The following is a 72,089-nucleotide window of genomic DNA, read 5'->3' as shown; positions in this document are numbered from 1 at the left end:
AGGTAAGAGCACACTGAATGACACAGTGCAGACAATTCCAAAAATAAAATAAAAATATTAAAAAATCAGGGGGAAAAAAATGTATAAAACCTGTGGAAAGAAAGAAAGATAAAAACAATGTGTAGAATAATCACAGGCCCAGAGAAGGCCGAAACGCGTAGACAACACTGGTAAGCCTTATTTCATTTGAGGAATATATTGTGATTATTCTACACATTGTTTTTATCTTTCTTTCCACAGGTTTTATACATTTTTTTCCCCCTGATTTTTTAATATTTTTATTTTATTTTTGGAATTGTCTGCACTGTGTCATTCAGTGTGCTCTTACCTTCACCACCCCAGCCACTCCAGGCTGGCCACATCTACACTAACATTCTACATTTTTTCTATCCCTTTCTTTTGGAAGCACACCAAAGAGGAGTATCACATTGGATTTATTTTGGATCAAGGTAAAAAATTTTTGAAAGAATTTTTTGAAAATTTTTTGAAAATTTTGGAAATTTTCTCACATACTGACTACCTCTTGCACTGACTTTTTAAGGACACATTTTTTCACTTTGGACATTTTGATATTTGATTTTTTGAATTTTTTTATCTTTTGAAAGATTTTTTCACTGTTTATATTGCAACCTTTGATGTAATCACCCCAGTTTTAGCTCACTTGGAGTATTACCCCAAGTCACTGTGTAGCACTACTGTTTATATTTTATTGTATACTGTTATTTTCGACTATTAATATCTTTTATTGTATAGCGTGGATCCATGCTTTTTAGCCTTGTATTTCAACTACATTTTTAACATTACATGATGAGCTGTATTAAACATTTTTAACACTTTAAACCTTAGCCATTTATTGGCGCCTGGGATTTACCTTCATATTTACTATTTCTCCAGGTGATAACTAGGTATCACCCCCCTAGGCTGATAAGGTTCTAGTAGGCGCTGGGATATTTTCATATTGTTTTCCTGGCCTGCTTGCCCTTGTTCCAGGACTGGTTAGGTTTCCAGCCTTGTCTGTAACGAGCAACAGCTCCTTCCTGTTTTGGTGCAGTGGAAGTTGATGCTGCTCCTGCTTTGAAATTCCGAAAGGGACGAAAATTAGACTGTCTAGCCTTAGCTTTGGCTTTGTCTTGAGGCAGGGCGTGGCCCTTACCTCCTGTAATGTCAGTGATAATTTCTTTCAAACCGGGCCCAAATAAAGTTTGCCCCTTGAAAGGTATATTAAGTAATTTGGACTTAGAAGTTACATCAGCTGACCAGGATTTTAGCCACAGCGCCCTACGTGCCTGAATGGCGAATCCTGAGTTCTTAGCCGTAGGTTTGGTTAAATGTACTACGGCCTCCGAAATGAATGAATTAGCTAGTTTAAGGACTCTAAGCCTGTCCGTAATGTCGTCCAGCGTAGCTGAATTAAGGTTCTCTTCCAGAGACTCAATCCAAAATGCTGCCGCAGCCGTAATCGGCGCGATGCATGCAAGGGGTTGCAATATAAAACCTTGTTGAACAAACATTTTCTTAAGGTAACCCTCTAATTTTTTATCCATTGGATCTGAAAAAGCACAGCTATCCTCCACCGGGATAGTGGTACGCTTAGCTAAAGTAGAAACTGCTCCCTCCACCTTAGGGACCGTTTGCCATAAGTCCCGTGTGGTGGCGTCTATTGGAAACATCTTTCTAAATATTGGAGGGGGTGAGAACGGCACACCGGGTCTATCCCACTCCTTAGTAACAATTTCAGTTAGTCTCTTAGGTATAGGAAAAACGTCAGTACTCGCCGGTACCGCAAAGTATTTATCCAACCTACACAATTTCTCTGGTATTGCAACAGTGTTACAATCATTAAGAGCCGCTAAAACCTCCCCTAGTAATACACGGAGGTTCTCCAATTTAAATTTAAAATTTGAAATATCTGAATCCAATCTGTTTGGATCAGAACCATCACCCACAGAATGAAGCTCTCCGTCCTCATGCTCTGCAAGCTGTGACGCAGTATCAGACATGGCCCTAGTATTATCAGCGCACTCTGTTCTCACCCCAGAGTGATCACGCTTGCCTCTTAGTTCTGGTAATTTAGCCAAAACTTCAGTCATAACAGTAGCCATATCTTGTAATGTTGTCTGCAATGGCCGCCCAGATGTACTAGGCGCCATAATATCACGCACCTCCCGGGCGGGAGATGCAGGTACTGACACGTGAGGCGAGTTAGTCGGCATAACTCTCCCCTCGCTGTTTGGTGAAATTTGTTCAATTTGTACAGATTGGCTTTTATTTAAAGTAGCATCAATACAGTTAGTACATAAACTTCTATTGGGCTCCACCTTGGCATTGGAACAAATGACACAGATATCTTCCTCTGAATCAGACATGTTTAACACACTAGCAATAAACTTGCAACTTGGTTACAATCTTATTTAACAAAAACGTACTGTGCCTCAAAGAAGCACTAAACGATTAAATGACAGTTGAAATAATGAACTGAAAAACAGTTATAGCATCAATCCTTAAAAAACAACACAACTTTAGCAAAGGTTTGTTCCCATTAGTAAAGTAACAATAATTAAATTTGAAACATAAAAATTATAGAGCAACGTTTTTAATCACAGTCAATATATAAGTCTCACAGCTCTGCTGAGAGAATCTACCTCCCTCCAAAGAAGTTTGAAGACCCCTGAGTTCTGTTAGAGATGAACCGGATCATGCAGGAATACAAGAGTAACTGACTGGAAATTTTTGATGCGTAGCAAAGAGCGCCAAAAACGGCCCCTCCCCCTCACACACAGCAGTGAGAGAGAAACGAAACTGTCACAATTAAAACAAGCAACTGCCAAGTGGAAAAATAATGCCCAAATATTTATTCACTCAGTACCTCAGAAAATGCAAACGATTCTACATTCCAGCAAAAACGTTTAACATAATAAATACCTATTAAAAAGGTTTAATGTACTTTTAACAGAGTAATTCCGGTGAAATACCATCCCCAGAATACTGAAGTGTAGAGTATACATACATGTCATTATAACGGTATGGCAGGATTTTCTCATCAATTCCATTCAGAAAATAAAAACTGCTACATACCTCAATGCAGATTCATCTGCCCGCTGTCCCCTGATCTGAAGCTTTTACCTCCCTCAGATGGCCGAGAAACAGCAATATGATCTTAACTACTCCGGTTAAAATCATAGTAAAAACTCTGGTAGATTCTTCTTCAAACTCTGCCAGAGAGGCAATAACACGCTCCGGTGCTATTGTAAAATAACAAACTTTTGATTGAAGTTATAAAAACTAAGTATAATCACCATAGTCCTCTCACACGTCCTATCTAGTCTTTGGGTGCAAGAGAATGACTGGAGGTGACGTAGAGGGGAGGAGCTATATAGCAACTCTGCTGGGTGAATCCTCTTGCACTTCCTGTAGGGGAGCAGATAATATCCCAGAAGTAATGATGACCCGTGGACTGATCACACATAACAGAAGAAATAAAAAAGCCCCTCCAAATAAAAACACCCCCTAACCTAACAATAAACTACCATTAGCCCTTAAAAGGGCCTTTTGTAGGGCATTGCCCTAAGTTAAAAAGCTCTTTTACCTAAAAAGTCCCCCTAACAGTAAACCCCCCCACCCAACCAACCCCCCAAAAAAAAAAAAAAATAAGTCTAAAATAAACCTACGCTACTCATTGCCCCTAAAGGGGCATTTGGATGGGTATTGCCCTTAAAAGATCATTCAGCTCTTTTACTGCCCATCCCTAATCTAAAAAAAAAAACACCCCAAAAAAAAAACTAACACTAACCCCAGAAAATCTACTCACAGTTCCTGAAGTCCAGACATCCATCGTCATCCAGGCGGTGAGAAGTCTTCATCCAGGCGGCAACATCTTCATCCATTGCCGGGGCATCTCCTATCTTCATTCTGGTGGTGCGGAGCTGTGGAGGTGTGGAGCATCGTCGCCAGCGGAGCGGACATCCAGCGTGGAGGATCCTCTTCATATGATCACCGCCATACACTGAAGCTTGAATGCAAGATACCTGTTAAAAAATGGGATACCTTGCATTCCTATTGGCTGACATTTTCAAATCAGCCAATAGGATGAGAGCTACATAAATCCTATAGCTATACCGCATCGACTTGTAATACGGGAGACCTGCCATTCCACGCGCAATGGCCAAGTTTTAAGCGGTATAGCCGTACCGCTCCATATCGCAAAACTTGTAGCTGAATATATAGACAAGACATTATATATAGAAAATGATCTTCAATATAATACAGCTTAGGTTTCCTGATATATACAAAGTAGAGCACTATTAATATTTCCTTTGTGCTTTAATCACAACACAAAAATGATAACATTAACCTTTTGGTTGCAAAAGAGGATCCTTTAGTGTAGGGAAAGACGTTAAAGGAAGAGCAGGGAGAATATCCCCAAACTGATGAAAGAAAATTGAACAGGTCTTAGATGATTCGGCACTTATGGTTACACCCTTTAGAGATTTTCTATATGTTTAGTTTCCTCATACTATAGTGGTAAGGCAACTCAGCAAGTAGTACTGTGCTTGCCTAATCCCTAGCATGTAAATTGTTAGAAAAAAATGACTTTCCGGAAACAAGACATAAGAGAGAGTGCAATGTATGTTTTATCTTTTATCAGGGACTGAACAGGTTTAGGCACTTTTAACAGCAATACTAAATTTCATTTACTGGATGTTATCAGGAAGCTTCTCTGTTCTTTTTCAGTACTGACTCATCATTGCAAAAAAAACAATGTAAGATTTTTCAAATTGATTAATTAGATACATTTAAATTGACACCACATTTTGATTTCCCAGATAAGTGACTTAACCCATTGTGACAATGTTTGCTAAGCTAATATATATATATATGTGTGTGTGTGTGTGTATATATATATATGACACCAACAGAACAAAATAAGGCTAGAGAGTGCTGCTGCCAGGTTATCATTATAACTACAACATTCTCCTAACATTTGCAAATATGTGAATCTTCTTATTTGAATGGTGAGACTTTACTCTTTGAAAAGGAGTTATGATATATTCTATATAATTCTATCCTAACACTTTGAAAAGGAGTTATTATATATTCTATATAATTCTATCCTAACACTTTGAAAAGGAGTTATGATATATTTCTATAGTTCTATAGTGAGGAAATGATAAACGATTCTTTAAATTCTCCAGAACCTCCAGAAAATGCTGTGAGGTATTTGTTATTTGCCATTGTTATTACAGTCACTTGGAAGCGGGCTGGACACAGGGCCGTTTATTTGTGATTGCTGCTTTTAAATAATTTATATTGTTTCTCTGTGTGAGGTAATAAGGTAACAAATCAGATATCCAACCACCCCCCCCCCCCAAGATTTTGTTCCATATGTTTATGGTTCTGTCTAGTTATCACTGTTGCTACGGCGATTAACTGATAGCCACCCTATGGTGATTAACTGATAGCCACCCTTTGGCGATTGACTGATAGCCACCCTAAGAGGAGTCGCTTGCCCCATTTTAGCACTTATGTGGGGCTCCTAGTGGCTATTGAAGAGCCCAGAGAAGTGTAAAAGTTCCTGGCAGAGAGTTGATTATAATTTATATGGAGGTTACCTGCTAGGCTGTGAATTAGATGGGCTTGAGACAGCTCTTTCATATGATAGGTATTATGTGTGTGTGATGCCCCAATACTCTACATGCATTAGGTATGTGATTGCCATTTTATGGTAATCATCTTCTAATGACAGAGGTGTGAGACTGCTCACAGATAAGAGATAACAGAAATTTGTTCATCCAATCCAAAGTTTCAATCACCTGAAAAATTACAGTAAACACTTGAACTATTTCAGAATTTTAACATCTTTTATATTCATATTTCCAGGTACATTTTCTATATAAAATATCATTGAGGATATTGTTTTAAAATTCATATCATTTGATTAATATTTATGTAAATAACACAATTGTTTTCCACTAGTAAAGCACAATAGACTCAGATGATATGTTAATATATTGAAAGACGGCAGAAAAATGTCGTAATCACAAAGTGTTTGCTGTTCCTTTAACAGCCTGCTGAAAACATGTGGTGTCTTTAATACCTTTGTTTGGAATTCCAGCATAAAACGTAACCAAACAGAATAGCTATTTAGGCTGGGGTAAGCAAGAGTTGATAGAATTGAAGCATTAGAAAAGTAATGATTATAAAAGCTACTTTTATATGTTGATATAAATCCTTGAAAATAAATATCACTTTCATTCATCAATTTTTATTATAATTCAATTATAGACCTGTTTATTATCTTGAAATCCATCCGACTTGTTAGCCGACTCTCCTCCCGCATTATAAAAAATGTTTCCGTTCGTCATGACGATTACACATTGTCTAAATCTAATTGGTCCCCCATGGGCGTCTCAAACTTATTTTCACGCCCACATGTTGCTATGCGCATGCGTTAGTGTTGGATGCGCATTCACAATAGCTGCATGCGCATTGAAAACACAAAAGGAATTGTTAATAATGACTTAAGAACGATCGGATGAAGTGACAATATAACTGGAATAGGAATCAGTGAGTATGCCATCTATGCCAGTGTTGAATTTGTTATCTGTTACTAAGAATAATTTAAAAGTATGCTCACAAGAACGAGCACGGATAATAACGTATAGAGTGGGTGGGACCGCTCTTACGTGTAACAGTGAGAAACCCAGAAGTGAGCTGGGGTGGAGGAAGCCATGCAAACGTGTGCATTCTGAAATTAAAAATATATTATTTTCAGAACCGGTTGAGGAAATATAAAGATAGGGACTGTAATATATGCAAGTAGGAGAATCCATAACTAGCTGGGGGTATTGCTAAAATTACTTTCACTTTAAGCACCTAGAATCATTCACCAGAGAGTTGCACACATGTTATAGAGCAGACCAAGAAGGATTTCCATGTTAACTTTCAGGGCAACTCAGAGAGCAAGTAGACAATGCAACAGAAAGAATGCCTTAGGTGAGAGACTGCTCTGGTACCCAGAACCCTGCATACATGAATTCTTACCATCTAGAAGTTACATTTGCCACATACTTTTATTATTATTTTGCCCCAGTCACAATGCTTTATGTAAATTGCAGTATATATGCACCCAATGGCACCCAGTGTATGCAAAATGTAATCATGCACGCACAAACATACTTGCATCCTTTTATAACACAACACACACTGGGGTATATTCTAATAATTTAGAAAATCAAATGATTAAGCTACAAAGAGTTAATTAGTTAATTATATAGAAGAAAAGTCTTGATATGGTTTTTCTAAAAGATTAGCAAAATCCACTTGAAAAAATCAAGCAGCTATTCAAAATCAAATGGCCCAGTTGATATATATGCGTTTAGTAGGCTGATGCATGCAATGTTGCAGGAAATACATAAATAGGGGTAGATTTATCAAGCAGTTGATGCTGCAATCTACCCCCGAAGTTTCTGGCTTGCCGGAAACGTAAAGGACCAGTCAACATTGTAGATTTGCATAATTAACAAATGCATGATAAGAAGACAATGCAATAGCACTTAGTCTGAACTTCAAATGAGTAGTAGATTTTTGTTAAATAAATTGCAAAGTTATGTCTATTTCCACTCCCCCTGTATCATGTGACAGCCATCAGCCAATCACAAATGCATATACGTATATGCTGTGAATTCTTGCATGTGCTCAGTAGGAGTTGGTGACTCAAAAAGTGTAAATATAAAAAAACTGTGCACATTTTGTTTAAAATTGCATGCTCTATCTGAATCTGAATCATGAAGTTTAATTTTGACTTGAGTGCCCCTTTAAAGAAGCGGCGCTCGTAAGACCGCCGCTCCTTAACTCATCCGCCACCTCTGAGGTGGCATACTGCAATCATTGACACCCCCTGCTAGAGGCCGATTGGTCGCGAATGTGCAGGGGCGGCATTTCACAAGCATTTCACCAGAAATGCTTGTGCAATGTTAAATGCAGACAGCATATGCTGTCGGCATTTACCGATGCAGGGCGGACATGATTCACTATAGCAAATCATGTCCGTCCGGGGTATGATAAATCTACCCCATAGAGTCAGATAGCAATGCATAAAAAGTACATGCATATATAATGCATAATTAAAAAAGATTCTTAACATAAAAACCAGTGAAAGAACCCCTACAAAATAAAACTAATTCTTCTGCTTTAAAACAGTTTTTTTTTTTTTTTGGGGGGGGGGTTTCAAGTGCTGATTGAAAGTCACTAATATTCGCATGCATATCAGGATGCGGTTTTGCTCTGCATTTTTTTTATATGTGTGAAAATATGATGTGGACTAAAGCAAAAATACTTAAAAATATAAGTTATGCCTTTTAGAATAAATATGTTTAGCACTGTGCCACCTACTTATCATGCACATCTCATACAGTATATATATATATATGTGTGTGCCGTTCAGTAATGGGTGGAGGCATGCCACTATACATAAAAAGCCTAATAGGTTTAATCATTCACACAGTCTATAGCTAGGGCTCTGGAACATGGGATGTATTAACTATATTCAAGAGGATGCATTTGTTTGACAGTTTTAGCTACAAGATGTTGAGTCATTCTAGGAGCTGATTTGCATTGGGTGGCACATTAAATCCCTTGTAACTCAGCAAAATTTACCTATCAAGTCACATATCAAACCGAGTCAGGTTAAAATGTGTCACAGCAATATGGGGGGGGGGGGGGGAGGGGGTTCCCTTTTTAACTTAAAGTGCTGTTTTTTCTAACTCCGAGGGTATTGATATGACAATAATATTTGGAAGCCTACTTGGCAGCCCCAAATATAGTTATAAAAAAATAGATTATCACCTAGCAGTTTCCACTACTGTGATACTACACAGTGTGATATCACATGCTGTGTCTTTGGTTATTTTTGTTACCACGCTTCAGTCCTGTGTAAATTTGTCTCCATCATGTATGATTTTTGTTCTGCGTGTTTCTATTTAGCTGCACATTTACAAATATACTGCTCTTGTCTGTGTTAATACTTTCATATTTATTGTGGACTTATAGAAATAGTTTTATATTCAGTTTATATATTTTACATAGAGCTGGTTTATGTGGAACATACAGCTTGTAATTATATTCCTCAATTCCTCCTGTACGTGTTTGTAAATTTTGTCCTGTCTCTTACAAATTTTATATAATTGTTTTATTTAAATGAATTGTATCCATGGACAGCGCTGCAGAATATGTTGGTGCTTCATAAATAAAGTATAATAATAATGATATATAACCAATTTAACTTGTATAGTTATATATATATATATATATATATATATATATATATATATATATATATATATATATATATATACATATATATAGCCCCTATATGTTAGCTAGTTTATAGGGACTATTGTGCAGCTCAGTACTGTCAAATTCCAAATCTATATAAAGGTTGATATGTTGAAAACCTTGGTGGAACCTATAGCCCAACTTTGCTGGGGACATATATTTGAGCCAGGTCTATTTACCGTAGATGACGTTTTCATATTCAGTTCTCAGAGCATGGTATAAGGGTAGTTATTTGTGTAAGGTAAATATCACATTTATTTCCCTTTTGTGTTTAATACTCTAGCTTCAAAGTTATGTATGACTCATTCATACTAACTGCGCTAAATTTCCCGATGTCTAATATACCCAAATATCATAAGTAAATATGGCCACACTCTTTCAACAATCTATGTTATATAAATCACACTTAATTTGCGATATAATAAAGAAAGCACCAAGCTATGTAATGAATACATAAACCAGTTTGAATACCAAATGTAGGTGACCAGTCTATTAGCTGTAATGGGTGGTGTGGGATGTGTCCCCCATGCTGTGATAGCACCAAAAGTACCTCGATGTGAACTCTGCAACGGCAGAGGATAAGTCACAGGTGAAACCTTAAGCTCTGAGCTTCAGGGATAAAGGAAATTTGTTGTGATGCTGTGACGATGAGTGTCCGTTAGGTGTTAACAGATGGATGTTTTCCACAGGTGCTGCTTTGTTGAGTTCTCTCCCCTCAGTTGTACCGATACATATGCAAGACAAAAGACAGAAAATTGCACTCTCATCAAGTGGAGTTTATTAGCAAGCGCACTGCGCACAAAATAAAATAGTACTTACAGAATAACTGATTAAAAACAGCATGTAAAATAGATCACTGTGTAGGTGAGCCACAAAAAATCCTCTCCAGATCAGTTTGAAAGACACCCTAAAGCTCTCCCCCAGTGTATAACCCTTGGGGTGAAATCTGGTGTGGACTGCGGTTAACTTCACTCAACAGCTGGCAATTAAGCATAAGTGTGCATATATTGTCCAGATAGGGTAGCCCGGAAACAGGAGTTAAGAAGCAGCGGTCTTAAGACCGCTGCTCCTTAACTCGTACGCCACCGCTGAGGCAGCGTACAGCAATCAGCCCGATCGAATACGATCGGGTTGATTGACACCCCCTGTTAGTGGCCGTTTGGCCGTGAATCTGCAGGGGGCGGCATTGCCCAAGCAGTTTACCAGAACTGCTTGTGCAATGTTAAATGCCGATAGTGTATGCTGTTGGTCCGACACTTAATAAATCGGCCCCATAGACTTCAATGGAAAGAGAAAAAAAAACATCCATACTCACGTGCTAATTTGCTAAACATACTGTAAAATATATAGTTCAATTCTATAGATTATTTAGAATATTTTACAGTATGTTTAATAATTTTTATTATTTTTTTTATATTTTATATGTAATATTTCAATAATGCGCCATAAGATTACTACGTTTTTGTGTATGCTAACCCGACCACGTTAAAATTGAAATCGTGAAACCCGATTCCTATGTTCTTCAAGCATCCTATTATGGTTTTTAATATAAATATGTCCTCATATATCACAGAACTATTAGTACATAGCAAGAACTGAAGGTGGCGTTAAGGTAACCATTTCTGAGTACATTGGGCAAAGTGTCTTTGCCTTTCCTTGCTTCATTCCTAGGGATAATTAAATTCTCAATAGTTAAGATATTTGTTGGAACATAAGGGAGAAGTCTAGCTATTTATTATAATTCGCCTAGATTACAAGTTTTGCGCTACAGAGGGTGCGAAACGAAAACAACAAAAGTTGTGTTATTTCACCCTCCATAGCGCTGCCATTACAAGTTTCTGAAAAGCCTCCTTGTGCGTGCGATATGGTGGCGATAAGCTCCATACCGCACAAAAGACAAGGGCTGAGAATACGTGCTCATGCATGCTTTTCCCATAGACATCAATGGGGAGAAAGTGTTAGAAAAAACAACTAACACCTGAAGTGGGGAATGAAAAGCTCCGTAACGCAACCCCATTGATGTCTATGGGGGAAAAAAGTTACGTTTAAACCTAACACCCTGACATAAACCCCAAGTCTAAACACCCCTAATCTGCCGTCCTGACATCGCAGACACCGAAATAAAGATATTAACCCCTAATCTGCCGCTCCCGACATCACTGACACTAATAAAAGTTATTAACCCCTATTCCGCTGCTCCCCGACAACGCCGCCACTATAATAAAGTTATTAACCCCTATTCCCCTGTACCTCAACACTATAATAAAGATATTAACCCCTATTCCGCCGCTCCCCAACATCGCCGCCACTAAATAAAGTTATTAACCCCTAAACCTCTGGCCTCCCACATCACCGTCACTAAATAAAACTATTAACCCCTAAACCAACAGCCCCCTACATCGCAAAAAAATAAATTAAACTATTAACCCCTAAACCTAACAATCCCCTAATTTTAAATTAAAATTACAATACCCCTATCTTAAAATTAAAAAAAATAATGGCCAGATTACGAGTTTTGTGGTAAGAGAGGTGCGTGGCTAACTTGCACGTTATTGTCACCACTCACCTACAGCGCTGGTATTACAGGTTTTTATAAACCCGGCGTTTAAAGTCAAGAAGTGAGCGTAGAGCAAAATTGTGCTCCATACCGCACTCCAATACCAGCGCTACTTAGTTCAGCAGTGAACTGGTTGTACGTGCTCGTGCATGATTTCCCCATAGACATCAATGCGGAGAGCCGGCTGAGAAAAAGTCTAACACCTGCAAAAAAGCAGCGTAAAGCTCAGTAATGCAGCCCCATTGATTCCTATGGTGAAAGAAAATTTATGTTTACACCTAACACCCTAACATGAACCCCAAGTCTAAACACCGCTAATCTAATCTGCCGCCCCCGACATCGCCAACACCTACATTATACTGATTAACCACTAATCTGCCGCTCCGGGCATCACTACCACTATAATAAACATATTAACACCTAAACCGTTGCACTCCCGCATCGCAAACACTAGTTAAATAGTATTAACCCCTAATCTGCCGTCCCTAACATCGCCGCCACCTACCTACATTTATTAACCCCTAATCGGCTGCCCCAATGTCGCAGCCACTATACTAAATTTATTAACCCCTAAGTCTAACCCTAACCCTAACACCCCCTAACTTAAATATAATTAAATTAAATCTAAATCAAACCTACTATTAATAACTAAATAATTACTATTTAAAAATAAATACTCACCTATAAAATAAACCCTAAGCTAGCTACAATATAACTAATAGTTACATTGTATCTAGCTTAGGGTTTATTTTTATTTTACAGGCAAGTTTGTATTTATTTTAACTAGGTAGAATAGTTACTAAATAGTTATTAACTATTTACTAACTACCTAGCTAAAATAAGTACAAATTTACCTGTAAAATAAAACCTAACCTGCCTTACACTAACCCCTAACCTTACACTACAATTAAATCAATTACCTAAATTAAATACAATTAAATAAATTAAATACAGTTACCTAAATTACAAAAAAACAACACTAAATTACACAAAATAAAAAACAAATTACAAGATATTTAAACTAATTACACCTAATAGCCCTATCAAAATATAAAAAGCCCCCCAAAATAAAAAAAAAACCTAGCCTAAACTAAACTACCAATGGCCCTTAAAATGGCCCTTTGCGGGGCATTGCCCCAAAGAAATCAGCTCTTTTACCTTTTAAAAAAATACAAACAACCCCCCAACAGTAAAACCCACCACCCACACAACCAACCCCCCAAATAAAACCCTTACTAAAAAAACCTAAGCTCCCCATTGCCCTGAAAAGGGCATTTGGATGGGCATTGCCCTTAAAAGGGCATTTAGCTCTATTGCAGCCCAAAGCCCTAACCTAAAAATAAAACCCACCCAATAAACCCTTAAAAAAACCTAACACTAACCCCTGAAGATCCACTTTAAGTTTTGAAGATCCGACATCCATCCTCAACAAAGCCAGGAGAAGTCCTCAAAGAAGCGGCAAGAAGTCATCAATGAAGCCGGGAGAAGTCTTAATCCAAGCCGGGAGAAGTGATCCTCCAGACGGGCATAAGTCTTCATCCAGACGGCATCTTCTATCTACATCCATCCGGCGCGGAGCGGATCCATCTTCAAGACATCCAACGCGGAGCATCCTCTTCTTCTGATGACTACCCGACGAATGAAGGTTCCTTTAAGTGACGTCATCCAAGATGGCGTCCCTTAGATTCTGATTGGCTGATAGAATTCTATCAGCCAATCGGAATTAAGGTTGAAAAAATCCTATTGGCTGATGCAGTCAGCCAATAGGATTGAACTTCAATCCTATTGGCTGATCCAATCAGCCAATAGGATTGAGCTTGCATTATATTGGCTGTTCCAATCAGAAGAAGAGGATGCTCCACGTCAGATGTCTTGAAGATGGACCCGGTCCGCGCCGGATGGATGAAGCTAGAAGATGCCGTCTGGATGAAGACTTCTGCCCGTCTGGAGGACCACTTCTCCCGGCTTGGATGAAGACTTCTCCCGGCTTCGTTGAGGACTTCTTGCCGCTTTGATGAGGACTTCTCCCGGCTTCGTTGAGGATGGATGTCGGATCTTAAAAACTGTAAGTGGATCTTCAGGGGTTAGTGTTAGGTTTTTTTAAGGTTTTATTGGGTGGGTTTTATTTTTAGGTTAGGGCTTTGGGCTGCCATGCCCATCCAAATGCCCTTTTCAGGGCAATGGGGAGCTTAGGTTTTTTTTTATTTAGAGTTTTATTTTGGGGGTTGGTTGTGTGGGTAGTGGGTTTTACTGTTGGGGGGTTGTTTGTATTTTTTTAAAAAGGTAAAAGAGCTAATTTCTTTGGGTCAATGCCACGCAAAAGACCCTTTTAAGGGCCATTGGTAATTTAGTTTAGGCTAGGGTTTTTTTTTACTTTTTGGGGGCTTTTTTTTATTCTGATAGGGCTATTAGATTAGGTGTAATTAGTTTAAATATCTTGTAATTTGCTTTTTATTTTGTGTAATTTAGTGTTTGTTTTTTTGCAATTTAGGTATTTGTATTTAATTTAGTTAATTGTATTTAATTTAGGTAATTTATTTAATTGTAGTGTAGTGTTAGGTGTTAGTGTAACTTAGGTTAGGTCTTATTTTACAGGTAAATTTGTATTTATTTTAGCTAGGTAGTTAGTAAATAGTTAATAACTATTTAGTAACTATTCTACCTAGTTAAAATAAATACAAACTTGCCTGTAAAATAAAAATAAACCCTAAGCTAGATACAATATAGCTTAGGGTTTATTTTATAGGTAAGTATTTAGTTTTAAAAAGGAATTGTTTAGTTATTAATTGTAGGTTTTATTTAGATTTATTTTAATTATATTTGTTTGGGGCTGTTAGGGTTAGACTTAGGTTTAGGGGTTAATAAATATAGTATAGTGGCGGTGACGTTGGGGGCGGTAGATTAGGGGTTAATAAATGTAGGTAGGTGGTGGCGATGTTAGGGACAGCAGATTAGGGGTTAATAATATTTAACTAGTGTTTACGATGCGGGAGTGCGGCAGTTTAGGGGTTAATATGTTTATTATAGGGGCAGCGATGTCGGGGGCGGCAGATTAGGGGTTAATAATTTTATAATAGTGTTTGGTATGTGGGAGGGCCTCGGTTTAGGGGTTAATAGGTAGTTTATGGGTGTTAGTGTACTTTTTAACACTTTAGTTATGAGTTTTATGCTACAGCTTGTAATACTGGCACTATGGAAGTCCAATTGAAAATAGACTATACGCAAATTGCGTAACTTGATTTGCGGTAAGGCCAAAAAAGTGTGCGGGACAGCTGTACCTACAAGACTCGTAATAGCAGCGGTAGTAAAAAAGCAGCGTTATGAGCCTTAACGCTGCTTTTTTAATCATAACGCAAAACTTGTAATCTAGCCGTTTGTTTCAACTAACAATTAACCTAACAAAACTATAATGCTAAAATTAAAATAACTACCAATTAAATAAACTAAATTGCACATTAAAAAAAACTAACACTACTAAAAAAATGTAAAGTGTATGTAAAGTCACGCTTTCTGCTGTTGCCTAATTTATTAATTGATTAAAATAATGGTTAGTTTAATTCATGATTTTTCTCGAATATCACTTTATTACGTTAACGAAGCATTTAAAACCCAAATTCTCTTACTGTAATCCTCCGCCCACCATCTTGTCCCTCATTTCGCATTTGATTGACAGACCGCAGTGACTAATTATAGCTCGTACCCCGTGGCGTCCTGCCCCTTTTTCACTCACGTCACGCTATTGAAGCGATGAAACTGCGCATGCGTGTCTTGACTGATCGTCATCCACATTCCGTGCTCGTTCTTGTTTAGCGCATGCGCTTTTGTCCCTAATCTGATATTTACATTGTATGCGTGAAAATTGGATAGTAAGTATCGTTGTGATCGCTCTCATCATATTGGTTTTATTCGCATTCAATATTATAAACTCTTTACATTTATTTAATAACTGAAACTTACTGAAGACAAATATGTAAATGATCGATGTTGAGATCGTAATAGACGATGCTGCCGAAATGGAAACATCTACTAAATAAAATGTAACAAGACTTACATATGAAGGAAACACGCAGGCGCAATCGCAAGGAATAACGGAACAAGGCACGCAAGCGCATATTGAAATCCTAAGAGAAACGCATGCGCAAATTGATTTGTTCACAGGAGCGCGCTCCAGTCATACGTAAGCGAGCGTGAGGGAATGGTCTATAAGGAAAGGAGCCGTCAAGCCAGAATTCATGAATGGGAGGAGTTCCACATGAAATCGAAGATAAGTTGTAATAGATAATATAACATAACAACATGAAATTTAAAAAAAATAATTATAGCGGTTTATATTGGAAACATATTGACAATCCAAAATGAAGATTAGAAAGCGTTAAATTGACATTCACTTTAATTCTAAAATGACAAAAAATAAAAAATACTAAATTGCAAAAAATAACAAACACTAAATTACAAAAAATAACAAACACTAAATTACGAAAAATAACAAACAAACGCCTAAATTTAGAGTTTTGTTGGTAAAGACCCGCGGTGCTAACGCTGCTTTTTTTTCCAGCGCACCCTTAAGACAACGCTGGTATTTAGAGTTGTCTGAATGGCTGCGTTAGCCTCAGAAAAGGGAGCGTTGAGCATAATTTAGCTCCACTTCTACTCTCAATACCAGCGTTGCCTACGGTAGCGGTAAGCTGGAAAAACTTGCTCGTGCACAATATCCCCATAGGAAACAATGGGACTGAGCTGGCTGAAAAAAACCTAACACCTGCAAAAAAGCAGCGTTCAGCTCCTAACGCAGCCCCATTGTTTCCTATGGGGAAACACTCTCTAAGTCTACACCTAACACCCTAACATGAACCCCGAGTCTAAACACCCCTAATCTTACACTTATTAACCCCTAATCTGCTGCCCCCGCTATCGCTGACACCTGCATTTTATTATTAACCCCTAATCTGCCGCTCCGGACACCGCCGCAACCTACATTATAGCTATGAACCCCTAATCTACTGCCCCTAACATCGCCGACACCTATATTATATTTATTACCCCCTAATCTGCCCCCCCAACGTCGCCGCCACCTACCTACACTTATTAACCCCTAATCTGCCGAATGGACCTCGCCGCCACTATAATAAATGTATTAACCCCTAAACCGCCGTACTCCCGCCTCGCAAACACTATAATAAATTGTATTAACTCCTAATGTGCCCTCCCTAACATCGCCGCCACCTACCTACAAATATTAACCCCTAATCTGCCGCCCCCACCGTCGCCGCTACTATAATAAAGTTATTAACCCCTAAACCTAAGTCTAACCCTAACCCTAACACCCCACTAATTTAAATATAATTTAAATTAATCTAAATAAATTTACGTTCATTAAATAAATTATTCCTATTTAAAACTAAATACCTATAAAATAAACCCTAATATAGCTACAATATAACTAATAGTTACATTGTAGCTATTTTAGGATTTATTTTTATTTTACAGGCAACTTTGTATTTATTTTAACTAGGTACAATAGCTATTAAATAGTAGGGTAGGGCATTTTATTATTTTGGGGGGATTTTTTATTTTATTAGGGGGCTTAGATTAGGTGTAATTAGTTTAAACTTCTTGTAATTTTTTTTATTTTCTGTAATTTAGTGTTTTGTTTTTTTTGTATTATAGTTTAGTTTATTTAATTGTATTTTAGTTTAGCTAATTGTAGGTAATTTATTTAATTAATTTATTGATAGTGTAGTGTTAGGTGTATTTGTAACTTAGGTTTGGATTTATTTTACAGGTAATTTTGTAATTATTTTAACTAGGTAGCTATTAAATAGTTATGAACTATTTAATAGCTATTGTATCTAGTTAAAATAAATACAAAGTTGCCTGTAAAATAAAAATAAATCCTAAGGGGGCATGTCTCTGGGCAGCATCCTGAATGGATGCAATATTGGAAGCTGCGTGCAGGCTGCTGTTAAACTTCGCTATTTTCCAGCAGTATTTATTCACCATTATCCCTTAAACCTCAAGCCTGTTCCTCAGGAGACTGAGCACAACCGAGTGTTACTAAGTTTATTGTGTGACTGCATCATCTTACCGATCCGGAGGGTTGAGGCCTACAGCGGCCCTGCATAGGAGAGGTTTCAACACCCCCCCCCCCGGTAAGCGGGGTTAAGCAGTGCTACGCCACTGCCATTCTGTAGGAGCCATTAAGTGGGAAACTACGGAGAAAACTATAAATAGGATGGAGAATGAATATGCCATTCCTGAGCGGGACCTAATCCGCTTGCTAAATGAACATTTTGAGCGCCTTAGTAGGAGTATCGATGCAGCCTGGAACAATCCCAATGTCTGCTGCTCTGACGTTGTTGCTGCGGACAACGCAGCAGCAAATTACAAGGAGGCTCAGTTTGAGGCTTGGGCTACGGAAACAGTTATCACTTGTGTGGAGAATGCTGTCCCTCAAGGCCCTACTGAGAGCGGTACTCAGGAACAAGTGGGCGCAACTACGGCACTGACAAGAGCTGCGGCAGCAGGGGCGACTCTGGAGCAGGTGTCAGATGCAAAGCAACAGCAGAATATAAAGGAGGCTGCAAAAATCAAACAACGGACCTCACCACTGCCCTGGCTCCATAAGTTAGTGGGAGCCGAGAAATGTCCTCCTCACAAGTTGGCTGACTGGCTGCTCTTGAAGGGTCAGATCCCCCCTCCGCACAATGAGTCCAAGATGGCGACCGGAGACTGCTGGCGCTGGGAGTCTCTGGACATACTGCAAAGACTTGCGCTACAGCTTTCAGCCGGATCCTTTGGTAGAGCCGGAGTGGGTTAAACATATAGCTTCTACCCCACAGGTGTCGGGGTGGCAGCTCTGATGTTGCTGCAATTTACCTGGAGTCCTGGACGCCTCAGAAGGTGAATGAGAGATGGGGTGGGTTAGAGTTTTGTGTTTCACCCCGCATACAAGTTGTGGACAGCATGTGGACAAAACCTCTGACAACTCTCGTGACCCCTTAACTATATAGTAGATCCACAAATGTGTCAATCTCACTTTACTACCTCCCTGTGTTTACCCCTAGGGACTCAACCATTCATGAGGACTCATTTGTTTGATACTTTTGGTTGCAGTTGGTCTGGGGTGATTATGTGTAGCCTGATAGCTCTAATCATACTTTTATTTCTGTCCTTTTATATGACTAAGTGTGAGTGACAAGTAGCAGATATCACTACTGTGACGGGTTAAACAGTCTCTACAATCATATCGAACCTCTTTATACTAGTATTGCAGCAGCCAATGCTTATTTGTGAGCCTCTAATCACATTATATTCTACTATTACATAAAAGGTTGAAGTTTGAATATGGTTGATATCCTATATATATCTAGACTCCACTATTCATTGAACAATATACCAAGTAGTTGTATCGACTCCCAGGTAATATGACACCTGTGATCAACATAATGTATCCCTAAGTATAATTATCCATTGGTGACTATTCACATTGCCCTATAACACCTTTTCCTTATCCTTTGCTGTTTTTCCCCTTTCCCCTTCACTGAGCATTCAATACCAGTTAATTGTTTATCTAAGGTCCATAAGTGACCAGCTTTATAATTTAAACCCCTCCCCCAAGATGTATATTCTTATTTGGGTCCAAGAGTGGCTCAATATATTTTGGGAGGTATCTTGTTTATATTCAAAATGAGATTTCATCGTAATCTGCCCATTTACATAACTAATGATAGAGTATTTAGATAGCAACATGAACTACAGATACATGCATTGTATTTAACAAACCAACTTATATGTATTGTACATGCCTATGTGAATGTCTATGGCCGTGTGTTACATATTGTTATTACCAAAAAAATCTCAATAAAAATAATAAAAAAAAAAAAAAATCCTAAAATAGCTACAATGTAACTATTAGTTATATTGTAGCTATATTAGGGTTTATTTTATAGGTAAGTATTTAGTTTTAAATAGGAATAATTTATTTAATGATAGTAAATTTATTTAGATTAATTTAAATTATATTTAAGTTAGGGGGGTGTTAGGGTTAGACTTAGGTATAGGGTTTAATAACTTTATAATAGTAGCGGCGACGGTGGGGGCGGCAGATTAGGGGTTAATATTTGTAGGTAGGTGGCAGCGATGTTAGGGAGGGCAGATTAGGGGTTAATACAATTATTATAGTGTTTGCGAGGCGGGAGTGTGGTGGTTTAGGGGTTAATACATTTATTATAGTGGCGGCGAGGTCCGGTCGGCAGATTAGGGGTTAATAAGTGTAGGTAGGTGACGTTGGGGGGGACAGGTTAGGGGGTAATAAATATAATATAGGTGTCGGCGATGTTAGGGGCAGCAGATTAGGGGTTCATAGCTATAATGTAGGTGGCGGCGATGTCCGGTCGGAAGATTAGGGGTTAAAAAAAATTATTATAGGGTTGGCGATGTGGGGGGGGCTCGGTTTAGGGGTTCATAGGTAGTTTATGGGTGTTAGTGTACTTTATAGCACAGAAGTTAAGAGCTTTATGTTCCGGCGTTAGCCCATAAAGCTCTTAACTACTGACTTTTTTTGGCAGTAGGTATCTTGTCGGTAGAGGCTCTACCGCTCACTTCTTCCAAGACTCGAAATACCAGCATTAGGCAAATCCCATTGAAAGATAGGATACGCAATTGACGTAAGGGGATCTGCGATAGCCTTGAGTCGCGGAAAGAAAGTGAGCGGTAGACCCTGCCTGACTCTAAATACCAGCGGGCAGTAAAAAGGACCCCTTAACGCTGCTTTTGACGGCTAACGCCAAACTCTAAATCTAGGCGATTATTATCCAAAATAAAAATAATTACACCTAATCTAATAGCCCTATAAAAATAAAAAACCCTAGCCTGCAATAAACTACCAATAGCCCTTAAAAGAGCCTTTTGTAGGGCATTGCCCTAAAGAAATCAGCTCTTCTACCTGTAAAAAAATACAAAGACCCCCCCAACAGTAAAACCCATGACCCAACTAATCCCCAAAAATAAAAAACATTGTCTTTAAAAGGGCATTTAGCTCTTTTAAAAAAGCCCAAACCCTAATCTAAAAAAAAAGACCTACACAAAAAAAGTAAAAAAAAACCTAACACTAAGCCCGACGATCCACTTACAGTTTCTGAAGTCCGGACATCCACGCGGCAAGAAGTCTTCATCAAGGTGGCAAGGTCTTCATTCATCCAGGCGGCGTCTTCTGTCTTCATCCAGGCGGCATCTTCTATCTTTATCCCGGCGGCGCGGAGTGGGTTCATCCTTGAAGACATCCGGCATGGAGCGTCCTCTTCATACAGTCACCTCCGTACACTGAATCTTCATTGCAAGGGAGCCTTTTCAAAATGGTGCCCCTTGCATTCCTATATGCTGATTTGATTTTTGAAATTCAAATTAGCCAATAGGATGAGAGCTACTGAAATCCTATTGGCTGTTCAAATCAGCCAATAGGATGAGAGCTACTGAAATGCTATTGGCTGATTTGAATATCCAGTTATTATAGGCTAGGGGTTTTTTTTTATTTTGGGAGGCCTTTTTTATTTTTATAGGGCTATTAGATTAGGTGTAATTGTTTTTATTTTGGATAATTTCATTTTTTATTTTTTCTAATTTAGTCTTTGTTATTTTTTGTAATTTAGTGTTTGTTATTTTTTGTAATTTAGTATTTTATATTTTTTGTAATTTTAGAATTACATTTTTTTAGTAGTGTTAGGTTTTTTAATGTGTTATTTAGTTTATTTAATTGTTAGTTATTTTAATTTTATTATAATAGTTATGTTAGGTTAATTGTTAGTTTTAATTTATTTTAAGATAGGGATATTGTAATTTTAATTTAAAGTTAGGGGGTTGTTGGGTTTAGGGGTTAATAGTTTAATTTAGTTTTTTGCGATGTGGGGGGCTGGCGGTTTAGGGGTTAATAGGTTAATTTAGTGGTGGTGTTGTGGGAGGCCAGAGGTTTAGGGGTTAATAACTTTATTTAGTGGTGGCGATGTTGGGGAGCGGCAGAATAAGGGTTAATATCTTTATTATAGTGCTGGCGATGTTGGGGTGTGGGGGAATAGGGGTTCTCTATTAAAGTCTATGGGGAGAAATGAATGCGGTTGTGATATCTGATGTCCTAAAGTTAGCGCGCGTTTTGTTTTGCTCATGTGCAAACCATTTACTTTCAACTTGTAATACATGCGCTAAACCGCATGCATTAAAAGTTTACTTATGGCAGTGTTTACACTTGAGCAAAAGTGCTAAATAGTGCACCACTTGTGAACTGACCCGAAAAACATTTTATAAGCATAGTATTGAGGTCATTACCTACCTCTCAATAGTCATCAGTGCCGCCATGTTGTAATTTTCCTTTCACTATATTCTAGTGCTGATGTGTTTGCATGTGTGCATCAACTCAACTTCAGATACCTGCAGTGTAACCTAGGTTCCATAGTAATTAGATGCATGAAATATATATTGTGTTTAGTGTTCCTTTAATGATTAGTATATATAGAACTGTCAGTCCAAGAGAGGCTGCAAATATCTTCAGGAGCTTTATATTGTAAGAGTTATGCGTGGACAGATTGACCTATAGAACTGTATTTGTTTCAAACACCTCATATATATTTTCATTGAAGGTAAAGAAAAATAGAGGTATGTTATTTTGTTTGCTAACTTAAGGGTTCACATTGTTTAGGACTCATATAGGTCTGTTTGAAATATTGTTATTGTCAACTGGTTGTCAGTACCTTTCCATATGGATTACAATTTTGTAATGTATTTTTCTTGTTAGAGCCTCAATAAAAAAAAATGTTTGACTATCCCATGCTTCTTTGAATGATGCTTTGTGGGTTAAATTGAATGTTTAATAAGACATTAGTTAAATTAACAAGTCTAGTCAATAACAGCATTGTTTTGCTGAAGCAATGCGTCTGGCCCCATTGCCCTGAAATTATGGTTTTAATAGCACTTTCATGCATTTCATGGGCTCCATTTTGAATGAAAGCATAAACTTGACTGAATTCTCAGTTTCTCATAGCTGAACCACACCCATCTATTATTTAGTGACAAAGTACGATATGAGGCTTGTTATAGTGGCTCCTATAGGGAGTTCCGACCACACTGGAACCAGTATTACATAGGTGTGATTATAATAGCACTTTAACCTTAAACATGACCTACTCCACTGCAATAACCTCTTTTAGCCACTCAACTACACTTAATACTAACAGTGTCCCCAAAGCTGCCAAGTGCCCTGCATATTTGGTATTGTAACAGTTTGGGATCTCTGCCCTGCTGAGCCTCTGACAACTTTCCTCTTTCTATAAATGTCTCGGCTTCCAAAGTAAAATGAGGGGCTACTCAATCTCTGCCCACATCCACCCAACCCCACTCACATATTATCCACAAACTCATTCATGCTAGTTACGGCTTCACCCATGTAACACCATTACTCTTCCCACAAGTCACCCTTACTTAGTCCAGGCGTTCAGGAAGTCATCTGGCAAATGCTTGGAGGTATGTGACCCAGACCCAGCATAATAAACTTAAAGGGCACAATAAACTTGCTGGCAAGGAGAGAAATGAAATCAGCAATTTTATTTTACTGGGCACTATTTTGAAAATAATCCAAGGTCAGAGTCCAGTAGAAAAGCAACAGCATGAACAAACACACTCAAAGATAACTCTATAATTGGGAAGTGCTGGGTTTATATAGACAGGTAGTAATTGAATTGCAAAAAGCCTACAGCTACATATAGGTGGAGTAAAAGGGATCGGCGGTGCTCCTTCTTTGCAGGGGATGTAATCAAGATGAAATCACAAAGAAAATAAACAACACAATTGTGTGATATCTTTGCAACGAGAGCCCAGTACTTAATGCTTGTCTGTTTTTATTATTTATTAAAGCTGTTTTTATAATCTCACAATACATTGAGTTGTTTTTTTTGTTGATGATGTCTGTTCTGTCAACAGTGGATCCAATAAAGGCTTGATAGCCATTTTAAGCTCTTGAGAGTACATTCCATTTAGAACTGCGCTCTTGTGAAGATATCACACTATTGTGTTGTTTGTTTCCTTTGAAATTTCATCTTGGTTACATCCAAAGAAGGAGCGCCACCTATTTCTTCTACTTCATTGTCAAGCGAGTCTTGGGAGAGACTCGTTGGCTGCACCTATATACAGGGATGCTGATTTGAATCCGTTTTGTATCTATTGTACATTTTCTCTGTCACTCATTACAGATAGGTGGAGCCAAAGACAAACAACAAAACACAAAAGTTATAACATTGAAAACCAGCCTCTGCAACAGATCACATATAGCACACAGGCTAAGCAAGCTGAGGACCCCAGTTCACCTCCAGGCATGATAGGTTTATTGATAAAGGCAATTATCCAAATCTGTTCAAGGCATGATCATCAAGCAAACGTTTAACAATATAAGCAGAATAGAGGAGCACCATAATTGTTTTTCATTTAAAGAGTGCTTATTTATGACAACTGCTGTTGGATTACCTATTCTGACACTCTGATACAGGTAGATAGTTAACTTGTATCAGCAGATATTAATGAGATACAGTATCCATTAGTCGTCCATCTCTTTCTGTGTAGATAGTGATCAAGGCTACTGCTTATGCATCAGTTAGCATCTCACAATATTGTTCATTAGAGTCATATATATAAGAATATGTTCAGACCTGTATTTAACTGTTTTATAGCATAAGACTTAGTAGCAGCTAGATGAGGTCATATGCAATGGTTTACATAAATAGCTCCATAATGCAGTTTAAAGTATAACCTTTATACACACACACACACACAAAAAATATACACATACTGTATATACACACAAACACACACATAAACATACACACAATTACACATACACAAGCATACACACACAAACATACACATATCCATACATACACAATTAAACATACACACAAAGATACACACACAAACATATACACAATTACACATACACATACACACAAACATACACACACAAACACATACACAATTACACATACACATACACACAAACATACACACACACACAAACATACACACATACACAAGCATACACACACAAACATACACAAACATACACACACACAAACATACACACACACACAAACATACATACACACACAAACATACACAAACATACACACACACAAGCATACACACACAAACATACACAAACATACACACACACAAACACATATGCATACATACACAATTAAACATACACACATACACACACACACAAACATATACACACATACACACAAAAATACATAACACATACACACACGCACACATATACACACACATAAACAAACATACCCAATTACCACCCAACTATATATCTTTCAGATGTATGATATGTTAGAAATTACGTTATTACGTAAGATGCAGTGGCCTCTTTTTGTTATATTTACCTCCCACTAGAAGCCTCATACCTAGGCTGACCATATTGCCGCTTTAACCCCTTAATGACCACATCACTTTTCCATTTTCTGTCCGTTTGGGACCAAGGCTATTTTTACATTTTTGAGGTGTTTGTGTTTAGCTGTAATTTTCCTCTTACTCATTTACTGTACCCACACATATTATATACCGTTTTTCTCGCCATTAAATGGACTTTCTAAAGATACCATTATTTTCATCATATCTTATAATTTACTATAAAAAAAATTATAAAATATGAGGAAAAAATGGAAAAAAACACACTTTTTCTAACTTTGACCCCCAAAATCTGTTACACATCTACAACCACCAAAAAACACCCATGCTAAATAGTTTCTAAATTTTGTCCTGAGTTTAGAAATACCCAATGTTTACATGTTCTTTGCTTTTTTTGTAAACTATAGGGCCATAAATACAAGTAGCACTTTGCTATTTCCAAACCATTTCTTTTCAAAATTAGCGATAGTTACATTAGAGCACTGATATCTTTCAGGAATCTCTGAATATCCATTGACATGTATATATTTTTTTTTAGTAGACAACCCAAAGTATTGATCTAGGCCCATTTTGGTATATTTCATGCCACCATTTCACCGCCAAATGCAATCAAATAGAAAAAATTGTTCACTTTTCACAAATTTTTTCACAAACTTTTGGTTTCTAACTTAAATTATTTACAAACAGCTTGTGCAATTATGGCATAAATGGTTGTAAATTCTTCTCTGGGATCCCCTTTGTTCAGAAATAGCAGACATATATGACTTTGGTGTTGCTTTTTGGTAATTAGAAGGCCGCTAAATGCCACTGCGCACCACACGTGTATTATGCCCAGCAGTGAAGGGGTTAATTAGGGAGCATGTAGGGAGCTTTTTGGGGTAGTTTTAGCTTTAGTGTAGTGTAGTAGACAACCCCAAGTATTGATCTAGGCCAATTTTGGTATATTTCATGCCACCATTTCACCGCTAAATGCGATCAAATTAAAAGAAACGTTAATTTTTTCTCAATTTTAGGTTTCTCACTGAAATTATTTACAAACACCTTCTGCAATTATGGCACAAATGGTTGTAAATGCTTCTCTGGGATCCCCTTTGTTCAGAAATAGCAGACATATATGGCTTTGGCATTGCTTTTTGGTAATTAGAAGGCCTCTAAATGCCGCTGCGCATCACACGTGTATTATGGCTAGCAGTGAAGGGGTTAATTATGTAGCTTGTAGGGAGCTTGCATGGTTAATTTTAGCTTTAGTGTAGAGCTCAGCCTCCCACCTGAAACATCAGACCCCCTGATCCCTCCCAAACAGCTCTCTTCCCTCCCCCACCCCACAATTGTCCCCGCCATCTTAAGTACTGGCAGAAACTCTGCCAGTACTAAAATAAAAGGTATTTGGCCCTTTTTTAAAAAAAAAAAAAAGCATATTTACATATGCTGATGTGTAGGATCCCCCCTTAGACCCCAACCTCACTGATCCCCCACCATACTGCTCTCTAACCCTTCCCCTCTGCAATAATGGGCGCCATCTTGGGTACTGGCAGCTGTCTGCCAGTACCCAGTTTTGTAACAAAATGAGCCTTTTTTTTTTTTAAATTCCCTTTTCTGTAGTGTAGCTTTCCCCCCCCACCGAGACCAACCCCCAACCCCTTCCAAAACCCTTAGATTGCATTTAAGTTTTTTTTTTTTTTACTTTTTAACTTTTTTTTTTCTGTAGTGTAGCGGTTCCCACCCGCTCCCGCCCCGTGCACGCGCCCGCCCACCACCCCCGTGCACGCGCGCGCTCCCATGCGCGCCCCCGTAGCTCCCGCCCCCCCGATCCCGCCCCCCTCCACTCCACATAGCGCACCGATGGCCGCCACCCGCCTCCCACGTAAGCTCCCACCCACCAACGATACCGGCCATCGATGTCCGGTGCAGAGAGGGCCACAGAGTGGCTCTCTCTGCATCGGATGGCCAAGGGGGGTTATTGCAGGATGCCTCCATATCGAGGCATCACTGCAATAACCGGAAAGCAGCTGGAAGCGAGCAGGATCGCTTCCAGCTGCTTTCCACACCGAGGACGTGCAGGGTACGTTCTCAGGCATTAACTGCCTTTTTTTTGAGGACGTACCCTGCACGTCCTCGGTCGTTAAGGGGTTAAAAAGGGACATATATGAAAAATACATATGTCAGGGCTGTTAAAAGAAATGCTTTAAATAATGTTCTGTTATAAGAACCTTGACATATGTATTTTTCATATGTGTTCCTTTTTAAAGCGGCAATATGGTCAGCCTACTCATACCACAACAGGAGAATTGTTTAGGGTGAGGCCATTGCTATTATTATGCTCCTGTCATTTATGGAACATGCACTGTGACTCATAAAGGTGTTTTTTTGTTCATTAGGTATATTTGATACAATCTATACATCCAAATCTGTGAATTGTATTGCTTGCTGATGGACACATTTATTGATGTACTATCCCAATAGTTGTATTTGGATGATATTTTTTTATGTAGAAATATAAAGACTAATAATTTTAAAAGCTTCAAATTAACTAATTAAATGTATAGTTAATATATATTCCCTGACAAAAGTTGTGTATCAAACAAAGACCAGGCTCATAATGAAAACACACAGTATGTCATTTTTATTGCTAAATAAAAAAATGACACTGTAGTTACAAATCCAAACAATTGCAACAGTATTTTCTTATGAAATGCATAAATCTCAGATATGTCTTTCTGTTAAAAAATAACTAACCTTCATTTAAATAGTTCAAAGAGCTACACAGCAGTTCTTCTTATGAAGTTAATAAAAGAATGCTTTTTAGTATAGCATTAAAATCCCTTTACAAAGGTTAAACACTTAAGCCTGGATTACAAGTGGAGCGATAATTTGTTATCGCTTGTGAGCACTAGTACGCTCATGGTAAAACAACAGAGCTCCCTAGTTAGCGCTGGTATTATAAGGTAAAGTACAACGTTAGCACGAAAGCAAAATGTCTGCAACTGTGCAAACTCCATCCCCCCCCCCCCCAAGACTTCTATGGGGCGCACTAAAAACTTTGTATATTTATTGATCACGTGCTAAACTGAAACTGCCCTAGACCAACTGTGCTAGATCCAAAGGTGCATTATGGATAGTTTAAATAACTATGTTCTTCACTTAGAAGAAAGTGTTATTTTAATTTATATATATATATACTTTTGAACCCTTCTGAATCAAACATTTTGCCATATACTATCCCTTTTTAACTCTTTTTTAAAAAAAAACTTTCAATAATAACCATATTTTTATTAAAAAATGTTTATAAATTAGTGTTTGCTTAAGGTTTCAGGTCAAGCTAAATATTCTAGAGCTATTGGGCTTTTTGCTAGTGTGCAATCCATAACTTTCAACTTGTAATATCCCCTTTTCTGGTAAAGTTGTTTTACTATGGACTAGTAATCAATTTGCACGCTAATTTTAGTGCAGTCCAGCGATACTGATATTGTGCCTTGAGCTAGCACTAGTGCACCACTTGTAATCTCGAGCTAGCACTAGTGCACCACTTGTAATTTCGAGCTAGCACTAGTGTGCCACTTGAAATCTCGAGCTAGCACTAGTGCACCACTTGTAATTTCGAGCTAGCACTAGTGCGCCACTTGTAATCTCGAGCTACCACTAGTGCGCCATTTAGCAATCTTAAGCTAGTACTAGTGCTCCACTTGTAATCTCGAGCTAACACTAGTGCACCACATGTAATCTCGAGCTAGCACTAGTGCGCCACTTGTAATCTAGGCCTAAGTAGTTGAAAAGGTTCTATTTTGCCACCATGATGATCTGACTATTCTGCCTTCCAGAGGCTGAATACATCGATTATTTTTCAAAATGGGACATGGATCTTCATTCTCTGATGTACAGAGGACACTGCGAAATTTTTCTAGCTGTAAAGAGAGAAAACATTTTAGATTTCTGAGCAAGCGTTACTTGATTAGAGATACATTGTACTCAAACATTTTGCCATCTGGAAGAAAGAGCGGCATCTAAATGTTAGCTGTTAAAGCTTTTTTTAAATGTACTGAATGACTAAAATGAATACAGCTGTATCACCTTTGTTCTTTCTACAAATGTTCATTGGTTGATAAGTTCTCACTGTTATAATATTGAGACTATACTGTAACAAACATGTACTATATTAATTATAGTGTGGTCACAATATTTATAAGTACAGGTAGCCCTCAGTTAAGCCAGGGTTAGGTTCCAGAAGGATAGGTTGTAAATTGAAACCATTGTAAATTGAAACCCAGTTTATAATGTAAGTCAATGGGAAGTGAGGGAGTTAGGTTCTAGGCCCCTCTCAAAATTGGCATAAGTAACACCTAATACATTATTTTTAAAGCTTTGAAATTAAGACTTTAAATGCTAAACAGCATTATAAACCTAATAAAATAATCACACAACACAGAATATATAATTAAACTAAGTTTAATGAACAAAAACATTTGCTAAACAGCATTATAAACCTAATAAAATAATCACACAACACACAGACGTTACTTGCATTTTTCTGCAAACAGTTCTTTCTATGCATTCCAATCTGGACTGATTTATAGACAGGAAGATCTTGTACCTTTGCAAGCTGCTCGATAGCTCAGGTCTGGTTAAACTGATTAATTTCAGCTTACTTGGCTTGCATATCTTTGCTGCAACACAAGCGGACAGCTCCACCTACTGGCTATTTTAATCAATGCACAGCTTCTCAATGCTTTTCAATAGCAGTCACATGACTGAAAAAAAGGTTGTTATTCGGAAACGGTGCAAATTGAACCATTGTAAACCAAGGGCCACCTGTATAACCCATTTAGAACAGAGAGAACTTATCGGCAATAAATAAATAAAACTAGAAAGCCTATTTTATAACACTATTCACTAAAATACCTGTAAATAAAGCATTGGATATACATGTATTACATACCCACAGCTCCTAAATGTGTATTATTGATGTCCTACATTCACTACTAATAAAAGATGTTGAGTTTTTGTTAACAAATGTAAATTATATTGACATACAATACTGTGTAAAGCGTCATTTATATTACACCTTCAAAGTAGGTGGCAATGCTGCTTTAAAAATAAGAATCGCCACCCACAGAGATGTATAATAAAGCGACTCTCCACAGGCAATCTCGATCCTGCAACAGATCCATTTTTAATATGTTGCCACTTTGATGATGTTTCGATCATCGCGGCCTAAGTAAATATCACCATTACAGTGGTGCATCATGGTTTCATGCTGCCAACCACACACTACAACTATTTTAGCAAATATTTGTCTCATATATTTCTCACAAGTGCAAATTAGTGATGAACAGAAAGTTCTTTTTAAAGTTTGGTAGTGCAAAGTTAAATCAGAAGCAAATGAGTTATACTTTACACTGAAGAGAAAGGGACAGTAAAGACAAAATTAAACTTTCATGTATAAAACTACTTTCCAATTTTCTTCCTTTATCGCATTAGCTTCATTCACTTGGTATCCTTGGGAGCAGCAATGCACTCCTGGGATCTAGTTAAACACATCTGATGAGCCAATGACAAGAGGCACCAATCACCAGCTAGCTCCCAGTAGTGCCTTTCTGCTCTTACATTTACTCTTTAACAAAGGATATCAAGAGAACAAAGCACATTTAATAGTATAAATAAATTAGAAAGTTGTTTAAAATTGCACGCTCTATATGAATCATGAAAATTTAATTCTGAATTTAAGTGTCCCTTTAAAGAGACACTCAAGTCAAAATAAACGTTTATGATTCAGAAAGAGCATGCAGTTTTAAGACACTTTCTAATTTACTTCAATTATCAAATTTTGCACAGTCTTTTTATATTTACCCTCTCTGGGGAGCAAGATCCTAATGAGCATGTGCACAAACTAACAGGGTATACATATACTAGTCTGTGATTGGGTTATGGCTGTCACATGATACATGGAGTGGAAAAAGGGAGAGAAAAATAAATTTGTCAGAAAAAAAATCTACTGCTTATTTGAAATTCAGAGTAAGTTCTATTGCATTGTCTTTTTATAATGTACCTGTTAATTATGTAATTCTACTGCATTGAGTGGTCCTTTAAGTGTTTGATTTTTAATTTAAAACTTTATTGTTTCCTGGGACAAGAGACTGTATAGTACTTACTTGCTTTGTGCTGATAGTTATTGTCTCCTTAAGAATAATCCATGTAACACATTCACTAAAAGGAGCAACAGTCAGTGACCCAGGATATGTCCAGTATTGTAAGTCTTTAGGCAGCAAACTTAAAAGATCTAATTCAGTAAATGTATCTTCTTTACCCTATGAGATACATTAATGATTTTATTTAGTAAAGATATTAAATTCATGCATTACAACTCAATAAATATGAGATAAATGTATATAGCATACAAGTACAAACCCAGGACCCAGGGGTGGTTTTAAACCCTAAAATTTGGGGTTGGGGTGAAAAATGTTTACTACAATGCTATCATTTAAGTTGAATATTAATTGCTACCATAAATCCCTATGCAAAAAGAAAATGATGTATGGTGGTAAAGCAGTTTATTATTGCACTTGTGTTTGCATTTAACTATGTGTTTAACCCCTGCAAGTTAAAAGTCAGCTCCAGAGAAACAATGCACTACTGGGACCTAGCTGCACACATCTGACGATGACAAGAGGCATATGTGCATATCCACCAGTCACCAGCTAGCTCCCAGAATTGCAGTGCTGCTCTCCAGCCTAATTAGGTATGCAGTTTTTAACAAAGGATACTAAGAGGACAAAGTAGATTTGATAGTAGAAAATTATAAAATCTGTTAAAATTGCATGCTCTGCCTAAATCATGACACTTTAATTCATGGCCCCTTAATCTCCTTTCTCTGTATAAAACTAGACATGTAGAACAGCACTGTGTTGAAAATTTTGGGCAGGTACCTTACCTAATTAGGTAGTTTTTCAGGTGAAAGAGTAAATAATGGGGATTGTAGCAGCCCCCTAGAAATATCACTGGTTAGGTTTTGCTTAAAAGAATCATCCAAGCAAAATTATGGATGCCAACCAGCAGAAATACACAAATAAGCATTGGTGGAATTCAACAGCCCCTAATGGCTTCTGGTAACCATGGTTACAAAAGCATTTTTAAAATTCTACAAAGGGCAGGATCTCAGTCCAGCCACAATTGATAGTGAAATATTTAGCACATATTTAAATTTGCTATGAACTGTGTGGTTCACACTGGATTCAAATCCTATGCGTAATTAAGCATTTTACAGCAACATAGTAACAGCCCAAAATGAGTAATACCTATTTATAGTAATGGGAACTACACAGTAATAATAATAATAGTGACAGCATCTCCACCCTTTTGCTTTTATTAGCAGTCTGTTGCTGTGCTTGGGCAAACTCTTTTACACTATCATTGCTCTGGAGTATGTAATCACAATTTTTGTGGGAATTTGAAAATTACAGGAAAGGGAGCAAAATAAGTAATTGACATATATTGCAAATGTTTTTTTATTATTTATTAATATGTATATATTTCATGAGGAATTTATAAAAAGTTGTATATCCGTTTAATAAACAGTTATATTTAAATTACATGAGTGGACCCTATAATACCTTTTTTGCTCACATGGCTAAAGGGGGCAACTGGACCTCACTGTTGATGCCCACAGAAGCAGAAGCATACTCATGGGGCGAAATTACATATGCGGTGCAGGCTTCAGCGCAATTGCTGAAACCCGCATCGCCCGTAAATTCACCTCACACATCGGGGAATCACATATACGGCGCCGGCAGTTCATAACCTGCCGTAAGTTGGATAAACTGGCAATGTCGTCAGTGACTTACGGCAGTTTAGAAACTGAGGGCACCCAAGAAAATATTTTTTTTTTTTTTACATTGCACGTAAAAGTCTAACACACCTCCCAAAAATAAATCAGACATGTCAAAACCCCTATACCTGCCATCCCCCCACATCGCAACTAACAATAAAACTATTAACCCCTAAACCGCTATTCACCCACATCGCAATCTACCTAATAAAATAATTAACCCCTACTCCGCCATCCCCCACATCTCAACGTATCTAATTACACTTTTAACCCCTAAACCACCATCCCGCATAACGCAATAAACCTAATTACACTATAAACCCCTAAACTGCCACCCCCACATCCCAATGAACCTAATTAACCTTTTAACCTCTTATCCGCCACCCCCCCCCCCACTGAAATAAATCTAATTACACAATTAACCCCTAAACCGCCTCCCCCACACATCGCAATAAACCTAATTAACCTATTAACCCCTAAACCGCCGTCCCCCCACAACGCAATAAACCTAATTAACCTATTAACTCCTAAACCACCATCCCCCACAACGCAAATAAGTAATTTAATCACTAAGCCCCCTAACCTAACACCCCCAAAATTAACCCCAATAACATAAAATAAAAAATACTACGTTAAAATTAAAATAAAAAAAACTAACATTACTTTTTTAAAAAAAACTAAGATTCAATTAAAATAAATACATCTAAAATTACAAAAAAATAAAAAAGTCTAAAATTACAGAAAAAAATAAACAAAATTATCAAAAATAAAAAATTAAAAAATAATCTAATATCCCTATAAAAATAAAAGAGCCCCTTAAAATAAAAACTACCAATAGCCCTAAAGTGATCAGCTCTTTTACCTAAAAAAAATAATAAGTCCCCCCTAACAGTAAACCCCCCCACCCATTAAACCCCCCAAAATAAAAAAACACTAAAAATACCTAAGCTACCCATTAAAAGGGCATTTGTATGGGCATTGCCCTTAAAAGGGTAATGAGCTCTTCTGCAGCCCATTAAAATAAAAAAATCCCTAATCTAAAAAAAAAACCCACCCCAAAAAAAAAAAAAGCCTAAGTCTAACCCCCAAATAGATACTCACCGTTCTTGAAGTCCGGCAGAGAAGGTCTTCTTCCAGGCGACGACATCTTCATCCAGTGCGGGGACCTCTTCTATCTTCATCCAGGTCGAAGGCGGCGCAGAGCAGAGAAGGCCGCGGAACATGAATTCCGGCCGTGGAGACATCCAGTGTGGAGGATCCTCTTCATGCGGTCACAGCCGCACACTCAAGATTGAATGGAGGGTACCCATTTTATATTTGGGGTACCTTGCATTCCTATTGGCTGAAATTTTCAAATCAGCCAATAGGATGAGAGCTACTGAAATCATATAGGCTGTTCAAACTTCCAGGGAGTTACAGTGCTCATATATTCAGCGCAAAGCTTGTTGCACCTGCCTATGTGTGGCGATATGAAAATGGAGTAAAATTTCTCCATATTCGCCGCATAAGTCCTTGCGCTGAATATATGATACCGACTTGCGATGCGGCTCTATGTTAGTTTATGTGAGTAAAATTAGCGGGCGACAGCTGAAATATACGTGCCGCATTTACATGCGGCGCTGTATATGTGATAGCAATACCGGACTAAAAACTGGCGTCGCCGGCTTTTTCAGGTGACGCCGCATATGTAATCTCACCCATGGTGTCTGTTGCTTTCCCTTATATGGGCTAGATTAAGTGGCACGCTAACTGTTGCAGTATGCAAGCGATAGGTAGTATTTATCAGCTCTTTGAACGCAACAGAATATTATGAGTTAAAAGAAAATGCTTTTACTTGAGCGCAATCAAGTTTAACACGTCAGGTTAGCGTGACTTCAGAGCTCTTTTTAATTGATTTGCAAGACAAAAAAGTTGCATAAAACTGATATATTTATATATATATATATCTGATATCTGTTTATATTTATACCTATATATAATTATATTTCTATACCTATATATATATATATATATATATATATATAGCTATATATTTTACCAAAAACTCATCAGATATATATAGAAATATTTATTTACGAATAAATAGAACATATTCTTCTATGTGAATAACAATGGAATGTGAAATATTCATAATTAATGTTGGGTTTAGCGCACTTGAATAAATGCGATCAAGTTAGCACGCGAGTATGGGTGTTAGTTTTTTTTTGCAGTTTGTGTGCTCCATTGACATCTATGGTAGAATACATGGTCACAATATTTAAAGTTCAACTTTTTGCATGCTAACTTTTTACTTTCAACTTATAATAAGCCCAACCAGACGAGCAGCAAAAGCCGCCGTCTAGCGAAGTTAACACGAAAGCAGGAACAAAAAATAGCTCTCCACTCGTAATATAGCCCTATATTGGGGCTGCACTGTGTCTTTCAGGACCAGATTGATATACTACAGGATATTTTTGCTCTGTGAAAGACACACACCTAGATTACGAGTTTTGCGTTAGAGGCGATGCGGTGCTAACGAGCAGTTTATGCTCACCGCTCACTTACAGTCAACGCTGGTATTACGGGTTTTTACAAACCCGGCGTTAACCGCAAAAAAGTGATCGTAGAGCAAAATTTTGCTCCACATCTCACCTCAATACCAGCGCTGCTTACGTTAGCGGTGAGCTGGCTGAACGTGCTCGTGCGCGATTTCCCCATAGGAATCAATGGGGGAGAGCCGGCTGAAAAAAACCTGCAAACACCTGCAAAAAAGCAGCGTAAAGCTCCTAACGCAGTCCCATTGATTCCTATGGGGAAATACATTTATGTCTACACCTAACACCCTAACATGAACCCTGAGTCTAAACACCCCTAATCTTACACTTATTAACCCCTAATCTGCCGCCCCCGACATCGCCGACACCAACATTATATTATAGCTGGCATTCTATTGGCTGTTCCAATCAGCCAATAGAATGCAAGCTCAATCCTATTGGCTGATTGCATCAGCCAATAGGATTTTTTCTACCTTAATTCCGATTGGCTGATAGAATTCTATCAGCCAATCGGAATTGAAGGGACGCCATCTTGGATGACGTCATTTAAAGGAACCTTCATTCAGTCATAGCCGTGGAAAGAAGAGGATGCTTCGCGTTGGATGTCATGAAGATGGACCCGCTCCGCGCTGGATGGATGAAGATAGAAGATGCCGTCTGGATGAAGACTTCTGCCCGTCTGGAGGACCACTTCTGCCCAGTTTGGATGAAGACTTCTGCCCGTCTGGAGGACCACTTCTGCCTGGTTGGATGAAGACATCTCCCGGTAGGGTGATCTTCAGGGGGTTAGTGTTAGGTTTTTTAAAGGGGGGGATTGGGTGGGTTTTAGAGTAGTGTTGGTTGTGTGGGTGGTGGGTTTTAATGTTGGGGGGGGGATATGTAATTTTTTTTACAGGTAAAAGATCTGATTACTTTGGGGCAATGCCCCGCAAAGGCCCTTTTAAGGGCTATTTGTAATTTAGTGTAGGGTAGGGCTTTTTTTATTTTGGGGGGCTTTTTTATTTTGTTAGGGGGAATTAGATTAGGTGTAATTAGTTTTAAAATCTTGTAGTTTTTTATTATTTTCTGTAATTTAGTGTTTGTTTGTTTTTTGTACTTAAGATAATTTTATTTAATTTAGGGAATTAATTTAATTATAGTGGTAGTGTTAGGTGTAATTGTAACTTAGGTTAGGTTTTATTTTACAGGTAGTTTTGTCTTTATTTTAGCTAGGTAGTTATTAAATAGTTAATAACTATTTACTAACTATTGTACCTAGTTAAAATAAATACAAACTTGCCTGTAAAATAAAAATAAACCCTAAGCTAGCTACAATGTAACTATTAGTTATTTTGTAGCTAGCTTAGGGTGTATTTTATAGGTAAGTATTTAGTTTTAAATAGGAATAATTTAGTTAATGATAGTAATTGTATTTATATTTATTTAAATTATATTTAAGTTACAGGGGGGTTAGGGTTAGACTTAGATTTAGGGGTTAATAATTTTAATATAGTGGCGGCGACATTGGAAGCGGCAGATTAGGGGTTAATAAATGTAGGTAGGTGTCGGCGATGTTAGGGATGGCAGAATAGAGGTTAATAAAATGTAACTAGTGTTTGCGAGGCGGGAGTGCGGCGGTTTAGGGGTTAATATATTTATAGTGGCGGCAATGTCCGGTTCGGCAGATTAGGGGTTAAAAAAAATTTTTTAAGTGTTTGCGATGTGGGGGGGGGGCCTCGGTTTTGGGGTTAATAGGTAGTTTATGGGTGTTAGTGTACTTTTTAGCACTTTAGTTAAGAGTTTTATGCTACGGCGTTGTAGTGTAAAACTCTTAACTACTGACTTTTAAATGCGGTACCAGTCTTGACAGGAGAGGGGCTACCGCTCACTTTTTGGCAGACTCGTAATACCGGCGCTATGCAAGTCCCATTGAAAAAATAGGATCTGCAATTGACATAAGTGGATTTGCTGTATTTCCGAGTCTGGCCAAAAAAGTGAGCGGTACACCTGTACCTGCAAGACTCGTAATACCAGCGGGCGTTAAAAAGCAGCGCTGGGACCAGCCAACGCTGCTTTTTAAGCCTAACGCAAGACTCGTAATCTAGCCGACAGTGATCTAAAAAAGACTGCATAGTATTTTCTTCAAGCTTGCATCTATCAATTTCCTGTAGATCCTATAGTCACCCCAGACCCTGTAATAAACACTAACTGTGACCTGCCTCAGCACACTAAACTCTTTGTTACAGATTTGTTTCTAAAACATGCTCTATTTATGCAACTTGAGATCTAGGCCATTCTGCCCTTGTTCCCCTTGTTTCCGCGCAAGTCTTCAGGCTTGCCGGAAACAGGAGTTAAGAAGCAGCGGTCTTTAGACCGCTGCTCCTTAACTCGTCCACCTGCTCTGAGCGGTGGACAGCAATAAACCAGATTAGATACGATCGGGTTGATTGACACCCCCCGCTAGGTGAATCTGCAGGGGGCGGCATTGCACAAGCAGTTCACCAGAACTACTTGTGCAATGCTAAATGCCGACAGCGTATACTGTCGGCATTCAGCGATGTCTGTCGAACATAATCTGCTGAGCGGCTCATGTCGGACAGACATTTGTTAAATCAGCCCCCTAGGGTCATGTTAAAGGGATATGAAACCCACATTTTTCGTTCAGCACCCTAGGTAGAGCTTGATGATTGGTAGTTACATTTAGCCACCGATCAGCAAGTGCTACCCAGGTGCTGAACCAAAAATGGGTCGACTCCTAAGCTTATATTCCTGCTTTTCAAATAAATATACCAAGAGAATGAAGACAAATTGATAATAGGAGTAAATTAGAAAGCTGCATAAAATTGCATGCTCTATCTGAATCAATAAAGAAAAAAAATGTGTTTTATATTCCTATAAACTTTGACTAAGTAGTGTCTGCATTTATAAGTTTTAATATTAATGAGAAAGGAAAGAAAATTGCCTTTGTTTTTATGTTATCCAAGTGATCAATAATATTTTCTATTCCCGGATTTCTTTTTCCAACCTATAAATTAAGAAAGAAGATATATTAAATGACATGACAGAATTTAACAATTTTATGAAATGACATAAGTGATATTTATCAATAAATAAAAAAAAGTGAGACATAACATTTTTGATAATGCGTGTGGAACAGGGATAGGCACAGACAAAGGTTGTGGTGGACATTTTCAAAAGTACAGACCTTAGTTAAGGACACCAAGGTACATTTGAAATTAAAAACATTATTTTATAGTGCTTGGTGTTATTATACTGATACAGATACCACTGATCCGATAACCAGCCCTCCTCTGGCTATACCCATGTGCCAGTGTCACTACTGTGTCATTATATAGTGCTGGGTGTTACTATAATGATGCAGATACCACTGATCCTATAACCAGCCCTCCTCTGGCTATACCCATGTGCCAGTGTCACTACTGTGTCATTATATAGTGCTGGGTGTTACTATACTGATGCAGATACCACTGACCCTATAACCAGCCCTCCTCTGGCTATACCCATGTGCCAGTGTCACTACTGTGTCTTTGTATAGTGCTGGGTGTTACTATACTGATGCAGATACCACTGATCCTATAACCAGCCCTCCTCTGGCTATACCCATGTGCCAGTATCACTACTGTGTCTTTGTATAGTGCTTGGTGTTACTATACTGATGCAGATACCACTGATCATATAACCAGCCCTCCTCTGGCTATACCCATGTGCCAGTGTCACTACTGTGTCATTATATAGTGCTGGGTGTTATTATACTGATGCAGATACCACTGATCCTATAACCAGCCCTCCTCTGGCTATACCCATGTGCCAGTGTCACTACTGTGTCTTTGTATAGTGCTTGGTGTTATTATACTGATGCAGATACCACTGATCCTATAACCAGCCCTCCTCTGGCTATACCCATGAGCCAGTATCACTACTGTGTCATTATATAGTGCTGGGTGTTACTATACTGATGCAGATACCACTGACCCTATAACCAGCCCTCCTCTGGCTATACCCATGAGCCAGTGTCACTACTGTGTCATTATATAGTGCTGGGTGTTACTATACTGATGCAGATACCACTGACCCTATAACCAGCCCTCCTCTGGCTATACCCATGAGCCAGTGTCACTACTGTGTCATTATATAGTGCTGGGTGTTACTATACTGATGCAGATACCACTGATCCTATAACCAGCCCTCCTCTGGCTATACCCATGTGCCAGTATCACTACTGTGTCATTATATAGTGCTGGCTGTTATTATACTGATGCAGATACCACTGATCCTATAACCAGCCCTCCTCTGGCTATATGGATGTGCCAGTGTCACTATTGTGTCATTATATAGTGCTGGGTGTTACTATACTGATGCAGATACCACTGATCCTATAACCAGCCCTCCTCTGGCTATACCCATGTGCCAGTATCACTACTGTGTCATTATATAGTGCTGGGTGTTATTATACTGATGCAGATACCACTGATCCTATAACCAGCCCTCCTCTGGCTATACCCATGTGCCAGTATCACTACTGTGTCATTATATAGTGCTGGGTGTTACTATACTGATGCAGATACCACTGATCCTATAACCAGCCCTCCTCTGGCTATAACCATGTGCCAGTGTCACTACTGTGTCTTTGTATAGTGCTTGATGTTATTATACTGATGCAGATACCACTGATCCTATAACCAGCCCTCCTCTGGCTATACCCATGTGCCAGTATCACTACTGTGTCATTATATAGTGCTGGCTGTTATTATACTGATGCAGATACCACTGATCCTATAACCAGCCCTCCTCTGGCTATATGGATGTGCCAGTGTCACTATTGTGTCATTATATAGTGCTGGGTGTTACTATACTGATGCAGATACCACTGATCCTATAACCAGCCCTCCTCTGGCTATACCCATGTGCCAGTATCACTACTGTGTCATTATATAGTGCTGGGTGTTATTATACTGATGCAGATACCACTGATCCTATAACCAGCCCTCCTCTGGCTATACCCATGTGCCAGTATCACTACTGTGTCATTATATAGTGCTGGGTGTTACTATACTGATGCAGATACCACTGATCCTATAACCAGCCCTCCTCTGGCTATAACCATGTGCCAGTGTCACTACTGTGTCTTTGTATAGTGCTTGATGTTATTATACTGATGCAGATACCACTGATCCTATAACCAGCCCTCCTCTGGCTATACCCATGTGCCAGTATCACTACTGTGTCATTATATAGTGCTGGCTGTTATTATACTGATGCAGATACCACTGATCCTATAACCAGCCCTCCTCTGGCTATATGGATGTGCCAGTGTCACTATTGTGTCATTATATAGTGCTGGGTGTTACTATACTGATGCAGATACCACTGATCCTATAACCAGCCCTCCTCTGGCTATACCCATGTGCCAGTATCACTACTGTGTCATTATATAGTGCTGGGTGTTATTATACTGATGCAGATACCACTGATCCTATAACCAGCCCTCCTCTGGCTATACCCATGTGCCAGTATCACTACTGTGTCATTATATAGTGCTGGGTGTTACTATACTGATGCAGATACCACTGATCCTATAACCAGCCCTCCTCTGGCTATAACCATGTGCCAGTGTCACTACTGTGTCTTTGTATAGTGCTTGATGTTATTATACTGATGCAGATACCACTGATCCTATAACCAGCCCTCCTCTGGCTATACCCATGTGCCAGTATCACTACTGTGTCATTATATAGTGCTGGGTGTTACTATACTGATGCAGATACCACTGATCCTATAACCAGTCCTCCTCTGGCTATAACCATGTGCCAGTGTCACTACTGTGTCTTTGTATAGTGCTTGATGTTATTATACTGATGCAGATACCACTGATCCTATAACCAGCCCTCCTCTGGCTATACCCATGTGCCAGTGTCACTACTGTGTCATTATATAGTGCTTGGTGTTACTATACTGATGCAGATACCACTGATCCTATAACCAGCCCTCCTCTGGCTATACCCATGTGCCAGTGTCACTACTGTGTCATTATATAGTGCTGGGTGTTACTATACTGATGCAGATACCACTGATCCTATAACCAGCCCTCCTCTGGCTATACCCATGTGCCAGTGTCACTACTGTGTCATTATATAGTGCTTGGTGTTACTATACTGATGCAGATACCACTGATCCTATAACCAGCCCTCCTCTGGCTATACCCATGAGCCAGTATCACTACTGTGTCATTATATAGTGCTTGATGTTATTATACTGATGCAGATACCACTGATCCTATAACCAGCCCTCCTCTGGCTATACCCATGTGCCAGTATCACTACTGTGTCATTATATAGTGCTTGGTGTTACTATACTGATGCAGATACCACTGATCCTATAACCAGCCCTCCTCTGGCTATATGGATGTGCCAGTGTCACTATTGTGTCATTATATAGTGCTGGGTGTTACTATACTGATGCAGATACCACTGATCCTATAACCAGCCCTCCTCTGGCTATATGGATGTGCCAGTGTCACTATTGTGTCATTATATAGTGCTGGGTGTTACTATACTGATGCAGATACCACTGATCCTATAACCAGCCCTCCTCTGGCTATACCCATGTGCCAGTATCACTACTGTGTCATTATATAGTGCTGGGTGTTACTATACTGATGCAGATACCACTGATCCTATAACCAGCCCTCCTCTGGCTATACCCATGTGCCAGTATCACTACTGTGTCATTATATAGTGCTGGGTGTTACTATACTGATGCAGATACCACTGATCCTATAACCAGCCCTCCTCTGGCTATACCCATGTGCCAGTGTCACTACTGTGTCTTTGTATAGTGCTTGATGTTATTATACTGATGCAGATACCACTGATCCTATAACCAGCCCTCCTCTGGCTATACCCATGTGCCAGTGTCACTACTGTGTCTTTGTATAGTGCTTGGTGTTATACTGACACAGATACCACTGATCCTATAACCAGCCCTCCTCTGGCTATACCCATGTGCCAGTGTCACTACTGTGTCTTTGTATAGTGCTTGATGTTATTATACTGATGCAGATACCACTGATCCTATAACCAGCCCTCCTCTGGCTATACCCATGTGCCAGTGTCACTACTGTGTCTTTGTATAGTGCTTGGTGTTATACTGACACAGATACCACTGATCCTATAACCAGCCCTCCTCTGGCTATACCCATGTGCCAGTGTCACTACTGTGTCTTTGTATAGTGCTGGGTATTATTATACTGATGCAGATACCACTGATCCTATAACCAGCCCTCCTCTGGCTATACCCATGTGCCAGTGTCACTACTGTGTCTTTGTATAGTGCTGGGTGTTATTATACTGATGCAGATACCACTGACCCTATAACCAGCCCTCCTCTGGCTATACCCATGTGCCAGTGTCACTACTGTGTCTTTGTATAGTGCTTGGTGTTATACTGACAAAGATACCACTGATCCTATAACCAGCCCTCCTCTGGCTATACCCATGTGCCAGTGTCACTACTGTGTCATTATATAGCGCTGGGTATTATTATACTGATGCAGATACCACTGACCCTATAACCAGCCCTTGTCTGGCTATACCCATGTACCAGTGTCACTACTGTGTCTATGTATAGAGATGGTGTTATTATACAGATACAGATTCCATACCTTATCACCCAATATCGCTAGCAGTCTCTTGACAAGCCACTAACTTTATTCACACAACATATTTTTTTAAATTCCTATTATTTAATCAGAAAGAAAAGATATACTAAGGTTGTGGCGGACACTGCACGGACTAGTCACGGACACCATTGTCCATGTACGGACACCTTGCCTATCCCTGGTGTGGAAGCTCTGTAACAATCATATGATGATAGTATATGTAAAGCGATCATTTGGCACAGAGCAACTCTTACTGAATTTTGTAGTAAAACAACTACTTCTGAAAAAAAAAAGAATGCATTTTGTATAATTAAAAGTCCATAGGTTATTTGAGGCACGTTAGCTATGTCAGCATTTTTTTGCTGGATTATCACAAAATCATAACTTTCATGTCTTGGTATTGTTAAACTAATGAAAGAGGCTAGATATACATATAAGGGGAAAAATGCATGTTGCAGTAGATCACTGGTTTTCAAACCTGTCCTAAGGCCTCCCCAAAAGGCCAGGTTTTCAGCAGCTGATTATTTCACCTGTGCTCTAGTTCAGATATCCTTAAAATGTGGCCTGTTAGGGAGACCTGAGAAAAGCTTTGAAACCCAGTGCAGTAGATAAAGCAAGCAATGTTAGGCACATCAGCTGTAGACTGGATAATAGTAGGCTAAGAATTATAACACAGGTAAGGCAGCTGATTAATTAGTAGGTAAACCCAATAAAATGTATCGGGGGAAACAAGAGGTCATGCAAACTATTACACAGGAAAACAATCCAGAATCTAAGCTGGTTAAGATATAAGTATCCAGGGGGAAAAAGTAACTGCTGCAGTTTTCCAAAAGCCACGTGTATGGCAAGTAGGGTCATACACGTGTACTCAGCGAGCAACAGGTTAATTCTAGTGTTTTTATAGTAAGTATCGTCAGGTAGACAGGTATTTCAGGCAGCAAGAGAATACATTTGCAGTGCAGAACAGGCAAAGTTCAGTAATCAGATATGAATTTTACCTCCAGGAATACACCAATAACAGCCAGGCCATTGCAATGTTTCGCAGCCTCTGCAGCCGAAGAGTATTTCTGTACATTCCAGTGAACTAAATGCATCTATGAAAGCAAATTAAAAATTCTAAAAAAATTGCAGTAATAATCATATAGAGCAAGGACACATATCTGCAACTAATCACAGGATATATTTTCTTCCTGCTGAAAAAATATTCCCTGTTTTATAATATTCCCAAGTAAAATATAAAAATATCTGACATTCCATTTTGAACAAAAAAACACCCCTTTATATTTTGCACATTACCGTATTTCAGAACTTTGGTGAATATATGCAATTAGATTATTTATTACATTTGTAGTGATTGGTGGAAAAGCTTTAGACACTTTTAGAAACAGGTACTATGCTTAGTGCTTTTACCCGAGACATATTAATTTGTGTTGGCCTACATTACAAGTGAAGCGCCATTGTTAGCACAGGGTATAACATGAATATATTGCAGTCCCCGCACTAAGAATAGATGACAATCTGGTATTAATGCAGCCGACATTTTTTAGTGTGCTCTGTACTTTTGTACAAAACACATGTAAAACATATTAAAATAAAGTATTGCACTCATGTTTAAACATATTAAAAATGAAATATATTTTTTTATAAAAATAAATGTTTTAATAATGATTTAAATGGGTATGGTATATGAGAAGGTGCAGGGCCGGACTGGGATATGTCGATTTATATATATACACACACACATACATACATACATGCACACCCATATATATGCATGCATATTATATATATATACAGTACTATGCAAAAATCTTAGGCCACCATTAGATTTGTTGTTTTAGCAATGGTATAATGACCAAATATAAATATTTTTCAGTCTATTTATTAGCATGCAACCAAAAAATACAGAGTATATGTATGCAGTATTAAAAAAAAACAGAAAAAAGGCTAAAGTGGCAAGTATTTAGTGTGACCTCCCCTTACACTTGAGCAATAGCAGGAACCTGGCTCTCGTAAACCTAAATGGAATGGAACCCTAATTAATGTCATTGCTAACACCTGTATTTGTCCGACTAGTTCATGTCAAAATGACTGTTGTGAAAAACGTCTATTACACCAGGTTTGTGCAAGGCATGCTTGAGCGTTACATACACAAGTGATGTGAGTTTAATTTATTGGAAGCTTGCTATAATACCAACTTTCAATCACATCATTCAATTCAAAATGCCAAAGTTCACAGAATTTTTTTGCATCAGCACAAGGCCGATCTCAAAGGGAAATCAGCAAACAAACTGCATACTCAAGACGTGGTATTCAAGCTGTGAGAGAGGTCAAGGGAAAGAAAGGACTGAAAGGACAAGAAAACTTGCAAAATCTGATGAGAAGTTTCTCAGAGTTTCTTCTTTGAGAGGCCAGAAGGACTTGGCTCAGCATCTGGCAGCTTCATTGGATGCCAAGTTGACCCTTCTACAGTCCAATGAAGCTTGATCAGTAATGGTCTTTTTGGAAGGGTAGCAGCCAAGAATCTACTTTTTCAGAAGGGGAACAGGGTGAAAGGGTTAAGATATGCTAAAGCTCACAAAGATTGGGATGAAGATCAGTGGAAAAGAGTATTATGGGGTGACAAATATAAGTTTAAAATGTTTGGGTTCAATCGTCAACAATATGTGAGAAGAAGAGTTGGAGAGAGATTGAAGAATGAGCGCTTGCGGCCTTCAGTGAAACATGGTGGAGTGTCTGTCCTGGTTTGGGGCTGCATATGAATATTTCACATTCCAATGTTCTCCACATAGAAGAATATGTTCTATTTATTCATAAATACATATTTATATATATATATATATGATGGTATTTATGTAAAATACATATCTATACATATACATGATTATATATAGGTATAGATATATACATATGTATATATAGGTAAATATAATACTTATTCCCCTATGTAAAGAACATTGGAATGTGAAAAACGTATAGTACATACAAAGTTGAACACTTTATTAAATATGAATATTGTATAAATTAGATTTTCCATGTTTTCATCTACTTGACAACAAATATATATAAATATATATATATACATATGAATTTATGTGTTAATATGTGTATATACAAATTAATTCAGCTTACACTTTATAGAAAATGTAGACAGAATAGTTGTGCCTCTTGTTCTTATCTGCCATCAATATTTGTTTCTATGTTATGTTTTCATATGCCCTTTATATTAACACTCTTTTGCACATTGACCTCATTATTCTCCTACAATAAAAACAAATCTATATTGAAGTGACATAAAATATAAACAAAAAACTTTTGTTCTATTGATCTTCTTGGAGTCTAGAGCTTTATAAATAAATTATAATGGTGGTAATAATAGTACTATACGCTAGCATCATATAAAAACTTTAACTGCATTATTTTACCTCAGACGGATATTTAATTCCATCTATAGAATGTTCAGATCCTTCGATATCCGATGAACCCCAGTGAAAATGGCACTGGAGTAAACGATAGACTTCATTTAAGGGTCCTCCAGTCAGTACTAAAAATGCATTTACCAAAATATTAACAAACAGTGATTCAATCAAGCAAGGTTCTACTAATTATTTTTATTGATTTTTTTTTTTTTACCATTTGTATAACATTTTAAAAAGCTCATTTTATATTATGATTTTTACCACAGTTATATAGTATTGCATTCTGTGTTGTTTTTTTTTAAAATGCAGCTCAATGTTCCATTAGTTCTATAGAAGGAGCATAAATTAATTTAACCCATTAACCCAATACAACATATATATAAATATATACATGTCATGCGGTATGAAGCCCATCGTACCACAAAACGTGTATAATACATTGCAGCTTCAGGAAGCCCCAACAGTCTTGACTGGAAAGTGACAGCCAAGATTGCTGTTCCTAAATTGCAGGCAATCTGTCCTTATGTGGTAACAGATCATTGCTCCGTTTTCAAATGAGGGCAGATTGCCATATCGTTACAGACTGTCTGTAACTATCTCCTTCAGTGCCGGTGGGTGGTGCGGGAGGAAAGGAGAGAGGAGGGTGGGTGGCACAGAGGCGGAGGGGGGAGGGAGGGAGTGGGAGTGGCCCTACACCACAGAAATAAAGTTTGGAAGTGAGAAGGAGGGAAGGGAAACTACACTACAGAAAACAAATAAATTAGGGTCAGGGGGCCTACATCGCAATCACAGGATGGAGAGGAGGTGGGTTGGAAAAGCTACACTACAAAAAAAGCGCATTTGGCGGTGAAACAGTGGAATAAAATATACCAAAAGGGCCTAGCTCAATACCTTGTGTTGTCTACTAAAAAATACATAGTTTTACTAGGTGAATAAACAAACAAGGCTCTATTTCTGTTTAAATAGAGTGATATTATTTATTTATTATCGGTTATTTGTAGAGCGCCAACAGATTCTGCAGCGCTATAAACAAAGGGGGAGTACAACAAAACAATTATAGGGTAGAGGGCCCTGCCAAGAGTTGCACTGTTGTAGTCAGCTCTTAAGAAGGTGATCTACAAACAGCTGGACTCTTAGGCTTACATGCTAAGGGGGTTCAGTGGATTGCAGTGGAGGAGAGGAACTGGTATTAGGAAAGGTTAGCGTAGGTTGTATGCGTCCCTGAACAGTAGAGTCTTTAGGGAGCACTTGAAGCTTTTAAAACTAGAAGAGAGTCTTGTGGAGCGAGGCAGAGAGTTCCACTAGATGGGAGCCAGTCTGGAGAAGTCCTGTAAACGGGAGTGTGATGAGGTGACAAGAGAGGAGGAGAGTAGGAGGTCATGAGTATAGCAAAGGGGACGGGAAGGAGAGTATCTGGAGACAAGGTCTGAGATGTAGGGGGGAGCAGTGCAGTTGAGGGCTTTGTATGTAAGAGTGAGAGTTTTGTGTTTGATCCTACAGGCAAGAGGAAGCCAGTGAAGGGATTGGCAGAGAGGCGCAGCAGATGAAGAGCGACGTGTAAGGAAGATGAGTCTGGCAGAGGCATTCATTATGGATTGTAAAGGAGCTAGGTGGCAGGTGTGGAGACCAGAGAGGACAGAGTTGCAATAATCAAGGCGGGAAAGAATGAGAGAGTGGATTAAAATCTTAGTTGTGTCTTGTGTAAGGAAGTGATAGCAAAAATGCTAAAAATTCTTCGGTATTTTGAGCAAGTTTTTCTCTGGAATTCCAGGTAGTGAAGGGGTTAAATAAATAGAGAAATTAGATACACAGTGTTTACCTGATTTTCCTTTAGTATCTTCAAACTCTACATTAAAGCAGTGTCCCACATTTACAATCTTTATGGCTGATTTTGGATCATAATTGATCTCAAGAGGCTTTAGAGATGAATCATATTCTGCCAATTCTTTGTTAATATTAATTGGGGACTGATAATGGCCCTGGAATGATGATGTAGACATGATAGTGAGCCTGTAACAAAAAACATGGTCAGAGATTAGTAGAAATGTCAATAAAGAGGCCCAAAGTTATCAAGGTCTGGCGGACCTGATCCGACACTGCTCAGAGCAGGCGGACAGGTTATGGAACAGTGGTCTTTGTGACCGCTGCTTCATAACTGCTGTTTCTGGTGAGTCTGAAGACTCGACAGGAACAGGGGCCATCAAGCTCCATTCAGAGCTTGATACATATGACCCATAGAGTAGTGTAAATATTAACAGTATTTTGTATCCTCTCTAATAACAAGTAATATAATCAATTTGACCAGCTTTGGTATGTTTTAGTACATATAAGACATAATATCAATGTTGAGCTTATAGTAAGCAGAATATCTTTTGTCCTATCCTAGTAATAGCACAGGTTAGATTCAACGTCATATCAGATGGCTGTTTTCAGTGTTGAAATTCCTTAGGGACACATATTAGTGTTTTGCATGTGGAACAGTTACAGTGAATAGTAGTCATGGTACCCAAGTACCAAGTGAGACAATGGCACTTTGCATCCTGTAAGTGGGTCTTGGTGAATTTCTGTAATTTATTGTTTTGTGGGCCATGAAACACATAGGGCTCCATTTATGAAGCAGCGAATGCCCATCGTTTCAGGCAGAAGTTAAGGTCATAAGACCGTTGCTCTTAACCTCTCCGCCACCTAAAATGTGGCGACGAAGTGAAATCATCCCAATCCAATACGATTGGGATGATTGACATCCCCTGCTAGTGGCCAATTGGCCGCCAGTGAGCAGGGGGCAGCATTGCACAAGCATTTCACTAGAATGTTTGTGCAATGATAATTGCCAAAAGTGTATGCGCTCGGCATTTAGCGATGTCAAGCGGATATTATTCGCTATAGTGAATCATGTCCGCTAGACTTTTAATAACTCTACCCCATAATATGTCTTTGCTGCATCTAAAGGTATTGTAGGTATTTTCTACACTTTTGCTGCTATGCTGGGGAAAAAAATGAAATTGAAATACTTGTGGGGTGTTTTCTAAACAGCCAGTGAGAAATATGTATCTAGAGAGGAGTGCACAATTGTGCATTTGCTGTTTCACTATCAATTTAAACTGCTTTAACATAACCTTTTCCATGCAAAAACAATCATTATCATCAGAATAATAATATGAATTTAATTGTTGCTCTTTAACCTATGCATATATATTCTTAGTATAACACTCCATAAAAAAAGCTTTTTTCTATGTGGAGGAAAAGTTTCTTAAAATCCCTTTTATTTTCCTACAACGCCTTTATTTTGAAGAATACTAAACAGCTATGTATAAATACATATAATAGGAAATGATTTAAAACATGTTTATTTCCTTGCTCTTGGGCAATACTGGACTATAGCACCTGTTCTGGGTACAGTTATATTTTAGGCAACCTATAATCATTGTTCAATAGATACTGAGGGAACAAACAACTCCCAAATGATTTTCTTCCTGTTTTGTACATCCTGCTGTGCTGATCTGTTTGAAAAGCAATTGATTACAATCACATACCTAGGTTTGCCAGGTTCAATGTATTCAACCTGGAAATCTAGTATTTCATCAAGCTGTCCAGTAAAATCTATTGTAAATAAAGTTTGTTTTTAAAGTCTCCTGAGTGGCATCTCATTTCTAAAGGTGCTCCATGTGCAAAGCAATGTAAACTGCTCTGGAGCCCTTGCAGGACAAGTTTGTATATGTGAGACTGCTTCCCCCAATGTAAGTAGATGCAGTCATTAGACCAAAGAGAGCAGTCATTAGACTGAAGAGAGCAGTCAATAGACCGAAGAGAAATCACCCTGATCTCGCCCGCTCGGGGCGATTGACAGGTCCTTCACTCACGCGATTGGTCATGCGAGATAAGGGGCGGGCTTTACACGCTTACTTGAGTGTGTAATGATACATACAGGCAGCGAACGCAAGTGTACAACTTCTCAAGCTGCGATGCTTGTCCGTTTGCCTTATGATACATGGAGCCCTAAAGGTATCCTGTGCCTTTTTCATTACAAATATGATGCCAGAAAGAGGTAACAGTGCATTTTCACTATAATATCTGTTACTGGCAGCCTAGGGGTAATCTATGGCATTTAAAAGGATTTTAAAACAATATTCTGTGTGTGTCACTGGCAACCAAGCAACACATAAAATAATGTGTTATGGCTTATCCCTGTTACTTGCAGTCAAATGAGAGATAAATCATTGTTCTTTGTGTTTCTACCAGTAAAATGAATACAACTTTGCTCAACTGTGAAATTATAAATATATATATATATATACTGCATATATATATATATATATATATATATACATTTGCTGCCAAATCCTGTCATGTTGTGCTCCAGAAATGTGCACAGTGATACATATTTGACAAACATTACCATGAAAACAAAGCAAATTTGGGATTTTATTTCCCTTTAATAAATGTGGGCCAATTAGTCCAATTATAGGCCCCTATTTAAGAAAGTCTGGGGAACCTGATCCGACAGTGCGGATCAGGTCCGCCAAACCTCGCTGAATACGGCGAGCAATACGCTCGCCGTATTCAGAGTTGCACCTGCAGCTCACAAGAGCTGCTGGTGCAACGCCGCCCCCTGCAGACTAGCGGCCAATGGGCCGCCAGCAGGGGGGTGTCAATCAACCCGATCATACTCGATTGGGTTGATTTCCGGCGATGTCTGTCCGCCTGCTCTGAGCAGGCGGACAGGTTATGGAGCAGCAGTCTTTGTGACCGCTGCTTCACAACTGCTGTTTCTGGCGAGCCTGCAGGCTCGCCAGAAACACGGGGCACCAAGCTCCATTTGGAGCTTGATAGATAGGCCCCCTTGTCTGTAACGTAGGGGTGAATACAAAAATGGCTTTATTTAACCATCCCCATCATTATCAAAAGGTTTATAAAAGCATTACTATTCAATGGGGCAAATTATTCATTCCTAAATTTTGGTTAGAAAAATATTAAACACTTCTTTCAAAATGAAATGGGTTTCCACAAATGCAATCTGACTGAGTTGTATGCTTAAAATCTGGATAAGGACAAAAAGTCTATTTATGTGAGCTATTTTATGCTATATTCAATGGAACATAACCGTTATTGCAGTATTCACCCACTAAACAAGAATAATTTTATTATTCTGTAATTTTCTGTTTTCTTAAAGGAATTGTAATATTAATGTTAAATATGTTTTTACTTGACTTGTAACTAATTTTGCTAGCTGTGTGCCAACTATAATATGTTTCCCAAACTAACATGATCACCTGATTCATTTTTAATAAGGCATGGAAGTGACTGAAAAGGAATTCACAATTGACACAGAAAAAACATAATTTATGCTTACCAGATAAATTCCTTTCCTTCCTGACAAGGAGAGTCCACTACTTCATTCCTTACTGTTGGGAAATACAACACCTGACCACCAGGAGTAGGCAAAGACACCCCAGCCAAAGGCTTAAATATCCCTCCCACTTCCCCTATCCCCCAGTCATTCCGCCGAGGGTACAAGAAAAAGTAGGAGAAACATCAGGATATAAAAGGTGCCAGAAGAAATAATATAAAAAGACTCTTCCTGCCAAGAAGGAAAGGAATTTATCTGGTAAGCATAAATTATGTTTTCCTTCCATAAGGCAGGGTGAGTCCACGACTTTATTTCTGTTGGGAAAACTATGGAGAAAGATGATTGAGAGGGAGCGCTTGGGGACAATACTTGAGTCGCTCTACAACAAAGGTGTTCTAGCTCACCTTAATGAGAAGCATTAAAAACAGTGGTGTAGAAGAGCGCCAGAGGATTGTGGATATAAAGTTTAATATGTACTATTTAAAAGCTATAAAAACATATATAGGTGTGCATAAACTATGCACAATGCATAAATATACAAATAAAATACACTGATATACAGATGTATAAACTGATAAGCAGAAAAAATGCATGCAGATGAATAAAAATTAAAATAAAAATACACTGATAAGCATATAACAATCCCGACGTAGAGATTAGCCTAGGTGCACCTATTAGCTAAAAAAACTTAATAAGTCCAGTGGCCAAATCCTGAATCACCAATGTACAGTAATATATGTGAATATGTCCAAAATGTGGAGGTGTTCTAGTCGTAGTGTAGTCCAAATGAGTGAAGTAGTGAAATATTCAAAAAAATATAATAGTAAGTGCAAAAAATCCAAATGTTTTCAAAAAATGGTGTGGCAAAAAATTTTTTATAAGTGTAAAAAATACAAAAATTAAGTAGCCAAAAAATGTGGAAAACTGTGAACAATCAATCAAAATGTATAAAGGTTAAAGGAAGATGTAAATTGTGAAACAAGTGTCTACTGGAGCTGTGTGTATGAGATACAAAAATATTAGTGATTTCCTCAGTGTGACAGTGTGACTCTCCTTAGGTATTGGCTGGAATTGACGTGCCTGTACGTGTAAAAGAATAACAAAATAGTGCAATACAGCAAAAAACAGTTGAATACCAATGGAATAAGGCTTACCCGACTGTCGACACGTTTCGGCCCTCAAATAGGGCCTTTCTCAAGACTGAGTACTGGTAATGCCCTTTTGCCTTAAATATAGTTTGTAGTGATGTGGATAATTGTGACTTCCTGTGACATTTTGGCGCAAAAACTACCTTCCTACATAGCACCAAAAATCTTCCCCTTTGTCCCGCCCTGGAAGTTAAAGCATCTGCCGATATTGGCTAAGATCCTACCTGATACATAAAGGCTTTCCTCTTTTACTAACTATAACTTGTTTGTGTGACTCTTGTACATATTGCAAGAAACTCCTATGTTAATTGCCATTGATATGTTTGAAATCCACATCGTTAGCTGACGGAACTGAACCGGAAGAGTTTACTAACGTCATTTCCGGTGCGGCGGTATTTGGGTTGGTGTGAACAAATAATATTATCAACATCAGGTGTTTTATATGGCCCTTGTTCAGATCATAGCTGCCCTGCTATATTTCTCTCTTTAAAGATTTTTTTCTTAGACTTATCATTTAAAAACATAATTTCATCTCTGGTCTGGACCGGAAATTACATATCCGCCAGCGTCACTTCCGGTCTTGTGATAACGGTATTATTGTGTGTATATATCGTTGTCTAGATACTCCAACCGGAAGTGACGTTGTAGATAATTTGTATGTTGCTAATACTGGGAATATAGAAATATACATATATGAAAAATCTTGGAAGAGATAACTTGGGATGACAGCTACATTTTAGCCACATTTGATGTGGCATCACTTTACACAAGTATCCCACATAATGATGGGATAGAAGCTGTAAGCCACTTCCTACAGAAAGATATATATGTACCTAAGACACAATGTGACTTTATCTTGGATAACATTAATTACATATTGACCCATAACTATTTCAATAATGATGGGAAGTACTATAGACAGATATGTGGGACAGCAATGGGGACCAGGTTCGCGCCAAGCTATGCCAACTTGTACATGGGCAAATGGGAACATATATTCTGGAATTCCTGCCCAGCAAGCACGGACCTGGTCCTCTATCAAAGGTATATAGATGATATTATCATTATATGGAAAAGGTCACTTGAAGACCTTACAACGTTAGTGTGAAGCGACCGAGAGGAGATCGTAGTGACCAACACAGAGGGTCACAGAAGGTAAGAGGGTAGTGGGTTACAAATTACAAAATAAATGCCATAATCCCTTAACGCTATATTACCGCATCAACCTGCATAATATCTAAAGCAGTGAAATAACTTTTCTGCGTAATCTGACTTCACTTTAACCAAACAAAGAAAATATTTATACTCCAAGCTTTACACCTCTTAAATTTGGAACTAATATAAAAGAACAGTTTGCTGAGACTGAATAATTTGAAAATATTATTATTATAATTATATTATAATTTGAAAATAATTTGAAAATATTTTAAAACACATTGTTGCGAATTAATTGCAACCATTATTGCTATTTTTGTTCTTATTAAATTGTGTATGAAATGTGTATGAATGAAAAAATGTTTGATGATATTGAGTGAAAACATATGAGCTAATGTATGAATTTATAAGTAGGTTTACAATCAAATACCATTTTAAAGAGTCAGATTTATTAATATTTGCATGTATGTGATAATATTGGAATTTTATGTATATTAAATTAGTGTTGATATTTTAAGGAATTGGATCTTGAAGTTTATTTAGAACAAGAGGTTAATTTATCATTCTACTGGTATTAGAGAAATCCGGTAATAGCTATGTGCATGACATTTAATTAAAGGTACATATTTGAATGAGTTAACACAGATATTTCAGTGACACTGACCATATATATATATTTATCAAATATATTTGGGATATAATATATGTTGGATAAGTCAAACCCTCACCAGCAATTGTTGCGCCAATCTTTATATTTGTTTGCAATTTGGTATTAGCAAATTAATTTTTGGGATAATTTGTTTATTAAAGAGGCAGAGTGGGGACATACAGATTAGTTACTCTTATAATCCATTTGAACCACTGATTTTACAGTTTGTACCATGCCGTTCTGTTTAAGTATTATGCTTTTTAGCCATTTGGTATTACCAGAAAGGTATCCTGCTTTGTTACTGGTGTATGGATTAATGGACATCGGCATGCCATTATTATAATTCCCTGAGATAAGGAGAGCCTTTTGATGACGTCACAGGCTAAAAGTGAGAACTGGGTCCGCTTGCTTGAGGAGATCTAATCTTCAGGAACGGGATCATATGTTGGAGTCTTGGAGATGCAGCTACAGTTTCAAGGGAATGCCTTCCGGAAATCACTGTGAGCACAGCGATTACATTTTTTTTTCATTGCTATTTATGCTAGTGCTGCATGTTTTACAGAAAATGCACCTCCATTGACCCTTTAATCTCTGTATAAATACCTGGAATTTAGCTTTTTGTCACCTTCCTACTTTGTGCTGTTGCTACACATATTCACAAGGAAGTGCCTCTACTAATGCCAACACTTTTTATTGGCCCCAGGCATCAATGCATTTTAAAAGGAATTTGTGCACCAAAAAGAGCAAAGGCTTGGAGCAGGATTTTTATAACTGGTAGCCTGTTTTTTGGAGCACATTTGTAGTTCAGGGGCGTAACTACAGGGGGGGGGCAGAGGACGCAGGTGCGACTGGGCCCCTGAGGGTGGGGGCCCAGCTTTAAAAAAAAAAAAAAAAAATAATAATATCTCACCGGCAGATTACAGACTGTGTCACTAACTTACTATATACAGTACTGGTTGGTTAAACAGTGTCACTATATACAGTAATAGGGGGTCAGACCATCTCACAGACTGTGGGCACAAGGTACCTCCTTTTGCAGAAGTAATCTGATTCACATTTTTTTTCTGTGTTAAATGTAAAAAAAATATATATATATATGTATTAAATTCACATTTTTTTGGAGGGGGGAGGGGAGGTGGGGGGGCCCTTCTTAGATTCTGCACCTGGGCCCTGTGGTTTCTAGTTACACCTCTGATGTAGTTGATGCATGTACTGGCAGCAAGGTAAAGCCCTAGTAAACATTTAATTTTGAAATGCTATGAAAAACAAATTACATTTTTGTTCAGTTTCTACCTTGGTGGAGAAGAGATTAAGGTAAAGTGTAGATTACTGCTGCTGTAAAGATTTAGTCACCCCACTTCATCCCCTTCCCTGTGCTAGTGTAAGGATTCCGCTTCATGTTTTACCTATGCCTTTCCCATTCACCTTATGTAAGGATTCCGCTCCATGTTTTACCTATGCCTTTCCCATTCACCTGACTTCAGCCTTACCTGTACTTAAGGCATCAGCTGACTGCAGACAGGTGCTTAATTATTAAGTTTCTAGACTAGCTCTGAAGCGTGTCTGTTTTCCACTTGCTGTGTGTTTTTTCTGAAAACAAACCAGTCTGCTTTTCTTCCAATTACTGAATCAGCTACTACCTTGGGATTACTTATTTTTTACTGCTGGTTCTTATGCTCATTTTGCCTACAGAAAGTTTTACAGAGGCGAGTTTTTCTTTTTAGCGTGCACGCTACAACAGAGACTTATTCCATACTGCAGTGTGTTTGCTGCCGTCTCCCTCTGAGTTTCTATCTCATCTGAGCCACTGAAGCGTTTCTCACTCACCGGACTTCAATCTCTCTTCCACTGCAACACAGCGCAACTCTTCTACAAACAACCTCCCACGGACTAAGTGCAAGGACATCTCAGAATTAATTCCGCTTCTATTACACACCATCCGGTGACTGGGGGTAAGCGCTGTAGTTACTTTAAGCTGTGCTGTACAAATAAACATTGAACTTTGCTTTTCCCTGCTACTCTACTGACCGCAAGACTATCAGCACATGTGTATACCGTTCTGTGACAAACTAACTAATAGTGTCTAAAACTGAGAGTTACACTTCACACTGAACTGTTATATCTTACTCCAGCACTAATAGCAACACTACCTGCTTTCTGGAACTCTGCTTTTCTTTATCAAGATTTATCGTACTGGGAGCTAGCTGAACTCTTAAGTTTGCTACTAAGAAATTGATTTATTTTTTATATTTCTTCTGATCCAGACTTTGTTTATGTCTATACTAATGCTGTGACGTTCAACAGCATATATGTTTTACATCATTCGTTGCCAGACAAGTTTCTGATCTGCAATTCAATTACTTGAGAATAACAACTTCACTGAAAGCAGCTTGGTCTATGCTGTTCAATAGTCCATTTGCCAAAAGTGATACAAATCATTTATTTTGCATACTCTGCAGTTGTGATCCATCCTCACACTCTACTAAATCGTTACAGAATAATTAAGCCCTATAAATATGGATCCAGCAGAATTGCCCCAATTCGTTTACAACCTGTCTAAAAGAGTAGATGAACTCAGTCAAGGCCTTAGATATCTAAAGGTTGAAAATGAGACTTTAACTAAGGTTATAAGAGAAACAACTCCTCCCAAAGCAAAAGCTGCTGAATCTATTGTGGAACCACAGATTGCAGCACCTGATTTGTTCAATGGTGATAGGAGTCTCTATCGCCAATATAGGAATGCCTGCCTCCTCACTTTCGACCTTAAGCCACTCACATATCCTAATGATAAGATTAAAGTGCTCACAATGATTACCTATCTACGGGGTGAACCCCGAATCTGGGCAGACACGCTCTTTGAAACCAACGATCCTATTCTATCATCCCTACAGTCTTTTCTAGCAGTCATGGATGAACTTTATTCAGACTCAAATTTACAATTGACTGCAGAAAGCAAGATGCGGAAACTAAAGCAAGGCAACCGTCCTGTTGAAGTTTATATAACGGAGTTTAAACAACATGCCATTGACTCCCAATGGAACGTGATTGCCTTAAGAAACCAATTTCGCCTAGGACTCTCGGAAGCAGTTAAAGATGAGCTAGCCCGAACTGATCTCCCTGACTCCTTAGACGGCCTCATGAAGCTCTCAATGCAAATAGATAGAAGGCTTTGCGAAAGGAAGTCAGAGCGTCAAATTGGGGATTCTTCTTACAAGAGATCTTTCCATCCTCCTCCAACTGCTTCTTCATCAAGTGTGCCTGAACCTATGGATATAGGCTTTATGAGGGGTCCATTGACCTCTGAAGAAAGGTTTAGAAGAAAATCAAAAGGACTGTGTATGTATTGTGGAAGTCCAAACCATCCTATCCGTGAATGCCCCTCCCTACGTAAAAATAAAAATAGTAAGTCTCTCTTACATTTGACTTCAATGATTGAACATGATAAACCAATTCACTGTACTTAACCCTCTCTTTACATTGGGACAGCAATCGCATGACGAAAGAAGCTATAATTGACACAGGAGCCCAAGGGAATTACATAGATAAAGCTATTGTTAAAAAAAATAAAATTCCTCTCATCACTAAATTGTCTCCTGTCTCTATACGGGTTGTAGATGGGTCTGAAATTTCTTCTGGTCCTATTACTCAGCATACAATTCCCATTCTGGTATCCACCCTAGGTTCACATCAGGAATATATCACTTTTGATGTTATTACCTCTCCTCTATTCCCCATTGTACTAGGGTTGCAATGGCTTCGTTTACACGAACCTGTGATCAATTGGAGTTCTTTGGAAGTAAAATTTGATTCACCATATTGCCAGCAAACCTGTCTAAATCATTCTGTCCTCTTCCATTTGACAGAAACTCCACACATACCTAAAGTATATGAGAAGTTTGCAGACGTATTCAGTAAGAAGGAAGCTGATACTCTACCTCCTCATCGGTCGTATGACTGTCCGATCGACCTCAAACCTGGTACCACTCCTCCCTACGGTCATCTCTACCCTCTTTGCCAACCCGAGCTTGATCATTTAAAGACGTATTTAGATGAAAACTTAAAAAAAGGTTTTATACGTCCTTCAGTCTCTCCAGCAGCAGCTGGGTTCTTCTTTGTAAGAAACAAAGATAACTCTCTTCGACCAATCATCGACTTCAGGGAACTCAATAAAATTACGATAAAAAACAGACGGCCTCATGAAGCTCTCAATGCAAATAGATAGAAGGCTTTGCGAAAGGAAGTCAGAGCGTCAAATTGGGGATTCTTCTTACAAGAGATCTTTCCATCCTCCTCCAACTGCTTCTTCATCAAGTGTGCCTGAACCTATGGATATAGGCTTTATGAGGGGTCCATTGACCTCTGAAGAAAGGTTTAGAAGAAAATCAAAAGGACTGTGTATGTATTGTGGAAGTCCAAACCATCCTATCCGTGAATGCCCCTCCCTACGTAAAAATAAAAATAGTAAGTCTCTCTTACATTTGACTTCAATGATTGAACATGATAAACCAATTCACTGTACTTAACCCTCTCTTTACATTGGGACAGCAATCGCATGACGAAAGAAGCTATAATTGACACAGGAGCCCAAGGGAATTACATAGATAAAGCTATTGTTAAAAAAAATAAAATTCCTCTCATCACTAAATTGTCTCCTGTCTCTATACGGGTTGTAGATGGGTCTGAAATTTCTTCTGGTCCTATTACTCAGCATACAATTCCCATTCTGGTATCCACCCTAGGTTCACATCAGGAATATATCACTTTTGATGTTATTACCTCTCCTCTATTCCCCATTGTACTAGGGTTGCAATGGCTTCGTTTACACGAACCTGTGATCAATTGGAGTTCTTTGGAAGTAAAATTTGATTCACCATATTGCCAGCAAACCTGTCTAAATCATTCTGTCCTCTTCCATTTGACAGAAACTCCACACATACCTAAAGTATATGAGAAGTTTGCAGACGTATTCAGTAAGAAGGAAGCTGATACTCTACCTCCTCATCGGTCGTATGACTGTCCGATCGACCTCAAACCTGGTACCACTCCTCCCTACGGTCATCTCTACCCTCTTTGCCAACCCGAGCTTGATCATTTAAAGACGTATTTAGATGAAAACTTAAAAAAAGGTTTTATACGTCCTTCAGTCTCTCCAGCAGCAGCTGGGTTCTTCTTTGTAAGAAACAAAGATAACTCCCTTCGACCAATCATCGACTTCAGGGAACTCAATAAAATTACGATAAAAAACAGGTATCCCCTACCACTCATCCCCGAACTCATTGAACGCCTCCAACATGCCAAAATCTTCACCAAATTAGATCTAAGAGGGGCTTATAACCTTGTCCGCATAAGAGAAGGGGATGAGTGGTTGACCGCTTTTAGGACAAGATACGGCCTGTTTGAGTACCTGGTAATGCCGTTCGGGTTAACTAACGCCCCGGCCACATTCCAGTATTTTATTAACGATATATTTCACGATCTTCTTGATACTTGTGTGGTCGTATACCTGGACGACATTCTAGTGTACTCAAACACGCTTGAAGAACATGTTAAACATGTTAGTTGGATACTTTCCAGGCTCCAAGTTCATAGGCTATATGCAAAGCTAGAAAAATGTGTATTCCACACCAAAGAAATAGATTTTTTGGGGTACTCCATTGGCCCAAAAGGTATCCAAATGCAGGCTAACAAAGTCGATTCAGTAAAAAACTGTCCACAACCAAAAAATAGGAAGGAACTACAACGTTTCCTCGGGTTTAGCAACTATTATAGAAAGTTTATTAAAAATTTCTCTCAAATTGCTAAACCTCTCACTGTACTCACCAGTTCCAGTACACCTTTCACCTGGAACTCCAAGGCAACTGAAGCTTTCAACTCATTAAAAAACTCCTTCTGCTCAGCTCCAATACTTCAATTTCCTGACCCTTCTCTCCAATTCATTTTGGAGGTGGATTCTTCCGATTATGCCCTTGGAGCTGTCCTCTCGCAAAGACGCAGTATATCCCAACCACTACATCCAGTAGCTTTCTATTCCAAAATTCTTTCTGCACCTGAGATGAACTATGCTGTTGGAGAAAAGGAACTCCTGGCGATAAAACGTGCCTTTGAACATTGGAGGCATCTCCTGGAGGGCACCGTCTTACCAATAATCATCTACACGGATCACCGTAATCTCGAGTTCCTACAGAGGAATAAAACTCTCTCTAGTCGACAGGTAAGATGGAGCCTATACTTCAGCAGGTTTAACTATCAAATCATCTACAGGCCCGGTTCTAAAAATGGAAAGGCGGACGCACTTTCTAGGAAAGACCCTATACCTCCAAACACTCAGGAATCTACTTCTATCATTCCCCCCGATAGATTTTTGGGTCTACTGTCCACCTTCAAGACGCAACTTCAAACAGCTTTACGGTCAGATCCTCAGCTACCTCAACTCCGACTATCTCGTAGAAACAACCTCTACTATCATGGGACTCTCTTGTATGTCCCCGAGATTCTTAGACCTGCTCTAATTAAACAACATCATGATCCACCTCTCCTTGGACATCCAGGTATTACGAAAACAAAGGAACTTCTCAGCAGATCCTACTGGTGGCCAAATTTGGAAACATCTGTTAAAAACTATATCTCAAACTGCTCTATCTGCATTACTTCCAAAAAGGAAAGGGCCAAGCCATATGGACATCTTCTTCCAATTCAAATACCTGATAGACCTTGGTTACATCTCGGCATGGACTTCATAGTTGAATTACCTGTGAGTTCAGGTTTCAACACCATTCTAGTTGTCACAGACATCCTGACCAAAATGGCTCATTTTATCCCTTTTAACAAACTTCCCACTTCCAGTGAGACAGCACAACTCTTCTTAAATTCGATTGTCAGATACCACAGAATTCCTTCCATCATAACAACTGATAGGGGTACTCAGTTTACCTCGAAGTTCTGGAAAAGTCTTTCTGCTCAACTGAAAATTGATCATCGCCTAAGTACTGCCTTCCATCCACAAACAAATGGCCAAACAGAGAAATTAAATCAATGGCTAGAGCAGTATCTACGCTGTTATTGCTTTTATCAGCAAAATGAATGGTCACAATACCTATATCTGGCCGAATTTGCCTACAATAACTCGGTTAATTCATCCACCAAAGTTTCACCCTTCTTTGCAAACTATGCTTTTCATCCTCATTTCTCCCTGGAACAAACGGATAACCCAAATTCTCCTTCTGTAGATGATCTACTACAGAAGCTCGCTGAAAACTTCCACTTCCTAAAAACAAATATTCAACAGGCTCAGACCTCACAGAAGAAATACTACGACTTACGCAGACGACCATCACCATCTTATGCCATAGGCGATAAAGTTTGGCTTTCGACAAAAAACATCAAAATCCCTGTTCCCAGTAAAAAACTAGCAGGATTATATATCGGACCGTTCACTATCACTCACGTTGTTAACCCAAATGCAGTTACTCTGGACCTTCCTAGTTCTATACCCATCCATCCTACTTTCCATGTGTCCCTTCTTAAACCAGCTTCAGATGATCCTTCAGTGAAAACCATTTTACCACCTGTACCTGTACCCCTAGATCCGGACACTTATGAAATTCAAGACCTCCTGGATTCCAGACGGCATAAAGGTGTTTTACAATATCTGGTCAGATGGAAAGGCTACTCACCTGATGATGACACTTGGGAGCCTTATACCAATATAGATGCACCTAGACTCATCTCTCGTTTCCACAGACGTTATCCCCTTAGACCTAAACATCAAGCCGAGGATCGGCTTGCTTGAAGGGGGGCGTATGTAAGGATTCCGCTTCATGTTTTACCTATGCCTTTCCCATTCACCTTATGTAAGGATTCCGCTCCATGTTTTACCTATGCCTTTCCCATTCACCTGACTTCAGCCTTACCTGTACTTAAGGCATCAGCTGACTGCAGACAGGTGCTTAATTATTAAGTTTCTAGACTAGCTCTGAAGCGTGTCTGTTTTCCACTTGCTGTGTGTTTTTTCTGAAAACAAACCAGTCTGCTTTTCTTCCAATTACTGAATCAGCTACTACCTTGGGATTACTTATTTTTTACTGCTGGTTCTTATGCTCATTTTGCCTACAGAAAGTTTTACAGAGGCGAGTTTTTCTTTTTAGCGTGCACGCTACAACAGAGACTTATTCCATACTGCAGTGTGTTTGCTGCCGTCTCCCTCTGAGTTTCTATCTCATCTGAGCCACTGAAGCGTTTCTCACTCACCGGACTTCAATCTCTCTTCCACTGCAACACAGCGCAACTCTTCTACAAACAACCTCCCACGGACTAAGTGCAAGGACATCTCAGAATTAATTCCGCTTCTATTACACACCATCCGGTGACTGGGGGTAAGCGCTGTAGTTACTTTAAGCTGTGCTGTACAAATAAACATTGAACTTTGCTTTTCCCTGCTACTCTACTGACCGCAAGACTATCAGCACATGTGTATACCGTTCTGTGACAAACTAACTAATAGTGTCTAAAACTGAGAGTTACACTTCACACTGAACTGTTATATCTTACTCCAGCACTAATAGCAACACTACCTGCTTTCTGGAACTCTGCTTTTCTTTATCAAGATTTATCGTACTGGGAGCTAGCTGAACTCTTAAGTTTGCTACTAAGAAATTGATTTATTTTTTATATTTCTTCTGATCCAGACTTTGTTTATGTCTATACTAATGCTGTGACGTTCAACAGCATATATGTTTTACATCATTCGTTGCCAGACAAGTTTCTGATCTGCAATTCAATTACTTGAGAATAACAACTTCACTGAAAGCAGCTTGGTCTATGCTGTTCAATAGTCCATTTGCCAAAAGTGATACAAATCATTTATTTTGCATACTCTGCAGTTGTGATCCATCCTCACTCTCTACTAAATCGTTACAGCTAGTGACTAGATTAGGCTCCAGTATACTGTATGGAGAGTGTCTAAATTGTTATGCAGTGAACAAAACTATCTAACATTAAAGGGACATGAAACCCAATTTTTTTTCTTTCAGAATTTAGAAATAGCGTGCAATTTTAAACTTCTTAATTTACTTCTATTATCTAATATATTTAATTCTCTTGATATCCTTTGCAGAAAAGCATATCTAGATAGACTCAGTAGCTGCTGATTGGTGGCTGCATATAGATGCCTCGTGTGATTGGCTCACCCATGTGCATTGCTATTTCTTCAGCAAAGGATATCTAAAGAGTGAAGCTAATTAGATCATAGAAGTAAATTGGAATGTTGTTTGAAATTGTTTTCTCTACTTGAATCATGACAGAAAAATTGTGGGTTTAATGTCCCTTTAATTATATATATTAATATAGTAATATGCTAGTAGGCTAGGCTTGCGATACCCCATACCTATATATATATATATATATATATATATATACTGTATATATATTGCAAAGCAAAAATGTATCAAAATCACATTTTTCTTGGGGGGGGGGGCTCTTCATGGATTCTTGCACTGGGGCCCTGAGACCTGAGGGTCTGCTTTTAGCACAGTTCACCAATATTACTGATTCATATTGCTTATTCAGTAAATCAGTACTACACCTTGAGCATGTGTTAGATGCAAGCTAAGTGACATACCCAGAAAAATCCTCGTCCTTCAAATTACCTTTAGTGGTAATTCTCTGTGAAAATGAGGGGTAGTATGTCCTGGTAGATTCATTGTTTTGGTAGTTAAATTTTTTAAAAGCAAAAACAGCCTTCTCTGAAGAATATCACAAGAAACTGATGGATAAGGTACAGAACTAGCTTAGTAAATTGTATTTGATTAAAAAGTATGCGTGGAAATGTTTAATGCTAATTTTAGAATAGGTTTTTTGTTTACAACTTAATAAACCAACTTTTTATGTGAGAGTTGTCCTTATTGGCCAAAGGGCAAAATAACTATTTATATACTTCCTATTAATTTTACTTTAACACCTTAATGACAGGAGGCGTTTCCTGAATGTCAGCTGTCTTTAGAACTTACAGGGCTTTAACAGTGTGGGTCTCGCCGTCAATGACAAGATCGTGCTATTTCTGCAGGCTTCAGCCAGTGACCCACGCTGTTAAAACCCTGGAAGCCCCTGCGACAGGCATCATACTGGGTACATCACTATTGCTTAGGGATTAAACTGCATTTACTTATCCTTTTTCATGCAAAACATGTTTTTAAATTGCTTTCATATACATGATATACATTTTAACACAATAACCATTAAGTGAAGTGTTTTATTTAAAAAACAAAAACAAATTAAATTTGCCACAGATTATCAAATCCTTTCTCAAAAGGGAAAAAAAAAAAAAAGATGAACTTAAATAAAGTTAAATTATTTACAGGTTTCACCATTCCTTTAATTTTGGTATTGGTAGCACACATACAACACACATAAAAACAGACAATGCGGAGGAAAAAAAATAACAGACAAAAGGAACAGATTAATTTACAATTTGTGAACTATGCCAATTTAATTTCCTCACATACCTCTTGTGCGCAAGCTTCAGACAGTAGCACCTCTTCTGACAGCCTCTTGGTGCGGACGGCTTTTATATCAGTTGATGTAACAATTTTAGACTGGTTTTACAAGATTTTAAGTCATTCACTTCTGTAGAGAGGTGGGGCTTTAAAAGGATATAAAATAGTAGATAAAACATGAAATAAATGCTAGAGTTAATGATATATTCAAAACAAAGATTAGCTTGAGAATACTATGTAGATTTTTTTAGAGTTATATTAGTTGTTTAAATATTGAAGATATAAGAATTCATGTTTAGTATTGATAAAGTATTTTAGTTTGTATAAAATAATGGGTATCACCATGTTGGAATCTAGGTTTTTCTCTTATCTTTTGCTTCTGCTGAGGAAAATTTGAGACAGATATAAAACAGGCAATAAAAGAGGGGGTGCAAATAAGGCTGTGTGTAATATAGTATTGTTAAAGTATCTAATTAACTAGAGAGTTGATCACAATCCTTTAGAAATGTCTATCTAGTGATTTTTCTTAATGTCTATGGGCATTTTTGGATGCATCCTTTCTGAGGCACCAGCTGTGGAGTTACAACACCAGCTACTACTGAGCATGTGCAAATGTTCAAAGTGTATACATATATGAGTCTGTGATTGGCGGATGGCTATCAAATTAAAGTAAATTTTGAAATTTGTCAGAAAATAAATCTACTGCTCATTTAAAATTCAGAATAAGTGCTATTGAATTCTCTTGTTGCTATGTATGTGTTGATTATGCAATTCTACTTTATTTAAAGGGAAAGTATAGTCAAAAATAAACTTTCTTGATTCATATAGGGCATGTAATTTTAAACAACATTCCAATTAACGTTTATCATGAAATGTGCTTTGTTCTCTTGGTATTCTTAGTTGAAAGATAAACCTAGGTAGGCTCATATGATAATTTCTAAGTACTTGAAGGCCCTATCTATCACATGCTTTTTTATTTGTGTTTCACAACAGGGTAGTGCTAGTTCATGTGAGCCTTATAGATAATATTGTGATCACGCCTGTAGCTTGTGGCAGACACTGCACTAATTGGCTAAAATGCAAGTCAATAGATAATAAATAAAATGTCATGTGATCAGGGGGCTGTCAGAAGATGCTTAGATACAAGATAATCACAGAGGTAAAAAGTATATTAATATAACTTAGTTAGTTATGTAAAACTGGGGAATGGGTAATAAAGGGATTATCTATCTTTTTAAACAATAAAAATTCGGGTGTAGACTGTCCCTTTAGTGGTCCTTTAAAATGTACTTCTTCAGAAAATGTTTAATTATGCAACACTTTTTTTGTTTCAGCCATTTTTATAGATGTATTGCTCTGGAAAAGGCAGTATATACACGGAAGCTGCGTATGTGTTTTTAACAAACCTTTTACAATACACTTGCTGTGAGGATCGTTGCTTTTGGATAAAGCTTGTCCTGTTGAAGATTTAATAAAGTTCTTGTTGGAACACATTTCACTGTGAGTACTTTCCATTTAGTGGGGATAAAACACTATGCTGTCATTTGTTTTCCCTAAGATTCCTGACGCGTCGCCATTACAAGTTTGCATTTGGGATCAGCTGAAAGGAGAGACTGAGAGACCCATTTATCAAGCTCCATATGGAACTTGTGAGCCCGTGTTTCTGGCGAGTCTTCAGACTCGCCAGAAACAGCAGTTATGAAGCAGCGGTCTAAAGACCGCTGCTCCATAACCCTGTCTGCCTGCTCTGAGCAGGCGGACAGGAATTGCCACAATTCACCTCCCTGCTGGCGGCCAATTGGCCACGAATCTGCAGGGGGCGGCGTTGCACCAGCAGCTCTTGTGAGCTGCTGGTGCAATGCTGAATACGGAGAGCGTATTGCTCTCCGCATTCAGCGAGGTCTTGTTAAATAGGCCTCTGAGGCTGGCAGCATCTTCTGAAGAAAAGTTGTATTCTATTTTTGTATCCACTGCACACTCAGCTAGCAGCTAGACTACGAGTCTTCAGCGCTATAGGGATATTAACAACCGCCACAAAAACGGCGTTATTTCACCTCCCTATAGCGCTGCTATTACAGGTTTTGGAAAAGCAGGCTTGTGCGGGTGATATGGTGGCGTTGAGCTCCATACCGCACCAAAATACATTGCTTTGACGTGCTCGTGCACGATTTCCCCATAGACATCAATGGGGAGAGCCAGCAAAAAAGAAGCCTAACACCTGCGATCTCAGAAACAAAAGCTCCGTAACACAGCCCCATTGATGTCTATGGGGAAAGAAAAAGTTATGTTTTAACCTGACACCCTAACATAAAAACCACATCTAAACACCCCTAATCTGCTACCCTCGACATCGCCGCCACCTACATAATGTTAGTCACCCCTAATCTGCCGTCCTTAACATTGCCACCACCTAAATAAAACTAGTAACCCCTAATCTGCTGCTCCCGATATCGCCGCCACCTACATACAGTTATTAACCCCTAATCTGCCGCCCTTAACATCACCACCACCTACATTACAGTTATTAACCCCTAATCTGCCTCCCCCAATGTCGCTGCCACTATACTAAAGTTATTAACCCCTAAATCTCTGGCTCCCAACATCAACTAACACTAAATAAATATATTAACCCCTAAACCTAACCCTAACGTAACCCTAACCCTAACTTAAATATAATTAAAATAAATCTAAATAAACCTTACAATTATTACCTAAATAATTCCTATTTAAAACTAAATACATACTTACCTGTAAAATAAAACCTAAGCTATTGTAACTATCTTAGGTTTTATTTTTATTTCACTACTAAGTTTGTATTTATTTTAACTAGGTAGACTAGTTATTAAAGTTATTAACTATTTTATAACTACCTAGTTAAAATAAATACAAAGTTACCTGTAAAATAAAACCTAACCTGCCTTACACTAAAAACTAACATTACAATAAAATAAAATAAATTAAATTAAATTATTAAAATACAGTTTTCTAACTTACAAAAAAAAACACAAACGCCTAGAGTTCTGCGTTAGCCGTCCAAACCAGCGTTAGGGGGTCCTAATGCTGGTTTTTACCGCCCGCTGGTATTTAGAGTCAGTCAGGAAAGGGTCTAACGCTCACTTTCCAGCCGCGACTTTTCCATACCGCAGATCCCCTTACGCCAATTGCGTATCCTATCTTTTCAATGAGATCTTTCTAACACCGGTATTTAGAGTCTTGGCTGAAGTGAGCGTTAGAAATCTAACGACAAGACTCCATCCGCAGAAAAAAGCCAGGAGTTAAGAGCTTTCTGGGCTAATGCCAGTTCATAAAACTCTTAACTACTGTGCTCTAAAGTACACTAACACCCATAAACTACCTATGTACCCCTAAACTGAGGCCCCCCCACATCGCCGCTACTTTATTTAATTTTTTTAACCCCTAATCTGCCGACCGCACACCGCCGCAACCTACATTATCCCTATGTACCCCTAATCTGCTGCCCCTAACATCGCCGACCCCTACATAATATTTATTACCCCCTAATCTGCCCCCCCCCACGTCGCCGCTACCTACCTACAATTATTAACCCCTAATCTGCCGAGCGGACTTCACCACCACTATAATAAATGTATTAACCCCTAATCCGCCTCACTCCTGCCTCAAAAACCCTATAATAAATAGTATTAACCCCTAATCTGCCCTCCCTAACATCGCCGACACCTAACTTCAAGTATTAACCCCTAATCTGATGATCGGAACAGCCAATAAAATGCGAGCTCAATCTGATTGGCTGATTGGATCAGCCAATCCGATTGAACTTGAATCTAACTGGCTGATTCAATCAGCCAATCAGATTTTTCCTACCTTAATTCCGATTGGCTGATAGAATCCTATCAGCCAATCGGAATTCGAGGGACGCCATCTTGGATGACGTCATTTAAAGGAACCTTCATTCGGATTTAGGACGTCGTTAGAAGAGGATGGATCCGCGTCGGCTGCTTCAAGATGGTCCCGCTCCGCGCCGGATGGAAGAAGATAGAAGATGCCGCCTGGATGAAGATGTCTACCGGTCCGGATGCCCTCTTCTTGCCGGATAGGATGAAGACTTCGGACCCTCTTCTGGACGGATCGGTGATACCCGGCGTGGTGAAGATAAGGTAGGAAGATCTTCAGGGGCTTAGTGTTAGGTTTTTTAAGGGTTTGGGTTAGATTAGGGGTATGTGGGTGGTGGGTTGTAATGTTGGGGGGGGGGTATTGTATGTTTTTTTTACAGGCAAAAGAGCAGAATTCTTTGGGGCATGCCCCGCAAAAGGCCCTTTTAAGGGCTGGTAAGGTACAAGAGCTGTAAAATATTTTATTTTAGAATAGGGTAGGGCATTTTTTTTATTTTGGGGGGCTTTGTTATTTTTTTTAGGGGGCTTAGAGTAGGTGTAATTAGTTTAAAATTCTTGTAATCTTTTTTTATTTTTTGTAATTTAGTGTTTGTTTTTTTTGTAATTTAGTTTAGTTGATTTAATTGTAGATAATTGTAGATAGTTTATTTAATTAATTTATTGATAGTGTAGTGTTAGGTTTAATTGTAACTTAGGTTAGGATTTATTTTACAGGTAATTTTGTAATTATTTTAACTAGGTAACTATTAAATAGTTATTAACTATTTAATAGCTATTGTACCTGGTTAAAATAAATACAAAGTTGCCTGTAAAATAAATATTAATCCTAAAATAGCTACAATATAATTATTATTTATATTGTAGCTATATTAGGGTTTATTTTACAGGTAAGTACTTAGCTTTAAATAGGAATAATTTATTTAATAAGATTTATTTTATTTTGTTAGAATAAAATTAAATTTAATTTAGGGGGGTGTTAGGGTTAGGGTTAGACTTAGCTTTAGGGGTTAATACATTTATTAGAGTAGCGGTGAGGTCCGGTCGGCAGATTAGGGGTTAATAATTGTAGGTAGGTGGCGGCGACGTTGGGGGCGGCAGATTAGAGGTTAATAAATATAATATAGGGGTCGGCGGTGTTAGGGGCAGCAGATTAGGGGTACATAGGGATAACGTAGGTTGCGGCGGTGTACGGAGCGGCAGATTATGGGTTAAAAATGATATGCAGGGGTCAGCGATAGCGGGGCGGCAGATTAGGGGTTAATAAGTGTAAGGTTAGGGGTGTTTAGACTCGGGGGTTCATGTTAGGGTGTTAGGTGCAGACTTAGGAAGTGTTTCCCCATAGGAAACAATGGGGCTGTGTTAGGAGCTGAACACTGCTTTTTTGGGGGTTTTTTCAGCTCAAACTGCCCCATTTGGGGAATCGTGCACGAGCACGTTTTTGAAGCTGGCCGTGTCCGTAAGCACCACTGGTATTTAGAGTTGAAGTGGCGGTAAATTATGCTCTACGCTCCCTTTTTGGAGCCTAACGCAGCCCTTCAGACAACTCTAAATACCAGCGTTGCTAACGCACCCCTTTGGCCGCAGAACTCTAAATCTAGCCGTAAATTACAAAAAATAAAAAAAGAAATGATCAAAAATAAAAACGAATTACTCCTAATCTAATATCCCTATCAAAATAAAAAAGCCACCCCAAATAAAAAAACCTAGCCTAAACTACACTGCCAATGGCCCTTAAAATAGCCTTTTGCGGGGCACTGCCCCAAAGAAATCAGCTCTTTTACCTGTAAAAAAAAAATACAAACACCCACCACCCAAATAAAAACCTATCTAAATAAACCTAAGCTAACCATTGCCCTGGAAAGGGCATTTGGATGGGCAATGCCCTTAAAAGGTCATTTAGGTCTTTTACATTGCCCAAAACCCTAAGCTAAAAAAAAAACCACCCAAAAAAACCTTAAAAAAGCCTAACACTAACCCCGACGATTCACTTACAGTTATCGAAGACAGGACATCCATCCTCATCCAGTCCAGGTTTCCAACAGAATACACATAAAATACTGATATTAATACTGAAAGAATGATAAGCATAATTTCAATCACATTTTTATCTACCATTGATCTAGCATTTACAGGGACGTGAAAAATTTCACTTTTTTGGTTTAGACAGAGCATGTTGTTTTAAATTTACTTGTGTGTTATCAAATGTTCTTTGTTTTCTTGGTATCCTTGGTTGAAAAGCATACCTTAGTAGGCTTAGGAGCAGCAACAAACTATTGGTAGCTACACACATATGCCTCTTGTTATTGGTTCACAAAATATTTTCAGCTAGCTCCCATTAGTACAATTCTGCTCTCAAGCTGACTTTAACCCCTTTGTTTATGTTTCTTTATGCAAACAAAAGTCTAGCTCATGAAAAAACTGGGTAGCAGGACATCTGGCTGTATCATAGGTCTAAAGGTTGCACATTTTTACTGTAATGTTGCTAGATAAATGTTCACATATTTATTGTTATTATTTTATATTTCTTTAAGTTTTACTGCTTGAATAAAACAAAGAAAAAATCCATTAACAGAGTACACTTTATCAAAACAAACAAATTATCCCAAACCCAATACCAAACATCATGTTATGATTATGCTAGGATGGTTATA

General features: G+C 38.5%; 1 protein-coding gene across 1 annotated transcript; it reads right to left on the bottom strand.

The window, feature by feature from the left end:
• Window positions 1-27,945: 27,945 nt before the first annotated feature.
• On the bottom strand, window positions 27,946-65,646 carry LOC128661025 (carbonic anhydrase 1-like). Its single transcript, XM_053715170.1, has 7 exons — window positions 65,576-65,646; window positions 48,597-48,787; window positions 46,784-46,902; window positions 44,357-44,452; window positions 38,643-38,705; window positions 31,495-31,650; window positions 27,946-29,250 (listed from the first exon to the last, which is right to left on the bottom strand). The coding sequence occupies exons 2-7, from the start codon at window positions 48,775-48,777 to the stop codon at window positions 29,107-29,109; spliced, it is 759 nt and encodes a 252-aa protein (XP_053571145.1). The 5' UTR covers window positions 48,778-48,787; window positions 65,576-65,646; the 3' UTR covers window positions 27,946-29,106.
• Window positions 65,647-72,089: the final 6,443 nt, after the last annotated feature.

This window comes from Bombina bombina, chromosome 5 (genome assembly GCF_027579735.1).
Source record: "Bombina bombina isolate aBomBom1 chromosome 5, aBomBom1.pri, whole genome shotgun sequence".
In the NCBI taxonomy this organism is placed as follows: domain Eukaryota; kingdom Metazoa; phylum Chordata; class Amphibia; order Anura; family Bombinatoridae; genus Bombina; species Bombina bombina.
Note: the sequence above shows the minus strand (reverse complement) of the source record. Positions and strands in the feature narration are given on the sequence as shown.

Coding starts and splice junctions, on each gene's coding strand:
- LOC128661025 (XM_053715170.1), bottom strand. CDS start 48,777: ATGTCTACATCATCATTCCAGGGCCATTATCAGTCCCCAATTAATATT. Junction 44,453..46,783: donor GAATTAAATATCCGTCTGAG/GTAAAATAATGC, acceptor TTGCTTTCATAG/ATGCATTTAGTTCACTGGAA. Junction 29,251..31,494: donor TAACTATCAGCACAAAGCAA/GTAAGTACTATA, acceptor CTCTCTTTACAG/CTAGAAAAATTTCGCAGTGT.